At 43.3% G+C, this 72,089-nt stretch overlaps 1 protein-coding gene across 7 annotated transcripts; it reads right to left on the reverse strand.

Annotated features, from left to right (window-relative positions):
• Nucleotides 1-10,441: 10,441 nt before the first annotated feature.
• On the reverse strand, nucleotides 10,442-41,484 carry LOC147426970 (uncharacterized). Of its 7 annotated transcripts, XM_086498347.1 has the most exons (8): nucleotides 41,067-41,224; nucleotides 40,757-40,816; nucleotides 40,537-40,671; nucleotides 40,324-40,459; nucleotides 12,201-12,295; nucleotides 11,892-12,015; nucleotides 11,149-11,382; nucleotides 10,456-11,022 (listed from the first exon to the last, which is right to left on the reverse strand). In XM_086498347.1, the coding sequence occupies exons 1-7, from the start codon at nucleotides 41,207-41,209 to the stop codon at nucleotides 11,191-11,193; spliced, it is 885 nt and encodes a 294-aa protein (XP_086354473.1). In that variant the 5' UTR covers nucleotides 41,210-41,224; the 3' UTR covers nucleotides 10,456-11,022; nucleotides 11,149-11,190. The 7 variants fall into 7 exon arrangements, with proteins under 7 accessions (XP_086354472.1, XP_086354473.1, XP_086354474.1 ...); XM_086498346.1 differs by having other exon boundaries at nucleotides 10,442-11,382; XM_086498350.1 differs by lacking the exon at nucleotides 10,456-11,022 and having other exon boundaries at nucleotides 11,182-11,382; nucleotides 11,888-12,015.
• Between the last annotated feature and the right edge of the window lie 30,605 nt (nucleotides 41,485-72,089).

Raw genomic sequence — 72,089 nt, forward strand, 5'->3', positions numbered from 1 at the left:
ACCTCTTTAGTATATTTGGAATCGGTTTGGAGATATTTGCAAATGTACAAGGACAATTCTACTTGATGATAGCCCTTGCAAGGGATGTCCAAATCCAATCGAGATTGGTATGTTTCCCACCTCCTTTGATGTCAATGTTGCCGATTCAACTTTGATTGAAGAAATTTTTCCACACTTGGTGCAATTAAGCCAATCAAGTGATGCACGTGGGGTTGTCAAATTTTATCTCTATGGAGCCTATTCAATTTGGACATGCATTGAATGAGAAATTTAAGAGTGTTATTGATGGCTGGACCAAACCTAGCAATAGAGTTATCTCATCTTCTCAATCAGTTCAATCCAAACATCTTGGTAGCAAGCATGGAAGATTTTTCAACCCTCTATCACCTCTTGCTTTTAAGGGCCTTTTCTATCACAAGGATTGGCTTCATCAACACGACCACAACAAAGCATGCTCTTTTTCCATCAAATGGTTCTCAAAGATCGAAGCTACATAAATTTCCTTTAACCTCAACTTTAAAGGGCATGGAAACTATGCACATAGCTCAAGAGTTGGGCTATAACAAGAGTTACATAAATGGAGGATCTGTTGAACGTTTCATAGATAGCTATGTATTCCCACCAAGGATGATATCAAAGTCCCATGATGTAAATTCCACTCTACTAGAGTGAACAATGCTAAATTGTAAAAACTTGAAACTTCACACAAAAGATTTTCATCAAGATGCACCTTTGACAACACATTTTTACATTACTTTGTATTTTGTACTTTTATGATTTCAAGTAGATATACTTGTACATTGGTTAATTTTTTATATGATTGTTTGGTGTTTCTTAACACCACCTTCTAAAAGAGAAAATAATCTACTCTTATTCCCAAGAAAAATCTTTACTTAAGAACTTATCACACTTGGTTGCATCCTTTTGGATTTACTTGTAATGGTCATAAATGACCTAGATAATGTGTCATCATGCTTCATGCCAAACACAGTTCTCATACATGTTGATGGTCACCCATGTAAAATTTATTGGAGAGCAAACCTCTATGTGTATGAGTGAATTTACTCCTTAAGCATTTTAAAGCTCTATGTACACAAACACATTGTCACACATTGCTAGTTGTATATTCTTTCCATCATTTGTTCTTGTATCTTGTCTCATTAGTGAACTAAGTAAACAAGCATATTGTACCTTCCTTTTTGCTTCACAATCTTACTGATACACTTTGATGATGATTTTAGGACAATATGAAAGGACTATAGTAAACAATACGCATGTATTAAGAATTCTAAAGACACATAACATTGCTTGGGCTTAATCATATGGTTCGGCGCAAAATAATTTCTCACAATGTCAAACCTACTCAACAATGGATCTCATGGAGTTAGAAGTGATTACTCAAGAAGTAATGCATTTGGGATGCATTTTCAAGTTGCCATAGTAACTTACCATAGTTTAATCTAAAGATCTATGGTCTTTCTAAAAGTTTTCTCTACACATTTATCCACATTTATGATAATAAGTTAATGACACGATTCAAAGATACAACAAGTAGTATCTCATTGACAATTTTTATGGTTGGAAAGAAAATAATGATGATTGAAACACATAGCAAAGTACTATATCATGGATAAAACTTCACCACATTTACAAAGTGGGAATTAGGAGATTCCCATATTTACTAATAAGGTGTTATTCCCACAAACTACTTGTGTGCTGCCATACTACCTGGTTTACAGAGCTCTAAGTTGCATCATTATTGTTACAACACATGGAACATTTGTAGGTATGAGCTTTTCCATGATGCCCAAACTTATTTTGCCGCGTGTGATTGAAAGCCTCCTTGAGAAATAGCATATGCACATGATACTACACAGCAACAAGTATACCGTTCTTTTAGCTTTCGAACGAAGAATGGCTTCAAGGCTTCAAAGGACCTAAGAGACAACTCGATCGTGGGGTGCATTCGTTTGAATCTCTTGTAGAGTTCCACCTGAGATATGGAAACAATGTAGGTTAGAATCCTTGAAGATGACACAGAGATGCAAGCTTCAAAAGTTACAATAATTAGACCCAAAAATTGATAGTAAAGTACCAAATTTGAAAATGAGAATTCAACTAGCATAGAATTCAGCACAATACCAGCCTCAGAGACTTGGTATTGTGCAAATAGTACCCAAGCCATTGTAAAGTACCAAAATGAGTGCTTTGGGTACTGATTAGCCTTAGGTTTTGTAAGGTCATTGGATGAAGTACTAAGTATTAATGACCTAGTAATGTGAAAATACTACCCACAACATTGTAAAGTGTTAGGTTTGAAATTATGGGTACCAGTCCTAGGGACTTGGTACTGCGCAAATTGTAGAGTACCAAGATTGGTGGTTTGGGTGTTGTACAACTCTAAGTTTCGAAGGATCATTTGATGAACTACCAAAATTCCAAAGTCTTAATGACTTGGTATTGTGCAAATGCTACACACAGCATTGTGAAGTACCAGGTTGGGAACTCTAGGTACTCTAAAGTTAAGATTACCAAATAAAGAATACTCCAAAGAGACATGATAATAGCAGTCTCATGGACTTGGTACTGAGAGAGATAGTACCCAAGCCATCCTAAAGTACCAAGATTGGTGGTTTGGGTGATGTACAGCTCTAAGTTTCAAAGAATCATTTGATGAACGACCAAAATTCCAAAGTCTCAATGACTTGGTACTGTGCAAATACTACACACAACATTGTGAAGTACCAGGTTTGGAACTCTCGATACTCTAAAGTTAAGATTACCAAACAAAAAACGGTACAAAGAGACATGATAATACCCAAGCCATCCTAAAATACCAAGATTGGTGCTTTGGATGTTGTTTGACTCTAAGGTTTGAAGAATCATTTGATGAAGTACCAAAGTTCCAAAGTCTCAATGACTTGGTACTGTGCAAATACTAGCAACAACATTGTAAAGTGCCAAATTGGGAACTCTCGACACTCTAAAGTTAAGATAACCAAACAAAGAATACTATAAAGAGACATGATAATACCAGTCCCATGAACTTGATACTCAGAGATAGTACCCAAGTCATCTTACACTACCAAGACTGGTGCACTGGGTGTTGTTTAGCTCTAAGTTTTATCAAAGCCACAAGAAAAGGACCCATGAGGCGACGGCATGTAATATAAAACGACCTCTACTTCATTACTTTGCGTAAATGAAAAACCTTAGTTGTACATATGAGTGGACAAGGAGGGACATCTTGTCCTCCAAGAATCAAGACAAGCATTGTTTAAAAAGCATAGTGAATAATGCTAGTAGCAATGAAATGAAGGACCCTATGTATAAAGCCTTTCATATCCTGATACTATATCAACATGGTTCATATTCATGGCCTAGAAGTCAAGCTCCATCTTTTGCCCTTGCACCTCTAAAGAAACATGATTGACTTGCATATGTGACACATCCTTGTCATCTTCACTCACAATAAACAATATGACTTCCACTCATCTAAATTATATAGCTATGTGAATTAGGGGTCTATTCTAAGCATAATTTCTTCACCAACTTGTAGTTCTAAAAAAATATGTATAGCAACATCATCAATGACAATGTTGAGTTGATAAATTATTATGGTGCCATGCATCAACACCAACTCATGAGGACTCATTGTTGTGGCTGCCAAGCCAACAATGAAGTCAAGCAACGATGGTGTTTCTGTGCCAAGAGAAGCACCCAAGGGGGAGACATGTACCATATGCATAGTCTTCATCTTGCCTTGCATTTTTGTCTCCTTTAGTATGGTCTTGTGTTTTTCACTTTGTTCTAGGATAGTCTTTTTTTAAGGTGCTCATTTAAGAGACCAGTGTAGTAGAGCTTCTTTTGTGTTGCTCTTACAAAATCTCCAACGGAGAGAAATCCATGACCCCTAGAGATGGGGCAAATACCTTTTCTTGCAAAACTATAACAATGTTATAAGACCTAGCAAAGCTTTTTGAAGTATTTTTACCTTCTCTTCTTCAAGAACTTCACTATTGATGTAGGTTTATCAAATAACTCCACTTGTTTACAAGGCTATGTCAATCCTTGCCTTCTTCCATTGTGAGCTTGTAAATTTTCAGTTTAAGGCTCAATTTACTTCTTTTTGCTCTAGTCCCGTTAGATTTTCTTTAGAACCTACCAAGAATTATGAGTGGTACCTCAAATAAAAAAATGCTTCTCATGTAATGTTGTACGGCAGATAACCCTACGGCTTGCTCATCTTTTACAACTTCTTGTGGTATTACGCATGAGGATAAAACCCTAGTTTGAGTGCCCTCGAATTTTGGTTCGTTTTCTATTTGTGCTTTACCTAAGCTCTTAGGCTATCCTTATATAACTCAATGACATATTGGCATTTAAGTGGGACATTGGTTGTAAAGGCCATCCATGTCCAACCGCTCAAATACTACCCATCGTTAGACTAGTTATTCAAGTTGAATATATACCAAAAAGAATCAAAGCTTATCCATGTGTCAAACAACTTTTGGTGGCTAGCTCCACCAAAAGCTCCATATACCAAATAATTTGTTGCTAGCTCCACCAAAACTTGCACGACATCGTTTGTTTCCTTCCTTTAAATGTGTGTGACACGCTTCCCTATCAACAATGCATACATAAATATGGAAATCAAGAGCTAGCTTGATAGAGAATGACATCACGGTAAACTTTCTGCATCACAAAGACTAGGTTTGCGTATGGTTTGTCTTGATAGAAAGAAATACCTCTAAATTGCTTAGATGAATTCCCAAATAAAGATAGAAGCTCAAACCTAACAATTGATTTCAGCTCAATCTTGAAATCATCAATATGCATGTGTGGACAAGTATCAATACCATGTCAAAGAAGATGGTATCTAAAAGTATCCACATTCTTGCTTAAGATACTAGGTGCTTTTGCTTAGGTTGTTTACATAAATCATGTGAAGTCAAGTATGCATTTATCTTATCACACCAAGCACATGCCTTTTTCCTTTGAACCATGCATTGCTTTCTTCAGCTAGCACAACTAGGTCTCTTCCAAGCACGTGCCTTTTCCCTTTGAGCCATGCATTGCTTTCTTCAGCTAGCACCAGCTGGTCTCTTTCCCTTTTTGAGCAAAACCACAAGTCTATAGTGCTTATTTAATCATGCAAGTGATCAATTGAAAACACGCTTTATGGCCAATTGATGCACATTCCAGCCATAATGAATTGCTTGCACAAATGCTATGAATGGTCATCCTGGGAGTGGCATTCTCATAAAAATAATGCCCTTTTTTGACCATGACTTTCTGTCACAAGCCCAACCTTGAAAGAATCATCGCCACAACCCATTTTTTTCTTTTTGTCTTATAAACCCACTTGGCAATTCCTTTTAAGCAAGAGGCATGAGAAAGGGTGTTGAAACTAATGCTTATGGGGTAGAACATGCTCCCATGAAAATACTTATGTGGATTTATATTAGCATGGTCAGGTTATTCAGCTAAATAAGGATCGAGGAATGCATCCACATATCGAGTGGTCTTCATAAAGTGAGAACTTTAAGATTGGAGATAATGTTGATAAGTGGAGTTTCATTATTCTGAAAGCAGGAGCCATACATTGTCTTGATGTTACCATGGAAAAAAGAAGTAATAGGTGCTTAAATGGGCCAAGGAATTGATGATTATACAAGTAATGATATGCATTGCTCAAGGACCCTATGTAGTGAAGACAATTTTTGTTAACATAAAGATAAAGGCCAAGAAGTAGAAACAGAGAAACCAAGCTTGGGCTCTTCTGTTCTCTCCCACGCCTTCAACAAACTTTCTCTCTCTTAGTAAGCACTACATGCTATCCAAGGGACAATGTCAAGCTATCCTGGCTCTCACTCTATCAATCTTGTATACAAAGCGTGGGAGCAAGATAGCTATGAAGGGATAGATGGCTCTCAATTCAGAAGCATTCACTAGGACAAGCCAAACAAAACAATCATGAATGTGCACAAAGGAGATTGCAAGAATTTCATAATTAATCAGTATGCATTGTTATAAGAAGCGGATACCATTATTTTCATGCACAATAGTAAGAGGAGCAAGTGACTAGCCAACTTCCCTGGAGTGATGATTGCCACTACCACCAGATTTGTGAATCAGAGCACTTGAAGGGTGTCTTGCCTCAGTTGATCAAATAGAATGATGCACACACCATAGCTTGTTGCAAAGACCACTTTAATTCCGAAAGTAGCACAAAAAGACTTCTTGCTTGCCTGAGAGGGAAACTTGCTTCCTACTTCTGCCGACTAGAGGCTCTTTTCCCCTTGCTAGCTTGCATAGAAAATTTCGTAAGGTGCATAAAACACATTAGAATAAGGGCTCTTCCTCATCCCAACACTCTCTCTCTCTCTCTCTCTCTCTCTCTCTCTCTCTCTCTCTCTCTCACATATGCGGGAAAGGTGAAACTAAGCATGATTTTATGTCAACATGGTAACAGAAAGGGCTAAGAGGCAACAAGAAGGGCCAAGAGCCGTCTATTACCACCTATTTTGAAATGGCTAAGAGCCATTTGGTTGTAATCCATCAATGATTGCTTTCAAGCTCGAACAATTCTATTCGGTGGAGTACCCAACGATTATAATGGACAAGCAAGCGTCCAACCATTAGCGATTTTTTGTGCATGATTGTAGCACTACACACCTTAAGTGTGAGGATCAAGTGGAGTTTTTGAATGTCTTAAACTCATAAGGGCTTATCTCTACCAAGGTGTATAGATGCAGCCATCATTTCAGACAAAACAGTTGTTCACAAAAATCCAAGATCACTGATTTTTTAGGTTTGGAAAAGACCTAGTGGTAAATATGATTCCGCCTTCAATGGATCTCTTATTTCATCTATAGCACTAAGAGTGTCTATATGCATACAATTTTGGGGTAAGACTCAACTCGTGGTTACTAAATCACTTATTAAGTGTGATGGTCAATTCTTCAATTATTCACACTTGCACTTTCTAGGAAAGAAATCCATAAGCTGCCAAGGACTAGTGGATAATTTCAAATTCCAAAATTGAATTCAGATATTGTTGGTTGCTAGTTGAGCAATTTCCATACAAAAGTCTAACCAAGGGGTTTGGCAATGTCGATTTTAATCGAGGGGTTTGGATTGCAACGGCAACACCCAAGGGTACATGTGCAATACTACTTGCATTTTACTACATTTTCAAATTAGTGCTCCCAGGCCTTTACCAACCGAAAATTTGGGCAGGTGCTTTTCACTACGAATAAGTGAACACTATGTTCAACCTCCAGGTACGCATCTGATTTGGTTTTGTTTCTTTTTGTTTGCTTTTCCATGTAGGATGCATAAACTATGTTTTCATCCATTTCTGCTCTTAAGAGAAATAACAAGGTCATGTAAGAGCCAAGCAATTTGGGTTGTAGTGTCCAAAATAAGTTTTCTGTATTATGAGTCGTTAATGAAAAGGTTTCATTGTTTGTACCTAGAAGTGATTAATGTTTTACCTTCATTATGGTACAAACATTTCAGCAAGGCTCGCAAATGATTGCAACAGAAAGTATTTAGTTTCTTTTCAGAACTATTTACACTCCTCTTTCATGTGTGCTAGGAACATCACATTCGCCATAAGGATTCATGCATATATAGGTTCGAGTCTGTTTTTTGCTAAATGCAGGCATACTAGGTATTATGGACCCTAGTAGCAAAGGCTGATTTGGAGGGGCATGCATATTCATCACCTTAGTGCTATGAAACATTTTGCACTCTATGCACAGTATCTCTATGAGATTATGTTTGGATCTACCAATCACCTATCACGTGCACATCTAACCCTATGTGTACGTGGACAAGCTACTTCATGACAAGGGTTCATTTTAGTTTAGTTAGCCTAGATTAGGAAGTGATTTGGTACTTTTGTGAGTCTGTTCGCAGACCGTGCATGTCCAGACACTTAGAGTAGATGCATATCCCCTGGTTGCACACAACATGAACATCAGAACCCATCAAGAGCATTTTTACAATGCATAGATCTATTTTTCCTATTTTGACATTTCTCACTTATTATTTTTAAGTGACTTTTGTTGGGAACTGGGTAGAGCAATTTGACTAGCCAAGTACATAAGGAAACCCTAGCGCTAGCATTTCTGACAGAAGAGGCAGCAAGAACTTGGTTCAACAGGTACCTTCTCAGCAGGGACCCCAACAGGCCTAGCGGTTGTGCATCACAGTAAGGACCTAGCCTTTTTCATCCACAGACGAGCCTGGGTGACAACAAGACACAGCAGATCAGCCCTAGCGTTAGCAAATTCCACAGCACCACAGCAGATCAGTCCTAGCGTTTTTGGTTTGCAGATCAATTCAACGTTTTACAGATTCATCACGACGAAACACCAAGGAGTACCAACGTTTTCAGTTTTCAGCATCAAGACACCGCAATAGAGCCCCCAAACCTCGCAGATCTCACCTTCCCGCAGCAGCACATCCTCGCCGCATGATCAGATCCAACGTAGTTTGAACATTCAATCGAGAAAATGTTGATTTCAATATCCGCGTTTTCAGCACGTCGTCGTCGCATCGTCGGCATCATCATCGACAGAGTCAGAATTCAACAGTGCATATTTCAATCATTAGCGGTTCCAGATTTCAATCCGTCTCGTCGTCGTCGACATTGTCGGCAAGTCCAAGCACTGTAGAGATTTGTGCAATCAATAGTAGACCACTCTCGCTATAGAGAGTGGGGCCTTCGGAGGAGGGTTTGACAACATTCTAGTGTCGTATTCTTCTCTCTTTATCTCTCAATCTCATGCACCTTCATTCACAATGTTCTCCACTTTGTTTGGGTCCATTGCACTCTCACTAAAGGAACGGAAGGCTATCCCTTCCATAAGTAAAAGAAACCCTTGAGCACAATTCGGAGCACTCATCTTGAGCAAAGTTCAACATTCACTTCCGCTGCACCTAATATCACCAATAGAGGTCATGGCTCAGTTTGCATGCTTGTGGATTTTTCAAGTTAACCAAGATGGTTATTCATGACATTTGTCATTTTTTTAGCAATGTTGTACATATAAGTGAACAAGGAGGGACATCTTGTCCTACAAGAATCAAGACAAACATATTTTTGTTCAAAAAGCATAGTGAATAATGCTAGTAGCAATGCAATGAAGGACCCGATGTATAAAGCCTTTCATATCCTAATACTATATCAACATGGTTCGTATTCATGGCCTAGAAGTCGAGCTCCATCTTTTGCCCTTGCACCTCTAAAGAAACTTGCTTGACTTTTGTATGTGACACATCCTTGTCATCTCCACTCATCACAAACAATATCATTTCCACTCATCTAAAATATATAGCTATATGAATTAGGGATCTATTCAAAGAATAATTTCTTTACCAACTTGTGGTTCTAAAAAATTATGTGTAACCATCATCAATGACAAAAGTTGAGTTGATACCTTAGTATGGTGCCATGCATCAACACCAACCCATGAGGACTCATTGTTGTGGCTACCAAGCCAACAATGAAGTCAAGTAGCGATGGTGCTTATGTGCCACCTCAAACATGAAGTGGTGAGGAGAAGCACTCGAGGGGAGACCTGTACCATATGCACAGTCTTCTATTTGCCTATCATTTTTGTCTCCTTTAGTTTGGTCTTGTGTTTTTTCACTTTGTTCTAGGATAGCCTTTTTTTAGGTGCTCAATTAAGAGACAAGTGTAGTAGAGCTTCTTTTGTGTTACTCTTACAAAATCTCCAAGGGAGAGTATTCCATTTTTTCACTTTGTTCTAGGATAGCCTTTTTTTAGGTGCTCAATTAAAAGACAAGTGTAGTAGAGCTTCTTTTGTGTTACTCTTACAAAATCTCCAAGGGAGAGCCATTTTAAAGCTCAATTTACTTCTTTTTTCCCTAGTCTCGTTAGATTTTCTTTAGAACCTACCAAGAATTATGTGGCACACTCATCCCTTGGCATTAAGTGACACCCATCTTTAATGCAAGAGGGGGAGGGGGGGGGGGGTATATGATCCGGGTTGAGGGACGGGATCTCGAGGCGCGCTAAACACAATTGCACAAAAATCGAGGCGAAATAAACCTGGCCAATGAGAAAAACGAGATGCACCGCCGAGATTTGAACCGATGACCTTGCAATCCGGGTTTAGAATCACATAGGCTAAGCACCTCACCCGCGGGCACATGGTGTATGAACAATAGATTTTATGACCTTATATTGTGAGGTCACATGCATTCCCCATGTTGTCCAAGTTTAGCCCGTGTCTTGGTTTAGTTTTTGATTTGACGCTTGCAACTACGATCTCCCCATTCAAGATTGAACTTCCTCGCCCTTGATCCCATGGGGAAAAGAAGCAAAAGGTGCTTAAATGGGACAAGCACAAGTAATGATATGCATTGCTCAAGGACCTTATGTAGTGAAGACAATTTTTGTTAACATAAAGATGTTGAAGGCCAAGAAGGAGAAACAGAGAAACCAAGCTTGGGCTCTTCTATTCTCTCCCACGCCTTCAACAAACTCTCTCTCTTAGTAAAAGCACTACATGCTGTCCAAGGGACAATGTCAAGTTGTCCTGGCTCTCACTCTATCATTCTTGTATGCAAAGAGTGGGAGAGAGATAGCTATGAAGGAATGGATGGCTCTCAATTCAGAAGCATTCACTAGGACAAGCCAAACAAAACAATCATGAATGTGCACAAAGGAGATTGCAAGAATTTCATAATTAGTCAGTATGCACTATTATAAGAGGCGGATACCATTATTTGCATGCACAATAGTAAGAAGAGCAAGTGACTAGCCAACTTCCCTGGAGTGATGATTGCCACTACCACGAGATTTGTGAATTAGAGCACTTGAAGGGTGTGTTTGCCTTCAGTTGATCAAAGAGAATGATGCACACCATAGCTTGTTGCGAAGACCACTTTAATTCGTAGCACAAAAAGACTTCTTGCTTGCCCGAGGGGGAAACTTGCTTCCTACTTCTGCCGACTAGAGGCTCTTTTCCCCTTGCTGGCTTGCTGGCTCGATTCCGAAAATATAAAAAGTAAACAGTAAATTGCAAAAGTTGCACGAATGCTGCATGGATAAGCTGAAAAATCCAAGTTTTCCAATGACTCCAAGAAAAAGGCAAAAGATAGGCTTACATCTCATGATGACTAGACTGGACCACATGCCTTCACAAGTGGTTAAGGGATGTTGGAATTTTTAACACTTTCCTTGCTGTAGTGTTCAACATGACGAGCTTCCACAAGAGCCCCATTGCCCCTCTCTGTCCCCTTGCACCACTTGATAATGCTCCTCTCAACAACACTGCTCCTCTTCTTATATTTTGCATACCTCATGGAAACTTTTTCCCCATCTCTGCATAATCCTCCCTCCTTGAGAAGGCCAGCAACCAACAGAGCACAATATTAAGCAAGTTAGAATTTAACCCAAAGTTTGAAGAAAATGTTTTCTTTCTTTTTCCACTTGAAACAAACCTTTGGAGTATCATATCGATCAAAACTGCAAAAGCGCCATGATTACAAGACATTAAACAAAAGAACCAATCATAGTTCACGATTGATATCATCAGGCCTTTCTTGAGTAATCCTATCTCCATAATGCCTTGATTCTTTAGCATCAAAACTACAATTTTACAAACCAAAAAGGAGATATAATTCTGTTATCATATACACAAAGCTAAATCATTTACAAACTAAATTGAGGCTCAAAATTAAGCATGATCCCTTGCTTGAGTAGCAACATCTCCGTAATATACAGTTACTGCCTTAAGATAACCATTCACATGATTCTTCTCCACCTGCATCAAGTGACAATCGGCCCCAGCTCCAATGAAAAACACCCTTTACACTAGCATCCAACTTTCTTTAAAACATGTACCTGCCTTGTATGCAAGTGGAGGACTTGAGAGCCACGCCAGCTGTTCAAGCTGCTCCATATCAACAGTCTGAGGTAGGAAAAGCACTACACTAGGGGCCACCGATAGAGCCACACTGAATAAAGAGAACCTGCGCATTGATGATAAACAATCATCAAAACTGAGGTCAAAGTAGTGCATAATTTCATGTATGATTCACTGAGTAGCTGAAAATAAGAAACCACCACAAACAAGTTGGTGTCCAGCATACACTATCCACATATGATGATATGACACATTAAAAAACTATCTATATCTAGTTCAAAAGGTACATACCCATTCTTAGGCTGTAACATGGTCTCAATATTATAAGTCCCTGCTTTTTTGTAATCTGGACCACCCCATGGAGGAGATAAGAATACAATGTCTGCCTGTTGCATAAAGTGAGGATAACCATTCAGAATCTTGCCTTGAAACTTCAAAATAACATCAAAATCACATCCTCCCTTCAATTCTACAGTATAATTCCAATCCTTAGCTGCATGCTAGAAATCCTATTTTCCAGATGTATTGAAGTCTTATACAAAGTCTCTGAGACCTCATGCTCCCTGTTTGCTGCAGATTTTGTCCTTGTCCTGTGACCTTTCTACACAATTGCAGAAACACTAGCTCACTCTCCTCGTCTCCCCACCCCTTTTACCTGTTCCTTTTGAGGCGTTCTCCTGCAACATCATAGACCGATGAAAGACTCCACTTCGGATTCTCAAGGGGACTTTGATAAAGCCTGGCAAAGCCCACCATTCAACTCTCTTTTGCCCTTGATCAACCACCTCTAGGTTACCTATCATAAGTGAGATGGCGTGGCAAGACCCTATGGACACCTGTCAGGTGCGCAGAATTGAAATGGTAAAGATCTAGGTTTGCGACTTGTGAGTCAGTTGAGTTGAGGAGATTCTTGTTAGAGGTTGATTTACTTTCAGCGGACAGCATTTTACTTCCCGGCGGGGGTAGCAACTAGATCGTATACTGCAGGATACTTTTCTACTGTAGAGTTTGTAGCAGATATCCTCGTCCATGAGACCCTCTCTTTACAATTGCCGATTGCTCACTCAAGCTTCCCGGTCCATCTTCCGTTCCACGAGCTTAGAAGGGGGAAGGCTCCAGCATCAGTAGCATCAAGTACCCATAAGCATTTCAGCATCTCAGCATTTTATTTTATTTTTCCGAGAAAAAGATCCTTCTATTAGTTAATGAAACAGCCCATAGGGGCTACAACCACTTCTACAACAGAGGGCTACAACAATCATGATGGGGAGACTCTCCCAATGAAAAAACGGCATATGTACAATGAGGCTAAATCAAGAGATGGGAGGAGGGAAAAGCCACACAAATGAACGGTAGTGCCATCTACGCACACCCTGGACCATGGTGAAAAAAGGCCCAGGGCACCAGAGTCGAAGGAAAGCCTCTCTGCGCTCCCGCATGCGGTCGGAGCTGCCCTGGAGTCTCTCGAACTGTCCTCTGAGAGTATGGATCAGCTCTAGCCAAAGATCCCGAACAGTCTCTGCTGGTGGTACAGGGCGAGCCTCGAAGATGCGGAAGCAGCGGACCCGCCAGATGAACCAGAGTGTCACGCCGCAGATGAGCTCCCAACACTCCTCTCTCTCACTCCACCACTCTTGTGGAGTAAGCTCTGTAGCAGGCTGGAGTGTAGGTCGACCCCCTTGCATCACTATCATCCTGTTGGTGGAGGATAGCTCAAACTGAAGTGCCGGGCCCATGAGAGTGGACCAAGCAGCTGCCCCCCAAGTGTACTGCCGAGCCATGGAAAGAGCTGGCATCAGCCAAAGAACACGAAGCCAAATCTGTTGTGCCAAAGGACAATCCCAAAGACAGTGACGCTGACTCTCCACAAGATGGTCACAAGCTACACGTGTGGCCGAGAGACCACTAGTGCGTGCTGGACCCTCTGCCATGGGACCCCAGGAAACATGAGGCCGACTACCAACCAAGTGGCATCTTTGAGTGCTAACCATGGGGTTCCAAACAAGGGGCTGTCTCAAGCGCTCCTTTGTGCAAGTAGGCTTACGCTGCTCCAGGCCACTCCGCAGTTGCTCCTAGGATTGGAGCAGACTCGCAGCGAAGCGGTCCTCCAGTCTCCTGCTCAAGCCAACTCTGCGCATCTCTGTGAAAATCCATCTGGTCGAAGGTCGCCAGGGGCCTCCAGCGTGAGGCACCCTAGCACTAAGGCGTTGAAGCAAGAACTCCTTCCAGGGCTCCTCTCCTGGAAGAAGTCCTCTGACGATAAACTTCCCAAGAAGAGCTCTGCTCTGCTGTGCTGGGTCTATGATCTCCAACCCTCCCTGAGAACAAGGAAGAATGATGACCTGCCATGCCACTTTGGCCCGGGCTATCTGAGTGTCACGCCCTGACCAAAGGAAGTTCCCGATCAGCCTCTCTACCTTGCTGATGCAAGAACTCGAAAAGATCCAACAAGAAGTGATGTACTACATAGTAGCCAACAACGCCTGGTTGGCCACTACAACTCTGGAGTCTGCCTGCCAGAGAAAGTCGTGCAGAGCTCCTATGTAACAACTTTCTCCTAATGGACAGGAGGAGGGGAGCAATCTGCTGCTCGGGAGACAAGTTTAAGCCAACCTGACAGCCCAAGTATCGAACTACAGTCCCTGGGGGAATCCACCTGAAACCCTCATCTAGCATCCAATCAGGCGTAGGAGCACTACCAACCGAGAAAGCCATTGTCTTTCTCCAATTGATCAGTGCGCCTGATGAACAACAAAAAGTCTCAAGAGCCTGCTCACACCTATGAAGGTTGGCCCTCCTGGCCATCCAAGTACAAGGCTTAGTCGTCTTGTTGTCAAAAGACTCACCCTATATAGAAAATGTGGTTCTTGACTCAAGAGCCAAAATCTGTCCTTTGCGACTCAACACATCTGCAACAGGGTTAGCTTTTCCAAGCACATACTCAATCAAACCGCCAAATTGCTCAAAACATTGTGACCACCGCGCTTGGCAAATCACTCCAATATGCACTAGGCATAGACTGGAGCCACTTGAGGGCTTGATGATCTATGCGCACTGTAAACTCTCTACCATACAAAAAATGCTTCCAATGCTTAAGAGAGTGAATTACAGACAAAAGTTCTTTATCATAAACTGAATAATTCTTTTCTGCACTATTGAGCTTCCGGCTAAGGAAAGCTATAGGACGACCATGCTGCTGCAGCACAGTGCCTATGGCGACATTGCTCGCATCCGTCCATACCTCAAAGGGATCATCCCAAGAAGCAAGGATAAGACACGGAGCTTCTATCATCACTGCAACTTTGAGAGCTACGAAAGCCTCAATGGCTGCCTCGGGCAAGTCTACGCGCTGACGGCGAGTCTTTAGCCCTTTTAAAACATCAGTCATAGGTGCGGCAATGCGTGCAAAATTCTCTATGTGCGAACTATATGCTTGACATAGACCAAGAAAAGAACGCACATCATATGTAGTTTTGGGCAAATCCCAATTACGAACCTGTTCCACCTTCGCGGGATCTAGCTCGACGCCTTCTGCAGAAATGATATAACCCAGATAAGTGACTTCAGTAAGAAAAAATTCAAACTTCTTAGCTGCAATGTACAACTGACACTCATCCAAACGAGTTAGTACCCTTTCAACATCTCTTTCATGATGCTCCCACGATGCAGAAAAAATGAGAATATCATCTAAAAAGATGAACACACATACACCTACCATATCGCCGAAACGACCTACCATGAGACGATTGAACGTACCCACGGCTCTTTCAATCCAAAAGGCATAACAATATACTCCCATTGCCCTCGCTCGGTGCGAAAGGCGATCTTGAAAATGTCGCCCTTGAACACCCGTACCTAATAGTATCCACTTTTGAGATCGACCTTACTGAAAACCTTTGCCCCATTGAGCCTATCAAGGATATACTCAATGCGAGGCATCGTAAACTCGTTCTTGATTGTCATCTTGTTTAATGCCCTGTAATCAACACACAAACGAGACGAACCATCCTTCTTGCGAACAAACAAAATAGGGACACCAAAAGGACTTACACTAGGACGTATGAATCCTCTAGCCACCAACTCCGTGAGTTGTCGCTCTAACTCTTCCTCCTGTGACTTGTTCAAACGGTAGGGAGCCTTACTGACAGGCTGTGCTCCCTCCATAAGCTCGATGCGATGGTCCTCCGACTGCTCGGATGGGAGACGAGGTGGAAGATCATCCTGCAAAAAGAGATGTTTAAACTTTGTAAACGACTCCGAATACTTACCCGGAGCTGAATGCTCTGGGAAACTGGGACAGTATAGATGAATGCCGCTTGTGCTCCTCGTCGTAATTCACGCTTTACCTGCACATGTGAGATGAGAGGCAAAGAATGCAAGCCCTCCTCAGCACGAATGATGAGGGGGGAATCAGTTTTGGCATGTAAAGTGAGAGTGTTAGCCTCCCAATCAATGAGAGGGTTGAGTTCACGAAACCATTTAATGCCTAAAATCATATCACATCCTGAGAGAGGAGACACTAGAAATTTCCTACGAAAAGAAGCTTGTTGAACGGTAAACATCACATCAAGGCACTCCTTCGTGATGAGAGAGTCCATACCAGGAGCGAAGCCAGAAACTTCGAGAGGAGATTTCTGACTAACCTCTAGGCAGGCTCTCTCAACAAGAGGGGGACTAATCACATCATGCATACTGCCTGGATCAAACAATATGATAAAACACTATCCTTTTACATGACCATAACACTTTATGAGAGATTCATCAATATGTGTGTCAGAGTCATGAGAAGATCTAGGTTGTGTTGTGACAGAGTTTGTGGTAGCTGTGGGTACCTTTGGTTCTTTATGTGGGACTGTCTTAGGACAGGCCTTCTTAATGTGACCCTTGACGTGACATTGAAAACATCTACCTTCTTTAGCATAAATCACTTGTTCTTCAGCCATGATGTATCCTCCTATAATTCCTTGTGAAGCTTTTTCATCAGAGGTTAGCTTAGGTTTTGCAGGTGCTTTAGCTTTACCCTTAGATACATTGTTAGAGTTCTTTTCCGAGGAATTAGAAGAAGGACTAGAAGAATTACCATTCTTACCGTTCTTACCATTCTCTGTTCTGAGAATTCTGAGATGTCTCTTGAGAAGACTTGTTCTCCTTAGGCTTTCCCTTGTTGTGCTTCATCTCTTGGGCGAGAGCGATTGCTACCGCCTTGTTGAGATCCGCGGGGTCAAAGACTTCAACATCAAACTTGATGTATTCGTCTAACCCAAAGAGAAAAGCCTCTTTGCGCTCATCATCCGATCTGCGTAATTGAGTGCCTAGCTGCAAAACACGGTTAGAAAAAGACATGACTAGCATACCATGTTGCTTGAGATTGCGCCAATCCTCTTTCAATCGTGCGAGGTACTGAGGTGGCATAAACCACGCCTTGAGCTTGTCTTGGAAATCAGCCCAACTAAAAGAGAGGGGCGTGAAATCGTCGGCTACCTCTAGGTGCACGGCTAGCTGTGCCTCTTGCCATGCGTGGTACCAATTGATGGCATCATCGGCAAGGTACATAGCTGCCGCGTCAAAACTTTGTTATTTCCTGTTTTCTTAGTTGTCGCAAAATAAGCATTAAATTGATGCAACCAAGAATGAATCACCGTAGCATCCATCTTACCATCATACTTACTGAAAGTCAACTTTTTGGTGACTGGGTTGTTGGAATCCACATCGTGTCTTGCACCACTGGAGGAACTCCCACGATCTTTGGGTGGTTCGGTCTTCGAGGCGAGCATGTGGGAAATAAATTCTTGATTGCGTATCTCCCTTTCAGCTTCACGCTCGGCATCCCTTTCTGCCATAGTAACAGGGAATGGCCGTTTTCAAGTCTCCGTTCCCCGTTCCCATTCCAAGTTCCCGTTCCGAATCCCCGTTCCGTGTTTCAAACGTGAGTACCCGTAACAAGGAATGGCATTTGGTTCCGCGTTCCCGTTCCGTTTCCCCGTTCCTGGTAACTATGCTTTCTGCTTTGCGTTCATTTCACTCATCGCGCTCGCGTTCGAAAGCAAGGTGATTGGTTTCTTGTTGTGCCGACGCAACGCGATTCGCTTCCAAAGTGACGCGAGTCGCTTCTTGTTGTGCCAGCATCATGTCCATCATCGACTTGACCATCATTTCCATCGGAGTTAGAACAACTCGTGGCGTAGATGGCGAAGGGGGAGGGTTGGAAAAATCTCCTGGTGGGGAGAATCCTTCGTCGCCTCTCTCATGCTCATCACTTGTATGCGAAGTATCCATTCCGCTTCGGGTGACGACCATGCACTAGGATCTTTGGTTCTTAAGTTCACGAGGAACTTGGTTCTTGAGGTTCTTGAGGTTTCCTTTTGCTTGCAAATCGCGTTGGAGAAGGATCTTCTCGTCACCCGAGTTCTACTCTTTTTTACGGGTGCACCCCTTGGCGGCCTTGCACTCACACCAAGGTTGCTTTTTCCCACCTCACGTCGATTGGCCGGCCACTAAGTGCACGGTCCGCTCTCAATGAGTGAAAAGACACAAGGGGAGGCTGGACAAGACCTTTCTTGGGATTCCTATCACTCTTCAACAAAACACGATTAGGAATCGACACGCCCAAGCGAACTTGGGTTCGTGCGACCACAACAAGCAAAAAAATTCTTGTGGTTCTTATGGTTCTTTCTTTGAGTAATGCAGAACACTTCCAAAGCTCTGATACCAATGTAAGGTGCAGCGGAATGAATGTTGTATTTTCTCAAGATTAGTGATCTTTATTGCTCAATGTTCCTTTTAGTTCTTAGGGAAGGAGAGAGCCTTCCGTCTTATGGAGAGTGCTATGATCACGAGCAAAGTGAGTGGATATTGTGTGTGCAAGTGAATGAGACTGAGAGAAGGAGAAAAACGAGATACGACACCCGAGAGGTTGTAAAACCCTCCTCCGAAGGCCCCACTCTCATCGGCGAGAGTGGTCTAACTTTGATTGCACAAAGGTGTACAATGATGATGCATGGACTGATGCAAATGAGGGCTATGTCGATGACGATGATGATGACTTTAGGGCTGATTCTGGTCCTCTTCTATCTGCTATCCAAAAGGGGGAAAATGCTGAGGATCTGGAAGATCTTGGGCTGTTTTCGTACGGCTGAAAATCCCTGTTTTACTGTTGTTTCGATGGCTGAAATTCTCTGATTTGTAGAGGCTCTTACTGATGACAAAACGCTGAGGTTCTGGCAAGGGTCATGCTGCGTTTTTGTGTGGATGTCGAGGGCTGAAAAACGCTGCCTTACAGCAGGGCTGCAGGTGCATTTTTGTGGCTGAAATCGATGGGAATCTGCAACACCTGCTAGCGTTAGTAAAACGCTAATGCTGCTCCAGATTGGGGATAAAAACGCCAGGCAAGAGGGTACTTGGATGGCGATGGGCTGAAACTGGGAAAACGCCAAGGGAGGGAGAGGGGCTAGCGATGAGGAAAACGCTGGCTTGATGGTGGAGTGGCCTCGCCAAGGGGCTTGGGGAGGGTCTTGTTGAGAGAGGGAGGGAACACCTATTGCTTGGGAAGCCTGCTGTGCTCCTTGCTCATCTACCCAATTGTGCTAACTTGGGTTTGCTCATATATTAACTTACCCAATTTGCCCTACTGAGTACCCAACAAAAGTCACTTAATTTCAGAGGGCCTGAAGATCAAACCATTGATCTGATACCTGGAAGCACGCCACCGAATCGGCCACCTTATCGTGTGAGCCGAGTACAGAATGAAAAGATTATGAACCCAGTGAAAGACCTCTTGGAAAAGGGTCTTGTCTAGCCTAGTACTTCACCGTATTGCTCTCCAGTGTTGCTGGTTTTGAAGAAAGAGGGATCTTGGAGAATGTGCATCCATTATAGCGCTCTCAACAAAATCACCATCAAGAACAGATTTCCGATTCCTAGGATCGATGATATACTTGACAGGTTACAAGGATCCTCGTGCTTTAGCAGGATTGACTTGAAGAGTGGATATCATCAGATCAGGATAGCGCCAGGAGATGTCTACAAGACAGCTTTTCGGACGACTTTTGGGTTATTTGAGTTTTTGGTGATGCCTTATGGCTTAACCAATGCTCCTGCGACATTTAACCGGATGATGGACAGGATTTTTCGAGAGTACAGGCTATTTGTTGGCACTTTCTTTGACGACATCATTGTTTTCTCCAAGAATGAGGCAGAACACAGAGATCATCTGCTTCAAGTCTTTCAGGCATTACGAGATCACACGTTAGTGATTAATGCAAAGAAAAGTGAATTTTTCCTACCAAAGATACACTTTTTGGGACACATTGTGTCAGCAGCAGGAGTGCAAATGAACCCGGCCAAGATAGAGACTATCCGTGATTGGCCCGATTTGAGGAATGTCCATGAAGTTAGAAGCTTCTTGGGACTGTGTTCGTACTACAGGCGGTTCATACGAAAGTTTGCAGAGGTTGCTTCCCCTTTGCATACCTTGACGCAGAAAGGAGTACCTTTTTCGTGGGGACCCACAGAGGTGACTGCCTTTTGGACATTGAAAGAGAAATTGACTACGGGACCTATTTTGACTTTGCCGGACTTGCAGAAGTCATTTGAAGTATATTGTGATGCTTGTGGTCGTAGTCTGGGTGCGGTCTTGATGCAAGAAGGCCATGTCATAGCTTACGAGAGCCGTTTGTTCTCTAGGCCGGAGATGACAACACAGATCTATGAGAAAGAGCTTTTGGCAGTTATCCATGCTCTTACTCAGTGGCGGCATTACCTACTCGGAGCGGATTTTTCTGTCTTTACAGACCATCAGAGTTTGCGCTACTTCTTGTCACAGTTAGCAACTTTCGGAAAAGCAGATGCGGTGGGCGAACATCTTGTCACAGTTCCACTTCCAGATTGTCCATGTGCAGGGACAGAAGAATGTGGTGGCAGATGCTTTTTCTCGAAAACCGTTGGTTCTGGCTGTTTTCGCGATACATCATAGGAGCTTCGAGGATATGGTCGATCAGTATGCCACAGATACAAATTTTGCAGATATTTTCACACGGATACGGGATGGGGAGACAGTAGCTGGATACTCCCTTCAGGAAGGCTACTTGATGAAAAAGACTATGTTGTGCGTTACACAGCCGTTGAGGGATAAGGTTATGACTGAATGCCACTGTCCACCTTTTACGGGTCACCGCGACATTGCTACCACCATGAAGGGGGTAGAGAGATACTTCTTTGGGCCGAGACTCAAAAAGGATGTGGAAGAGTTTGTGCGCAGTTGCTTGGTATGCCAGAAGGTCAAGTTTGACAGGCATAAGGCACAGGGATTGTTACAACCTTTACCCATACCCACCCACCCCTGGGAAAGTATTGCAATGGATTTCATTTTTGATCTCCCAAGAACACAGAATGATCACGATGATTTTCCGATTACATGGCACATCTGAGACGATTGTCTCCGACAGAGACCCCAGATTTATGAGTTTGTTTTGGAAGGCAATTTGGGAGAACATTGGCATGCAGTTGCAGTTCTCGTCATCGTTCCACACGTAGACTGACGGGCAATTTGAGATTGCCAATTCAGTGATTTTAGATTTATTGAAGTCTTGTATCTCGAATCAGAAGACTCAATGGGAAAAGAACTTACCTTTGGTGGAATTTGCCTACAATAACACGATACACTATTCGATGGGGAAGACGCCATGTGAGATTGTTGAAAGTGCTGCGAAGGTTCCATCCTTCCTGAGCACGAAAGATTAGATATTTGAAGCAGATGAATATTCGCGAGATTTGGATACGGCTTTTGCCAAGGTTCGCGAGACTTTGCAGGAGTCTTAAGAACGACAGAAAAAGGCAACGGATCGCCATCGTCGCGACTTGAAATCGAAGGAGGATGATTGGGTGCTCATACTTTTGAGAAGGCACGCCTACGAAAGAAAAAGGGAAAGGAGAGGCTTTTTCCAAAGATTAGTATGTGATACTACGGACCTTTCCAAATCACTGACAAGATAAATGATGTCTCCTTCCGATTGAAACTGCCAGATACTTGGAGGATTCATAATGCATTGCATGTTAGTCTCTTGAACCCTGTTAAGGGTGATGTGCCTGATGATGGGGAGCCTGATGAGCAACCCGAAGTGGAAGAAAACGAGGAGATCCTTGTTCCTGAACAGATTTTGGCACATAACGATACGAAGAAAGGTAAAGTCCGAAGGCGGTTCTTGGTTTAGTTCAAGAACTTTCCTGCATTTGATGCGAAGTGGGTGGAGGAGGAGGACCTAGCAGATACTCCTCGGATTGTGAAACTTTACCTCGATGTTTTGGTTTAGCATAGTCTACTCCAAACGGAACCCAGAAACTCAGCTTGGCCGAAGATCTGGTGCAGTGGGATGCATAAGAGGGGAGTTGCTCCGCTCCTTTGTCAACAGATGCCTCGATTTTGATACTAAAGTCACTGATGTCTCTTTGAGCTTCAGGGATACTGAGAGCTGACAGTATTCTGCTGGATGACTTTATGAAATGGAATTCCTGATAATGATACTGATTTGTTCTTGACTTCTTTTGAGTGCAGGAACTGATAGCCGAAATGACTGCAGCATTTTGGTCTGATTGATCTCGAATAGACATGGTTGCAATAGGGGTTAGTCAATCGGACATCGATGAGGTCCCGATTGGACCTAGATGTGATTGCTAGCTACATTGCCGATAAATCATGGTCTAAGATCCGAATGAATGTTGAATGTCATGTGATGTCTGGTGATGTCCGGTGATGTCGTGTGATGTGACTGTCGATTTTGTACATGTGCTAGATGTGTGTTCCTAGTACGTAGGTACTAACAGTCAGTGTCTGCTAAGACGATTTATGGCTTTTGTCGGTTTGCAGGCGTAATCGCGGTCGATTACAATGCTTTCAAGAGGGGGGTATGTCACAAAGTGATGACGTGGCGGACAGCAGAAACCCTAATTTCCGAAAATCGCGGAGGCTGAAGAAAAAAAAAATAATGACGAGCGACGCGAATCTTGCTTTTTCTCTACGCCATGAGAAAGAGAGAGAGAACTTGCTTTTTTTTTTTTAAAAGAGACTCTCTAAGAGAGAGAGAGAGAACTGATGCTTTTTATTTTTAAAAGCTTTTGGGGCTTTGCTTTTGGGCATCCCTTGTAACCTTTAAATTAGTGGTGAAGGCCTCACTTCTCAAAGCATCTGGACGCAGAGTCTGAGAGTGAAACCCTAGCCACTCTCTTGTACTTTGAACTGATTAATATAAAAAGAAATACCGAAAGGGGCGCCAGTCTTTGGGGCCAATATCTCTAGGCACGGAACTCCGCCGGGCCAATGCAAATCTATTGTGATATGTGAATTGTTTTGAAGTGGTTGTTTGGTGCTGTCGCGATTGATTTTTGACTTGGAGTGTCCAAGTCTGTTACATAAAGTCACTTGAAAAATCCCCAAACTGAGTCTGATGGAATCTGATGGAAATGCTTATGCTTATGCAACGAGAGGATATGCATCTACATTGAGTGACTGGGCATGCACGGTCTACGAATAGACTAACAAAAGTGTCAGATCACTTCTAATCTAAACCGACTGGACTTAACGGAAACCCTGTTATGGTGTAGCTTGTCCACGGACACACAGGGTTGGATGTGTCACGTGACAGTTGGCCTCCTGGCCATCCAAGTACAAGGCTTAGTCGTCTGCACATTCGGCATCCAATAGCTCATCCCCCCGAATAGGGAGCGCTAAGCCACATAAACCAACCTGCAGTGAAACCAAAAATCTGCTCATCGCCTCGGCATAGAACATAAAGAGGAAAGGGGTAAGAGGGAAACCCTGTCTGACCGAACGTGTGAACATGAAACGATCACCTCTACCTCCTGACAAAAGTACCAGACTGTGTGACCGTCTGTACAAAGCTGACACACCTCTTATCCAAGCCTCTAAGAAGCCCATCCTGCGTAGAGTACTCCAAAAAGTCCCAGTTAACTCTATCGTAGGCCTTCTCAAAATCGAGAAGAAGTATCACCAGATCCTCACCACGGAGCCGAGCGAGGGCAGAAGCCTCCCAAAAAGTAAAGATGTTGTCAAGGATACTACGCTCCTTGACAAAACCTGTCTATGTCCCATGTATAATGCTCTCTAGAAGTGACTGAATCCTCAAACTCAGAGCCTTGGCAAGAATTTTGTAGGATGAGTTGAGAATGGTGATGGGTCGCCACTGTTGAATCTCATCCAAGGAGCCACCCTCCTTGGGAATGAGGTAAATCAAGCCCTCACTCATGTTGTCAGGCATCTCTCCTGTGTGCAGGATGTATTGAAAAGCGCTGCAGAGATCTGAGCCAAGCAAGTCTCAGTACTCCAAGAAAAAGTTGGAAGTCAAACCATCCTCACCTTGACAGCTACCACGGGGGAGTTCTCTAAAGGCCGCGTGTAGCTTTTCTAGCTGAAGAGGCAACTCAAGCCTCTGGCGCATCTCCTCAGTCACAAGACAAGGCATCTGTGCCCACATCTGCTCTCTACATGCAGCCTGACGCTTTGACTGAGGCTCTGCAGACAATAGATCACGGTGGAGAGGGGGAAAGTGGAACACGCCCAGCACACAACACAATGCCTCACTATAGCCCAGGGTATACACAGCGCCCCAATCCACTAGAGTTCACCTTCAAAACTCGACACTATGTAGCAGACTTGGACACTCCAAGTCAAGAATCTACCGCGACAGCACAAATTAATACTTCAAAACACTTCACAGTTCACAATTGATTCGACACTGGCCCGGCGGAGTTCCATGCCTAGAGATATTGGCCCCAAAGACTGGCGCCCCTTTCGGTATTTCTTTTTGTATTAATCTAAGTTCAAAGTACAAGAGTGCGGGCAGGCGATCACACTCAAACTCTGCATCCAGATGCTCTCAGTTGTGAGAGGCCTGCTCACATATTTAAAGATTACAAGGGATGCTAAAAACAGAGCCCAAAAGCTGTTAAACTCAAAAGCTGAAAATTAAGAGCTTTGGAAATAAAGCAAAAGCCCTCACAAGCCTCGAGAAGGATTAAAGCAAAGCTTTTAAATAAATAAAGCTCCCTCTTTCCCAAGCATGGCGTAGGTTCTGCATAGCAAAAAACAGCCAGCCAACTTCCGTGAAAAGCGCCGCAAAAAGTGGACGTCCGTACAGCCTGCCACGTGTCACCATCTCCACATTTCGCGGACCTGTCCGTGCACTGCAGCCATGTCATCAGTTTTGCCGAATCTGCCACGCCAGTATTTAGGGTTTCTGGGCAGCCAGCCAGCCAGACAAATGTGTGTGTACTTGAAGCAGCCACGTCACCCATTTGTGACATACCCCCCTCTTGAAAGCCCTACGCCTGCAAAAAAGACATAGGCCATAAAATACCTTAGCAGACACTGACTGTTAGTACCTACGCACTAGGAACACACATCTAGCACATGTACCAATCGACAGTCACATCACACGACATCACATGACAAATCACATTCAACATTCATTCAGATCTTAGACCATGATTTATCGGCAATGTAGTTAGCAATCACATTTAGGTCCACTCAGGACCTCATAGATGCCCGATTGACTAACCCCTATTGCAACCATGTCTATTCGAGATCATTCAGACCAAAATGCTGCAGTCATTTCGTCTATCAGTTCCTGCACTTCAACAAGTCAAGAACAAGTTAGTTTCATATTATCCGGAATTCCATTTCATAAAGTCATCCAGCAGAATACTGTGAGCTCTCAGTATCCCTCAAGCTCAAAGAGACATCAGTGACTCTAGTATTAAAAATCGAGGCATCTCTTGACAAAGGAGCGGAGTAACTCCCCTCTTGTGCAAACCCACTGCACCATATCTCCGACCAAGCTGAATTATGGGTTACATTTGGAGTAGACTATGCTAAACCAAAAGCTTCAAGGTAAAGATTCACATTCCAAGGAACATCTGCTAGGTCTTCCTCCTCCATTCGCTTCGCATCCAATGCGAAGTAGGTCTTGAATTTAACCAAGAACCTTCAGTTCGCTTTACCTTCTTACTTTCTTTCTGTGCCAATGTCTGTTCCGGAACGAGTATCTGCTCGTTTTCGTCAGCAAAGCACTTATTCTAAGGAAGGTCGTTGTTTTCATTGTCACATTAAGGGTCACATAAAAAGAACGTGTCCTAAGCTTGACTCTAATGAATCTAAAGAATCCACAGAACTCACTTCCTCTGTCAATGCAATTAATGACAGCACGAGTGTGCCCCAAGTTTCTCATGACCCTCCCATTGATGAGTCTCTCATTAAATGTTATGGTCATATGACGGGGCAGCGTTTTGTCATATTGTTTGACCCAGGCAATATGCATGATGTGATCAGTCCCTCTCTTGTTGAGAGAGCTTACCTAGAGGTTAGTCAGAAATCTCCTCTCGAGGTCTCTGGCTTCGCTCCCGGTATGGACTCTCTCATCACGAAAGAGTGCCTTGATGTGTTGTTTACAGTTCAACAAGCTACTTTCCTATAAAAAAAATTGTCTCCTCTCTCAGGATGTGATATGATTTTGGGCATTCGATGGTTTTCTGAGCATAATTGTCTCATTGATTGGGCAGAAAATACGTTCACTTTCAATGACTCTCCCATTGTCATTCTTGGAGAGCAAGTTGTTCATTCTCCATCTCTCATTGCTAATGTGCAGGGCCAGGCGAAGATTGAACGGATTCAGGAGAAGGAGACTCTCTCAGTCCCTTCTTCTCCAAAGCATGACACACAGGATTTGCATGATGATACGCATGATGATTTAAATGATAATGATGAGCATGATGATTTGGATGACAATGACAAGCATGATGATTGATCTGCTGTGCAAAACGCCAGGGCTGGTCTTGAATCCAAAAACGCTAGGTTCTGTTGTCTCTTGCAAAAACCCTAGGCCTCTGTGGGGGTCTTGCTGAGAAGTTGCCTGTTGAGCAAGGTGCTCCTACTGCCTCTTCTGCCAGAAGTGCTAGCGCTAGGTTTTCTTATATACTGGCTTAATGAATTTGCCCTACCCAGTTCTCAACAAAAGTCACTTCAAAATAATAAGTGAAAAATGTCAAAAATAGGGAAAATAGGTCTATGCACTGTAAAAATGCTCCTGATGGGTTCTGACTGAAATCTGATGATCATGTTGTGTGCAACCGGAGGATATGCATCTACTCTAAGTGTCTGGACATGCACGGTCTGCGAACAAACTCACAAAAAGTGTCCTTCCTATTCTAAACTGACTTGACTGAACTGAACCCTGGTCACGCTGTAGCTTGTCCACGGACACATAGGGTTGGATGTGTCACATGACATTCTACGACTATGTCATGCCAAGGAAGAGACATGGATGGTGACTTCCTGGAATGCATACTTTTCAGCTTTTCATGAGAAATCCGCATACATCCGTGCTCATTCATGAGTGAATCGTGCTCAACGTACAATATGGCATGCCTATGAAAAGGGATCACATAAAGACATTGACTAAAATACAGGAAACAATCACGAATGAAACACTTGAACAATGCCTGTTGACTAATCATTCGAACACATAATACTTCCTGTGGGGGTTCTCTGGACCTCGACTCGAGAGCCAAGATCGGTTCTTCATGATCGATCGAATTTGCAATGAGGTTAGCTTTACTAGAAAAAGAATCAACTAAATCATCGTCCTTGTGAACAATCACATCATCTTCATGCAAATCATCATGCTTGTGAGAAATCACATCTTTATCATCATCATGCTTGTCCTTATCATCCAAATCATGATGCTCATCATTATCATGCAATTCATCATGCTTATCATCATGCAAATCCTGTGTGTCGAAGAAGAGACTGAAAGAGTCCTTTTCGCGAATCTCTTGCATCTGTGTCTGAACTTGAGAAAAGAGTCGCGACATCTCTTTCATGTGTCGATCGTTTATTGCTTGTCTTGCTTTGTTCTCGCGATCAAATTCTGCTTCTCTTTCTTCGCGCTTACTATCAAATTCGGCTTGTCTTACTTTGGTTTCCAAGCGTACGTGCTCGCACTCATGCGCTATGGCTGCCATTCTTTCTTGGTACTTACAATCAATTTCTGCCTTTCTTTCTGCTCTTCTTGCTTCGCATTCTAACTTCCTTGCTTCGTGTTCTAACTTGCTGTCCATAAACATCTGCTCCAACACCTCCATAGGAGTTAGTGTAATCCTTGGCGTAGATAGGGAAGGGGGAGGGTCAGAAAAACCTCCTGGTGGGGAAAATTCTTCTTCGCCAACTCCATACTTAATCATCACCTTCATGCAAAGAATCCATTCCGCTTCGGGTGATGACCATCCATTGAAGTGTTGGGTTCTTAAGTTCACAAGGAAGTTGGGTTCTTGTGGGTCTAGGGTTCTAGAGGTTCTTGAATCCTTGAGGTTCTTGAGGTTCTTCTTTCGCTTGCAATCTGTTTTAGAGAAGGATCTTCTCTTCACCCGAGTTCTTCTCTTTTCCGCGGGCGCACCCCTTGGCGGCCTTGCGCTCACACCAAGGTTGCTTTTTCCCACCTCACGTCGAGTGGCCGGCCGCATCTTCTCAAGACATCTTCAGATGGGATAAGTTCAGATGCTTCTTTTAGTGCTAGGCTTCATTATGGCTGAGTCTGCCCTTGATCTCCGGAGTCATGACAGAAACTCAGTACGCTGAACTTTGTGTTGATGTATGCTCATGTGTGTGTACGTGTGGTGTGTGTTGTGTTGGGGAGCATATGTTAGTACCTAGTTCTACACCCACTATTGGGCACTGACGACGTTAGTGGGGATATCGTGGTATTTAGTCAATACTATGCATGATGGGGCTGATGGTTATATTGTCTTGTGGGTGACTACCATGGTTCTATACCTTGCACTTTCCTTCAAGGGTGAATCTGGGCTTATCCTAGATTCATCTAGGTATATAAGTTCAACTTTAGTAATCACTGGAGAGGATTTTGGCTTGAGAGTGTAATCATCATCCAATAATGAATCCCAACATTCTTCAGACTCACTGGTCCGCTCTCAATGAGTGAAACGAGAAACGAGGGGAGGCTGGACAAGCCCTTCTTTCTTGGGTTTCCTGTCACTCTTCAAAAACACGATTAGGAATCGACACGCCCAAGAGGACTTAGGTTACGTGCGACCGCAACAAGCAAAAAAATTCTTGTGGTTCTTTCCTTGAGTGATACAGAACACTGCCAAAGCTCCGATATCGATGTAAGGTGCTGCGGAAGTTTACTTACGGAAGGGAGAGCCTTTCGTTCCTTTAGTGAGAGTGCAATGGACACAAACAAAGGGGTGAACACTGTGAATGAAGGTGCTGAGACTGAGAGACAGAGAGAGAAGAATACGACACTAGAATGTTGTCAAACCCTCCTCCAAAGGCCTTACTCTCTATGGCGAGAGTGGTCTACTATTGATTGCACAAATCTCTACAATGCTTTGGACAGGCCGACAATGTCGACGACGATGAGGACGACGACAAGACAGGCTGAAATTTGAAAACGCTGTCAGGAGTTTTTTGGAGCAAGGGATTGCGCATATGTACATACCCATGCATGGTGCATCAAATAAAGTATTGCCCATTTTCCAGAGCCAGGTGGTTACGTGGGGCCCACATGTGTACAGGTAGGACACCATGTACATAGTGCATCGATTTTCATCGTTACTAGTACCATTGTGTTTTTCTACAATAAGGAGGAGTTGGTAGCACGTAAAACTTCTCGAGGAAGCTATCCGCGGGCCGACGACGTGAGGTCAGCAGGTGCGTCAGATGGCATCTAGTGGCGTCAGGAGGGCGAACGAGGTCAATATTTGCACGCAGATGAGGACGGACACAACGTGGGTGTTTGCTTGTGAGAATTATGCAGAAAGGTCATCATGAGGACCTTTTTTTGGGGCCACTTCACGTGGTGGCGAGATGCATTATTGGAAAAAAGCTGAGTGCCAGGTGTGCGAATGATGCAAAAAGGTGACAACTATGCACTGCGAGGTCAGTTTTTGGCCTGTTTGGGGTCCGTTTGAGGTCATCTAAAAGGCCAAGGGTGCCCAACTAATAAAGCTAAGTGTGGGAACTGAAAAAAGAGAGAGAAGACCAGAAAAAACGTGGAGAAGAGAGGAGGAACAGCCGCAGGTGTGTTTTTGCCCATTTTGGAGCCTGTTTTGGCCCTAAACTGCTCATCCGAGGTCGGATTTGAGCACTTTGACATTGTAGACTGGGGTTTTGGGCCGTTCCGGACGCGATGGCGCTGTCCATTTTGCCAAATTCCTCACTCTTTTCCTGCTGTTTTTCTGTGTAAGTTTCTCCTATGAGCGAAGTTTCTGCTCTAGTTTGTGATTGTATCTGGTATCTTTTACCCATATTGTGTGAGCTGTTTGCCCCATTGGTGTTGGCCCAAGCTCATTTGTATCTAAACATCAGAAATTCTCCTCTTTTGAGCTGAGTTTTTTGGGTGTGTGTGTGTGTATGTGTGTGTCTGTGTGGAGTGGGCAAGTGGATAGTCTCTCTCCTCTCACTCCAGAGGTGTGTTCCCTGTCTCGGCCAGGTGTGTTGTGTAAGCCGAGTGGTGCCCCATAGTGTGTGTGTGTATCTTCCCAAGAGTGTGTGTCGGGTCGTTATAGAGGCGCTGTGTGTGTTTTCATCCCGCTCACATTCTTTTGGCGCCCCCACGGAGGATCTTCTTCGAGTACCTTCTGCTTCGAGCTTCGAGCTTCGAGATTCGGGGTTACAGGTTACAGGTTACAGGTACAGGTTACAGGTTACAGGTACAGGTACAGGTACAGGTACAGGTACAGGTACAGGTGATTCACACAGGTACAGGTAGCTGGAGTACAGTGATATACTAACAGTGATGTCACTTGCAGTTGTTGTGGGAATGCATCACTTGGCGCCTATTTGAGCGCATTGTCTGTTGGATTGTACGTTACTTGTGGAAACTGCCATTGTACGCATTTGTGGAGCCATACTTGGTTGTATTTGGCAGTCCCAGCCATTTCTGATACTTGGTCTGGAAGATAGTCATTTCTGAGACTTGACTATATGCGATTTGCATTAGCCTTCGTGTGAGGGTCGATAGCGTGAGGTTTTTATTGAGCTGGGGGATTCTCAAATGTGGAGATCCTTTCGGTGATACAGGTAGCTGGAGCACCCTTTTCGTGACCTCGCCATAGGCTATGTACTAGTGAGTCCTACTTGATGCTCGGGTTCTATTGTTGACAGTTTATGCATACATAGACAGTCTATATTTTGGGTTCCTACTGCTCTACTTCTGGGGAAACTCTGTCGAAATTTTCCCAAGTTATGATGGCTGGTTTTTTGGTATTTTGAGCCATTTATGCTGTTATGCTGCTGAAATTTTGGCAAAATCAGAGGTTGAGTCAGGTGTGCCTTCTTGGGAGCTTCATGGTTGGCTTTAATGGATGATCAAAATGGCCCTCAGTTCACTCCTTTTCATTTAACGCAAAGAATTCAGATTAATGTTCATGTGTCCAGGAAGATCTTTTTCCAGCAGCGCATAGTCTTTATGTTTGGGCCAAGAAGATTGAGAGAGATCCTGGAATGTCCTTTGCCTGTTGTCATTCCGATGATCAACTATGAAAACTCATTTGATGTGCATGTGTTTGTCCTTATCTAAAGTTGAGCTCCATTGAAGTTTCTAGGGATTGGGAAGTGAAAAGTTTTGGGTTCTTGCACGTGTGTTCGAAGGGGTTCTCAAAGCATCATAATTTGGGTAGCCATGGCTTTCTCTTATCCCGAGTTTCATGGAAGAAGTGATGAAGATGTGGAAGAATTTTTGGAAAAGATGGAGGTTGCCTGCATTAGCAACCAGATTCATGACCCTACGCAAATGTTACGCCTTCTCCAAATTTGTTTGAAGAGTGATGCACGAGCTTGGTCCAAAGCATTTGAAGAGGAGTTGCGTATGGCTGATCCACCTATAAGATTGAGTTGGGACAATCTAAGGCATGGATTGGAAGTGGAGTTTGTGAAGATAGAAGACCCTGACAAAGTGTGGCAAGAAGTACAGGCTTTGGTGCAAAAGGAAGGTGAGCCAGTAGATGCGTACATACGAAAGTTTTCATTGGCATGGGAGCGAATGTGCAAAGCTTTAGCACCACAGGTACCCCCGCCTGACATGATGAAGAAGGACAGGTTCTTGGCTGGTCTTTGGGAGAATATACGTTGGAGAGTGGAGCTAAAGAAGCCTAGGACATATGAAGATGCACTAGAGGTAGCAAGGAACAAAGAGTGGAAGCTGAGGAAAATGAGCCAGTTAGGGGTGGAGTCTTTGCCAATGAGGTCTGAATTTCAGCCTATAGAGTCTTTACAAGGGCGCATGTCAGGGGTTCATCATGAACCAGTGGTTCCTGTTACTACTCAGGTTATGCCAGCAGTGGTCACTACAGCAGTGCAAGATGATGGCCTAAGGCAAGACATGAGGCAAGTGGTTGATCTGATGAAGAATCTCAGCCTAAACATGCTAGGTCAAGTGGGAAATAATCGAGGTCGAGGGCGGTTTGCAAATCAGCCAGCAGGTGAAGAAAGACCTAGGAATGGTGCTGGACAAAGTAATAGTAGGTTTTGGAGGCAGACGCCCACATGTTATAATTGTGGAGAGTTGGGTCACATCAGCCCGCAATGTGATAAGCCACCAAGGATGGGGGGAGACATGTATCCATTGCCAAGACAGGTGCTAACTAGGTCAAATGATTATGGCATCGAAATTAAGGGAGACGAAGGAACCAGTGGACTGACCCAGGAGGAAAAAGGGAAGACAAAAGTGCTAAGTGTAGTCACCTTGGAGAAGGCATCAAAGCTAGAGGATACATTAGTGATGCCTATTGGGAAGAGGACCACAGAGGAAAAGGAAGGAAGAAGTGCCCCAGGTCCTAGTAAGAAGAAAGGAAAGAGCCATGAAGGCGAGGATGTCAAGGCCAAGAGGAAAAGGAGAGCTCGTCGAAAGTTTCATGTTTCAGATTTTCCACTAGGGGATGGGCAATTAAGCTATGACTTGAAGGAGGATCTGACGAGCAGGAAGGCAGATGTTACTTTTGGGCAGCTTATAGAGATGGTGCGTAAGCTAAAGCGACAGTGGAAGAGGATGGTTAACCCAATGGAGAAAGAGCCAGAGAGAGGTTCAGTGAAGGTGTTGGCAATGGACGAGCTACCAGACATTTGTCCAATAGTAGATGTGTGGCATAAAAGGAAAAATTTGGGACAAGGTTATGTGGATGGCGGAGCCCAAATATGCGTCATAACACACTCATGCGTTGAGAAGATGGGTCTCACAGTGGCTGGGGTGTCAGGTTTTCGGATCAGATTGGCAAACCATCAAAATGTAAAATGCTTGGGTGTTGTAAAGAGCTTAGAAGTGGAGGCATATGATGCAAAGGCAGTGGTTGATTTTCATGTGATGCCAGCAGGGTTGGGAGCATATCCTATTATACTGGGCAGACCATGGTTACGTGCAGTGGGAGCTGTTCAAGATTGGCGACATGGTACGATTAGCCTCTATGGAAAGACAGGTACCAAGAAGCTTTATAATATGGACACAAGGAAACGATTAGAGGAGCTTTATGAAGATGAGGATGAGTCTAGTGATGAAGACTCTTCCACGGTGACAGATGAGGATAGTGATAGCACTACCAGCAGTGATGAGGATGCTGATGTTGCATTTCTTTTGATGGATAAAGAAATCCAGGAGTGTGGTTTAGTCGCATTTGCGAATGAAGTTGAAGATGAAAGTGAAGGACCTTATGAAGTGATTGAAGGGCTGATGCAAACCAAGGTTGAGTTGTCAAAAAAGCAGGAATTAATGACGCAAATGATTAGTGGAGACCTCTCAGCTATGGAGAAGGATATATATTTGCATATGCTGGCTAGTTTTCCTGATTTGTTCATCACTTCATATGAAGAGATCAGAGGGTTCAAGGGTGAAGAGATGCATATAGAGCTGAAAGAAGGTGCTAAGCCAGTGCGGCAAAGGCTAAGAAGGATGGGTCAAGAGCAAATGGAAGCCTTGCGGGTAGAGGTGGACAAGTTATTGAAGGCAGGGTTCATAGTTCCAGTGGAGACCACAGAATGGGTGAGTCCAGTAGTAGTCAGTCCAAAGAAGGATGGGAAGTGGAGAATTTGTGTAGATTTTAAACCCTTAAACGCAGCCACTAAGAAGAACCCATATCCTCTTCCATTCATCGATCAGATCTTGGATTCAGTGGCAGGTTATGAGAGGTACAGTGTGTGTGATGGTTTTTCAGGCTATTTTCAATTGAAGATTGCTCTTAAAGACCGCACAAAAACAACATTTATTACGCCATGGAGCTGCTATTGCTACACAGTGTTGCCGTTTGGGTTGTCAAATGGACCATCTTTCTATCAAGAAAGAGCAAATTGGGTGCTGGAACCATTCATTGGTAGTTGTGTTAAGGCTTTTATGGATGACTTCTGTGTTTATAGCAGTAGGGCTGAACACCATGAGAAGCTGCAGATGGTATTGGCTCGATATGATGAATGTGGAGGAAAACTAAATCCAAAGAAATGTCATCTAGCACAGCCAAGGGTGAAGTTATTGGGCCATATGGTGTCAGAAAATGGCATTGAGGCTGATCCAGATAAGGTGAAGTCTATTATTCTTCTTCCATCACCTATGAGTACGAAGCAATTGGCAACCTTTATACACAAAGTGAAGTACATGGCACGGTTTATTCCATTGTCTTCGCAGCTTCTTTATCCATTACAACAAGTGGCAAAGCATGATCCATTGCAATGGGATGACAAGTGTGAAGAAGTGTTTCAAGAGGTGAAAGAGGTGTTAGGGGGGTTGTCAGCCATGCAGGCTCCTGATTGGGAGAAAGTTTTTTATGTAAATCCATCAGTAGGGGATGATGCCATTGGAGCCATGCTATTGCAAAAGGGGAAGGGCAGCCATTATATGAGGCCAGTGTATTGTGCAAGCCGAGTGAAGTTGGTAGCGGAGAGAAAGTTATCGGAAGTAGAGCTAGTGATGGCTAGTGTAATATTTGCTTGTCGACGATTTCGTCATTACTTGCTACCACGGCCTTTTGTTTTCTTGACGAGTTATGCCTTTTTGCCACAGTTAATTAATGGTATTAACATGTCAAATGTGGTGAAGAAATGGGTAATTGAGCTGCAAGAGTTTGAGTTCTCTTTTCTAGTGGAAGATAGTACAAGGGCTACCCTAGCTGATTTGTTGACCTACAAGGAGAATCCCCTTATTGTTAAGGAAGAGGTGGTGAGAAAGGTAGTTGAAGAAGTGCCACAGATCAGCAATGCACATGTGTTGTTCTTTGATGGTTCATACAGAAAGAGCCATGATGCAGCTTCAGGGGGTATAGCACTTTATGATCCAGAGGGGAAGCTAGTATGCAAGAGAGGGTTCAAATTGGATGCTCATAGTAACAATGAGGCTGAATATGCTACATTGGAAGCCGGATTACACATTTGTTTGAAGCATGGGGTTCGAAGGTTGAGCATAAAAGGTGATGCCTTGTTAGTGGTGAAGCAAGTGTTGGGTGTGTGGAAGAGCAAGAACACCTCATTGAAGGAAATGTGCTTCAGAATTAAAGGCCTGTTAAAAAAGTTTGAAGCATGGAGTATCAGACACATTGAACGTGCTCTAAATGGAGAGGCACATGAAGCAGCTCAAGGCATGATTGGGGAGCTATTTGTGTTGAGGACCACTTTACCTCTTTATCATGGCCGGGAAAGTTTGGCTCAAGAAGAGGAGTTTTTGCTAACAGGAATCATTCCAAAGGAGATTCAGAAGTCTAAGAAGTATGGCTTTGTGCGTAGAGCATATAGGTACAAATTGATTGGTGATGTCTTATACATGAAAGGGGCTGATCTCGTGTTGAGACGTGTACCTTGGCGGGAGGAGCTTTACAGAGTGTTGGAAGAGAATCACGAAGGCGCATGTGGTGGCCATTTTGCTCTAAAGATCACCTTGCATAAGATTTTGCAAGAGGGGTATGTATGGCCTAGTTTGCACAAGGATGTTCACCATTGGTGTAGGTCTTGCAATAGGTGTCAAGCATTTGGGAAGAGAGTGTTGAAGCCAGAGCTACGAAAAACCATTATGGCGTTTGATGTGTTTGAAAAGTGGGGGATTGATGCAATAGGCCCGTTACCTATCACAAGCAGGGGCAAAAGCTATATCTTGACGGCAGTGGACTATCTCTCTAGATGGGCAGAGGCTATAGCAGTAAAACAGATCACTTCAAAGGATGTGGCAAAATTTGTGTATGATGAAATATGTTGCAAGTTTGGGGTGCCACTGGAGTTACTTTCAGATAAGGGGCCTGGCTTTAGAGCTAAACTGCTAGATTTTTTATGTGCAAAGATGAAGATTAGGCACCAGCATACCACTCCTTATTACCCGCAGTGTAATGGCTTGAATGAAAGATTCAATGGTGAGTTGGTACAGATTCTTTCGAAAGTGACAGAGCACCAAGGAAAGAATTGGGATTTGGAATTGCCTAGTGCATTATGGGCTTACCGTACTTCGGTGAAGACAGGTACAGGGTTTACTCCATTTCATTTGGTGTATGGAAAGGAAGCACTATTGCCTGTGGAGGTAGAGTTGCCTGCGGTCAAGATGTTAGAGAAGTTGCTTGGGCCGCCTAGTGATGCATTCAAAGAGAGGCTCTTGCAGTTACAAGAGGTCCAGTTGGATAGGATGAGCGCTTTGGAGCATTATGGGCAGAGGCAGGATAAGGCTTTGACAAAGCTAAATGAAAAGGTCAAAAGTAAGGGTATCAAGCAACATGACTTGGTTTTGCGCTACAACAGTAAGCTGGACAACACCTTCCAAAAGAAGTTTCAAATTAAGTGGGAAGGCCCTTTCAAGGTAGTAGAGTGTTTTCCAAATGGCACATATCAGCTGGCTAACCTGGATGGTGTTCTACATAAGTCAAGGGTAAATGGATTGCGTCTTAAATTGTATCATGCTAGATTGATGATGGTGGAACAAGATGAGTTGTCGGTGGAGCAAGAAATGTTGGTGAAGGATGAGGAGACTTGTGATGCGGCGAGTCTCATATCTCTCTTTGCTGCTGCTGATCATGAATGATCTAGCAGGCTAGGGGATGGGCAAATTATGTCAGGAGTTTTTTGGAGCAAGGGATTGCGCATATGTACATACCCATGCATGGTGCATCAAATAAAGTATTGCCCATTTTCCAGAGCCAGGTGGTTACGTGGGGCCCACATGTGTACAGGTAGGACACCATGTACATAGTGCATCGATTTTCATCGTTACTAGTACCATTGTGTTTTTCTACAATAAGGAGGAGTTGGTAGCACGTAAAACTTCTCGAGGAAGCTATCCGCGGGCCGACGACGTGAGGTCAGCAGGTGCGTCAGATGGCATCTAGTGGCGTCAGGAGGGCGAACGAGGTCAATATTTGCACGCAGATGAGGACGGACACAACGTGGGTGTTTGCTTGTGAGAATTATGCAGAAAGGTCATCATGAGGACCTTTTTTTGGGGCCACTTCACGTGGTGGCGAGATGCATTATTGGAAAAAAGCTGAGTGCCAGGTGTGCGAATGATGCAAAAAGGTGACAACTATGCACTGCGAGGTCAGTTTTTGGCCTGTTTGGGGTCCGTTTGAGGTCATCTAAAAGGCCAAGGGTGCCCAACTAATAAAGCTAAGTGTGGGAACTGAAAAAAGAGAGAGAAGACCAGAAAAAACGTGGAGAAGAGAGGAGGAACAGCCGCAGGTGTGTTTTTGCCCATTTTGGAGCCTGTTTTGGCCCTAAACTGCTCATCCGAGGTCGGATTTGAGCACTTTGACATTGTAGACTGGGGTTTTGGGCCGTTCCGGACGCGATGGCGCTGTCCATTTTGCCAAATTCCTCACTCTTTTCCTGCTGTTTTTCTGTGTAAGTTTCTCCTATGAGCGAAGTTTCTGCTCTAGTTTGTGATTGTATCTGGTATCTTTTACCCATATTGTGTGAGCTGTTTGCCCCATTGGTGTTGGCCCAAGCTCATTTGTATCTAAACATCAGAAATTCTCCTCTTTTGAGCTGAGTTTTTTGGGTGAGTGTGTGTGTATGTGTGTGTCTGTGTGGAGTGGGCAAGTGGATAGTCTCTCTCCTCTCACTCCAGAGGTGTGTTCCCTGTCTCGGCCAGGTGTGTTGTGTAAGCCGAGTGGTGCCCCATAGTGTGTGTGTGTATCTTCCCAAGAGTGTGTGTCGGGTCGTTATAGAGGCGCTGTGTGTGTTTTCATCCCGCTCACAACGCTAATGGCTGAAATCAACAAATCTTTATCTGCTGAATTCTGACTCTATGTCGGTGACGATGTCGATAACGACGACGCGACGACGACGCGCTGAAAACGCAGATGCTGAAATCTGAGTTTTCCGGGCTGAAACTGCAAATTTCGATGGATCTGACCGTGCGACGAGGATCTGTTTGCAGGAAGGTGAGATCTGCGAGGTTCGGGGATTCTACTGCGGAAAACTGTTGAAAACTGAAAACAATAGGTCTTGTCCCAATAGATCTGTAAAACGTTGGACTACCAAGCTGATTCAAAAACGCTAGGGTTGAAAATGATCTTGTGGGGAAATCTGCTATCTGCTGCGGAAATCTGCTAACGCTAGAGATGATCTGTTGCGTCTTGTTGTCGCCGGGCTGATCTGCAATGCAAATGCCAGGGCTGATCTGTCATGCAAAAATGCTGGGTCTGTTGCGGGGGGAGTCTTGCTGAGAAGGTGCATGTTGAACGTTGTGTTCTTGCTGCCTCTTCTGCTAGAAAGTACTAGCGCTAGGTTTTCTTATATACTAGACTTGCTAATTTGCCCTACCCAGTTTCCAACAAAAGTCACTTAATAAATAAGTGAAAAATGTCAAAAATAGGAAAAATAGGTTTTATGCACTGGAAACTGCTCCTGATGGATTCTCATGGTAATGATGATGATCATGTTGTATGCAACCAGAGGATATGCATCTAATCTAAGTGTCTGGACATGCACGATATGCGAACAAACTCACAAAAGTGCCAGTTCACTTCCTATCCTAAACTGACTTGACTGAACTGAACCCTGGTTAGGCTGTAGCTTGTCCACGGACACATAGGGTTAGATGTGTCACGTGACATCCCCTCCTTTTCAAAGTGAGGTAGTGGTACCGAGTTGTATGGCGTCGAGGGAGATCGCGAACAATGTCTTGAATCCTGTGAAGGACTCTTCGTCGGCCCACTCTGATGGGGAAAGTCTTGCTGAGAGAGAGGAGGGAAACCTGCTGCTTGTGGCCTGTGTTCTCCTTGCTCTTCTGCCAACTAGTGCTAGCCTAGGTTTGCTTATATATTATCTTACCCAATTTGCCCTACTCAGTTCCCAACAAAAGTCACTTATATTAACAAGTGAAAAATGTCAAAAATAGGGAAAATAGGCTAAATGCACTGGAAAATTCCCCTGAAGGATTCTGATGGATCTGATGGGAATGCTTATGATCATGCTGTGTGCAACCAGAGGATATGCATCTACACTAAGTGCATGGGCATGCACGGTCTGCCAACAAACTCACAAAAAGTGCCAAAACACTTGCTCATCTAGACTGACTGGACTGACGGAACCCTTGTTATGAAGTAGCTTGTCCACGGACACATAGGGTTGGATGTGTCACGTGACATGCACTCTCTCACTAAAGGAACGGAAGGCTCTCCCTTCCGTAAGTAAAGGAACCTTGAGCACAGTTCAGAGCACTCATCTTGAGCAAAGTTCTACATTCACTTCCGCAGCACCTTACAGCGCTCATCTTATTGCTAAAAGTTTTGCTCAAAACGAAGGTGTTGACTTTCAATAGTGCCAATTTGCTATTCTATTTTGCTCAAAAATCAAGAAAATCCATGTTCTTGTGCATGAAGTGTAGCAGTTGATGTGGCCAAAGCAATTGCTATCGCACAAGGTGTACATTTGTGATAAGCATGACTTTCCCCAATAAGAGAATGTCGTGAGAGATAAACTATAGCTAATTCAAAACAAAAATCTTGTCTTCACAGAAAGAAGTGGACCTTCTTTATCCCTCTCCATATGCCAAAAGTTTTGTTTTGAGAGCCTTCGCATTCTATTCGGTTCCAAGTACTGATGTACCTCTTTCTAGGTACACTGATAGATAGTCTTTTGAGCTGAAGCAAGCGAATTCTTTCTATTTTAGACTAAAAAGTTCAGCGATATAACTAGGAGTGATAACATTTGTGCTTCTAGCTGACCATTAGTCAAAATTGCAAAGTATATCATGAGGTATGTGCAGGTCCCATCCAGCTTTCATCATGTAACATGAAATGTGCGACTGCCCACTGAAATGCCCTGAGAAGGAGCATTCTTTGACTAGGTCTCACTTTCACATACACACTAAATGATTCTTTTCTCACATTATAGTAGAATGTTCTTAACATTGAACAATCTGATAGAGAAGCGTACCTGGAGAGATGGGGCAAGCCCAAAGAAATCTCCCACAATAAAATCAATCAGGTGAGCTACACCATACACCTTTGCATTGTGCCGGGCACACTTGATTCGTCTAGGATTGATGTCTATTGCTATAACTTGATTTTGCCTATGCAAAGAAACAAAGAAGGAGAAAGCCATTAGCCTTGCAGGAATTTCTTAATTATCATGGATGGCAAAATTTACCTGAGCGCAAACTGAATTGCATTTCCAGCCACTCCAGTAAATGCATCAATGACAATACCACCAGAGCCACAAAGCAACGCCTGGCGTTTTGCAATCGCTTCAGGTGTAACGGAAAACAAGCCTTGCTCATCGCACCTAATTCCATCATCAAAACGAGAGAAGAGACTCTTGCGCCGTACCCAATACTTCAAGAGATTCTCACTTAACGCTTCAATCATACCAGGCAAAAGCGCTTTCTCCTCCTTCTTCTTCTTTTGCTTCTTCATCTTTTTCTGGACAACTGTTGTGAATGGGCACATAAAAGCTTTATTAAAACACAGACAAGAACATGACCCACGAACTCCATTACAACAGGTGATAGCAAATAAGATGTATGTTCCATCACCGCTCCAAAACAACACGTAGTGACAATGATTAAAGCTACAAGATGAGCTTTGAAAGCACGCGGTACTTTGATGCAAATGTAGCATGCTCTGTGTGTGCAAAGTCCACCGCTTTGTAAAGACATGCACGGGTACGTAATGTGATACCATTGGTGTGTAAATGACCCAAAGAGCATGCTGTGATGCAACATGTAGTGGTTCGCTATGCAGCATACACCATAGGTGCGGTGCTTGGGAATGTATGTAGCGTCGTGTCGTGGTTTGAAGAACCCCTGCAGCTTCGATTGCATGGCAGACTCCCCGCTCCCAAGTACACCCCACATGAACTTTACTGTGTGAAAGAAACTCAGCTACGGAAGCACTTCAAAAGTACCTGATGCTTTCACCAGTTTAATAGCAGACATAACAGTCTTGGACACCATTCCAACAAGCTGTGCGATCTCACAATGGCACTAGTTAAGCAGTACGCCCTGCTACAGAAGGTTGTCGGAGCTCAATACAGTTCAACAGGCATAAAAAAGAGGATGTTACGCTTTTATAGACATGATTCTGATGACATGAAATTGCGGACATTGTAATGACCAATGGGAAATTTGAAAACTAGCGAGGAAAACATGTAGCTAAAGTAAAATAAAGGAAGCGTTGATGAACTCTTACAATAGAAGAGCACTATGTGCCTGTTGTCCGAGTGTGCAAGGAAGAGGATGTTAAGCTACATAAAAGCAACGTGAATAGTTAAACATTTCGTCATGCAATGAGGCAACCAGTAAAAACACAAAACACATAAGAGTACATTATGCAAAATTGCCATAACAATGTGGTCTCTCCAGAAATGATAAGGAGTGGAAGTTGTGCCCTGTTGTCCAAGCAAACACATGTTCCATGAGATGTGAAGCCCGATCTCCATAAAATTAAACATCTCAAGTTCCTGTGATTGATGCGTTTGTGAAGAGCTAGAGTGTATATCATCGTGATCCCTCTTGGGTCGGTCTCTACATTTACCATCAGTGTCACTACCAGTATACCAGTCCTATCTCTGCGTTCATCATCGTCATCACTGCTAGCATATCCTTTGTATCTTATATCGATGCAATCATCGTGCTCTCTATGAGTCCTTTGATCACCATTCGTGCGGCTACAATTCCTTCTATATGCATCCTCCCTCACATGGTCTCTTTGTCTTTCATACCTTCTCTCATGTCATTCTTGTCTACCGTGATGTCCATCATGGTTTTAATCATGTCTATTGTGATCTCCATCAGCATCTTCTTGTTATGTTTGGCCACATTTTTACCAAGTGTGGGAAAAGAAACAAACTTCTTGTCTAGTTGAAAATCTAGCTTTGCTTCCCTTGATAGCTTGTCTTCATTTTGACCAATGATATCACACTTGATCTTCTCAAGATTTCTTTTTGTACCGATTGATGTTGCCATGGTTGCTTTGCTTGATTGAACTTTTTCTACAACTTCCTCGCTTTGATCACTTGCTACAGTAGATGCTAGCTCAATTGGTTGTGATACTACACCTTTTTCTTGCAACTGTTGTGCATTATCTACCTCCATCTAGGTAGCCTTTGATCTTAGAAGATCCATTGTACTATATGGAAAAAAATTTCTCTTCAAAGGAGATTTTAGTGTTGACCTTTGTGTAGCTTTTTGAGCTCTAGCTTCTGTCAACTTTGAGCTATCTGTCACTTGTTCAGGTAACTTGAGGTTTTGCATCAACTTGGGACAATCTTTGACTTCATTATTGCCATCCGTAGGGTTTTGTACAAGGTCATGGACTTGTTGGTATTCATTGTTGTATGCATCTCTATATGCATATGTGAGCTTGGTCACATGCAATTGCTTGAACACTATGGGATTTGTCGGCTTTTGACTTTGACTTTCAAAAGTCAACTAAAACTCTTATCCTTAACGATCTTCATACATGCATTTGTCTTCTGATGGAATTTGGGTCGACTGATAACTTCCAACAACCACTAGTACGGCCGGCCGTCTCTCTTTCTCTCTCTCTCTCTCTCTCTCTCTCTCTCTCTCTCTCTCTCTCTTTCACACACACACACACACACACACACAACCAACCTTGTGTTGCTTTCTCTCATTAACCTTGATGATTGGTGAACTCTCTCTTCCTCCATTCTCGGTGCTCTTACTCAGAGGCTGTAATCATTCTGACTGAGCATAGATGCAATGCGGCCCATGTTCACAACACCTTACGGATGCGATGCCTGTGTCAAGAACATGCTTGTCATAAAATCTAATATCTAACCAACCCAAATGATTTTCTCATATTAAATTGATCACTTAATGTGGGAGAATAAACGGGAACAAGTGTTAAGATATAGATATGTGCTTATAGATCTATCTCAGCACAGGGCCAACGGTAAGGGGGTCCAAATGAGAGATGGTCTATCAAAGAGTAAGGCTAACTAATGGAGCATAAGACCTTAGGGTTAGCTTCATTAAAGACCTCCAATAATGTGTGTAAAAGTCCTTTGACCTTAGGTAAGCTAGGGCTGAGCTTGAGGCGGGAACCCGGCCCAAGCTCGAGGTGCTTGTCATGCTTGAGGTGCTTGTCGTGCTTGAGGTGCTTGTCATGCTTGAGGTGCTTGATTAAGGTGCTTGAGGTGCTTGACCTGCTACATGAATGAGGTGCTTGACTTGCTACTTGATTAAGGTGCTTGAGGTGCTTTGACATGGTTGCCTGAGATGCTTGTGGGAACACCCCTAGTTCAAGTGCATTGTCATGCTTGATGACTAAGGTGCTTGAGCACCAAAAGTCAAAAGTATCCCTACAAGAGGGGGGGCGAGCCCTTTTCCTAGGGGATAGAGAGAGAACACACACTCACACACACAAGGAAGGCCCAAGCTTGAAGAGGCAGCAGGGACACATGTCAGGCCCCTACCTATGTTACCTTCATGAGATGCCTGAAGCCTATTGGTTGGCCACCCAAGGGGTCCAATAGTAATTTAGGAGATTTAATTAATTGATTTAGCATTTATCAAGCCCTCTTTCTCAAAGGGGAAAGGGGGACACTTGTCTCAAGGCTACCCCTACTGCTTGTAATGCCTCCTGCTTATGATTGGCTAGGCCTGGAGGGGTCCAATGAGCTTCAAGCATGAGCTACAAGGGGGGGTCGACCCAAGCAAGCTAGGGGGTTGCTTAGGGGGTATACTCACCCACACACACTCACAAACACTCTCATTGTGTGCTATGCAAAGTGCAAGAGCTCCCTCTCCTTCTCCAAGCAAGTAGAGGTTGAGAGCCTACACCAACACTCTTGGCTATGGAGTGCAAATCCAACCAAGAGCCATGCTTCAATGCTTAAGCTTGCCATTTCCTTCTTCTTCATTACTATGCTATTATGTATGCTAGCAACAAGAGTATGATAAGTGAGGAACTAATTCTTTCTCCTATGAAATGTTTCTTCTTCCACTTCCCTACCCTCATTCCCTTCTAGCTCTCTCCACCTTCGAAGGTGTTTGAGGTCTTGGGATAGTTAAAGCTTTCTTCAAGTTTATGTTATGTTTGTCATGCATGAAGCTTTCCATCTTCATTGCATCAATCACCTAAGTCACAAGGAACACAAAGACTGTATTGTAACAAATCTCTCTTAATGGGAGAAATCATAATACAAATGCCTATTGGAGGGGGGACCGTCTCCACATAAATCCGGTCCTCAATTGTTGTCATGTTCTCTAAATTCTCTCTCTTGCAAAAGTATTGATCATGCCAAGTTAACTAATTGCTGTGATTATGTTGCTATTTTCAATTATGTTCACCCGTTATGCTCACAAAGTTATTTCTCAAAAGTACTCTCATTAATTTCCGCTACTCTCAAGTGAAATAGGCCAATTCCATTACATTGGTATCAGAGCATTTGGTTTCTCTTTTCTTGCTTAAGAAGAGAGGTCCTTAAGTAGCCTATAAATGGTTGATGTTGTTAATTATAATAGGGTAAGTGGAAATGGGATCTATTATCGGTATTGTTGAGCCCACTATGTGGGAGATGGTGCACACCTCGGGAGCTTTGGATTTAATAATGGAGTCTTTTTAGACTTGCCTACGGCTTTACCATTATTGAGCCATAAGAAGTCCGAAAGGAGCTAGCCCTTGGCAACTCTGCTATGATAGACCTACTCCTCTACTCTCTATAATTAACCACTTCGAGCCGTGGGTATAGATACTTAACAGCCAATTTTCAAAGGCTAAGAGGAGTAGCAACTAAGGTTTTGAATTGCCAAAGCATACACTAAGTACATACATAAATTTTGTTAACATGGCTGACAATAATCAAGAGAGTAGAATGAACATTGATAGCTTTGATTTTGCACATGAAGGTGCTAATGATGATGCTCCCATGTTTGTGAATTATCTCATCACTAGGTTGCAGCAAGCTATGGGCAACCCTGCTTTGCAAGCCGAAGTTACTCAACAACTTCGTGCTTATGGAATTTCCCTTCCTCTCCAAGAGGAGAGAGAGCTTAGGAGGCCTCTTGAAGAGACCCCCAAAACAAGACTCTCTCCCATTCGAGAGGAGGAATCCAAAGAGCAAGAAAACAATGAAAGTTTAAGTTCCTCTAAAGATGTGGCTCCACGAAGACGGTGGTCTAGACGATCGCCCACTCCTCCCAAGAGAAAAAGATCAACACATAGTCCTTCTCCTCATCATTCTGAAAGGCAAGAGAGGAAACAAAGGAAGAAAAGGGCTAGGAAGAGGTCACCCTCTTCTCCTTCTTCTTCACCTTCCTCCTCTTCCGATGAAAGTTATGGCTATTCTCCTAGAGAATACAAGAGGGGAGGACATCTCAAATCATTTCCTGCATGGCGAAGGTCACAAAAGCTAAAGAAGTTCAAGGAGGGAGGAAAGAGTATCTCTTTTCTCACCTATGATGGCACCTTCGGTGCTACTAACAAAGTGTTGGCCTTCATCCAGCTATTTGATGCGGCCTTTGGAGATGAGGGATTCACAGAGTCCTCTAAGCTACGCCATGTAGCTATGCACTTCCAAAAATCAGCTCGTCAATGGTGGGCTAGCCTTCATGGAAATGGTGAAGCCCCAAATATATGGAAAACACTACGAGTTTCCATCATGAAGCAATTCCTTGCAAGCGATGCAAAGGACAAAGTGCTTACCGAATGGCGCAGCTTAAAGCTCCTCTCCCATGAGTCTATCCACAAATATGTAGACAAGTTTTGGGATTTACATCTCAAGTCTACTGTCTTTCAAAAGATAGACTTTGCCGAGCAAAGGCAGCAATTCTGTGCGGGATTACTTGAAGAGATGGCCGAATACATCAACTCTCAACGGCCTGGTACTATTAGCGAAGTAATCCATCATACCAGGGTTGCTTCACGCATCAATTTCCATCAAGGGGCTAGACGTAATGTCAAGCCCATGGAAAACAAAGATAAAAATGATGCAAAGGGAAAAACCAATGTTCAAAATGCTTCCCAAGCCAATTCCAACAACAACAACAATCGGTCCAAGGAGAAGGGAGTTTACAAAGGTAAAAACAAACTCTCTCCTGAAGAGCTTGAAGCTTTTCGCAAGGACCATAAGTGTTTCAAGTGTGGGGAGCAAGGACATGGCTATCGTTCTTGCCCCAAGAAGAATGCTCGCAATGAGACTCCTAGGGCTTCTACCATCGAAGCTCCAAAAGAGGATGCTCATTGCAAAGGATCATCACTTTCCTATGCTTGGGGAAAGGTAAGAGAGCATGATGCCTTTATCTTGTTTGACCCTGGCTCTACTCTCAACTTCATATCAATAGAGTTGGCCACCAAGTTGGGCATTCAAGCTTTTGAGATGGGAGATATAGTAGTGGTTGATGCAGCTTTCAAGGGACAACAAGCCTCCGTTACTCCCTTGATTGGGAAGTTGAGGCTTCATGTCCAAAGCTATGTCGACAAAGAAGACTTCTTCATCTCTCCTCTCCAACATGAGGATGTTATCCTAGGGGCACCATGGTTTGATCGCATGACTGCCAACATGAAGTTCCCTGAAAGGAAAATCTACTTCACCTACAGGGGAAAGAACATGTATATAGATGCTAGTGAGCGTAGTCGCACTATTCCACTTGTAAATCCTCTTGCTTTTGATAAGTCAATGAAGAGCTCAGGTTATGTGTACATGATTTTTGTCAAAGAGTCTCTAAAAGATACTAATGTTTCATCAAATGTAAATAATGGGAATCAAGAAGAGTTAGACTTGTCTAATTTTCTAAAAGGATTCCAAGATGTGTTCATCGATGATATCCCTATGGACTTACCTCCAAAAGGAGGGGATGATGACCATCGCATTGATCTCCTTCCTGGAAGCTCACCACCTAACAAGCCTCCTTATCGAGTCTCACAACCTCAACAAGAGGAGATCATGAGGCAAGTACAAGAACTGGTAGACAAAGGGATGGTGAGGCCTAGTTCCTCTCCCTTTTGTTCTCCAGTCCTTTTAGTGCAAAAGAAAGATGGTACATCCCGTATGTGTGTGGACTATGGAGCACTAAACCATATCACTATCAAAAACAGATTTCCCGTACCTCGGGTAGAAGATCTATTTGATAAGCTACAAGGCTCTACCTACTTCAGTAGGATTGACCTTAAGAGTGGCTATCATCAAATAAGGATAGTGGATGAAGATATGTTAAAGACCGCGTTTCGCACAACGTTTGGTCTTTATGAATATCTAGTCATGCCTTTTGGCTTGACTAATGCACCAGCTACGTTCAATCGTTTGATGGAGAAAATTTTTAGACCATATCGTAAATTCACTGGAGTGTTCTTTGATGATATCATCATCTACTCCAAGTCTTTGGAGGAACATAAGCAAAATCTCCAAGTGATTTTTCAAGCATTGAGGGAGAACAAGCTTTATCTCAACCAAAAGAAAAGCGAATTCTTCCTTCAAGAGATTCAATACCTAGGTCATATTATCTCTAAAGATGGTATCCAAATGGATCCATCAAAGTTAGAGGTAATAAAAGCATGGCCTAACCCAAGAAATCTACATGAGCTAAGAAGCTTTGTTGGTATGTGCGCATACTATAGACGCTTCATAGCAAAATTCTCTCAAGTAGCAGGACCACTACACGACTTAACTAAGAAGAACGTTAAGTTTGTATGGACTGCTAAGGAGCAAAATGCTTTTGAAAAGCTCAAAGAGAAACTTACTTCCCAACCAGTCCTCCTGCTTCCGGATCTCTCAAAGCCATTTGAGGTCCAATGTGATGCTTATGGTGATTGCCTTGGAGCAGTTTTGCTTCAAGAAGGGCATGCCATAGCATATGAGAGACGAAGGCTCAATATTGATGAACGAGTCTTGGGGATTTATGAGAAAGAACTTTTAGCTGTTCTACATGCCCTAGACACATGGAAGCACTACCTATTGCGGACTCCATTTATCCTACGAACCGACCACCAAAGTCTCAATTATTTCATGATGCAAACCAAGCTTTCCGACAAACAAATGAGGTGGGCAAATTTTCTTTCGCAATTTAATTTCCATATTGCTCACATAGCTGGTAAGCACAATCAAGTTGCTGATGCACTTTCACGACGACCAAAAGTTAATGCGGTGTCTATAGCTACTCACAATGATCTATCTTCTATGATAGATGAGTATGCTACTGACCCTGACTTTAGAGACATAATGTCAGCCCTTGCTTTGGGGAAGGAAGAGGAACCATTCACCTTGCAGGATGGTTATCTTCTCCACGGCAATAGGCTATGTGTTACCCATTCCCTTCGTGAGAAAGTTATGTATGAATCCCATGCTCCTCCATATGCGGGGCATAGAGGTATTCAACCTACTCTCCGAGGAGTAGAGACGTACTTCTATTGGCCTACCATGAAAGTGGACATACACGAGTATGTATCAAAATGTGTAGTATGCCAAAAGACCAAGTATGATAGAGGGAAGCAACCTGGATTACTCCAGCCATTGCCTATTCCAAATTCACCATGGGAGAGTATATCCATGGATTTCATCTTTGGATTACCCAAGTCTATCCATGGGAATACAGGAATATGGACAATAGTCGACAGGTTTAGCAAGCAAGCACATTTTATTCCTATCAAAAAGACTATTAAGGCACATCAAATGGCAACTCTCTTCATATCTCAGATTTTCAAGCACCATGGATTACCCACATCCATCGTGTCAGATAGAGATCCTAGAATGACCAGTAATTTCTGGAAAGGTCTCTTTGAAAATCTAGGAACAAGATTGAATTTCTCTTCGGCCTATCACCCACAAACGGATGGCCAAAGTGAAATAGCCAATCTTACGATACTCGATCTACTCAAGACTTATGTTACCGAAGTAGATCAACGCTCACAATAGGAAAAGTATTTACCTCTTGTAGAGTATGCCTACAATAATACTGTACATACTTCTACGGGAAAAGCACCTTTTGAGATCATTGAGGGAAGACCTAAAAGTCCCTTGCTACTCAAAGTACATGGGAAGATCTTCGCCGCCGATGAGTATAGCTGTGACCTACAAGAATCTTTTCAAAAGATTAGGGAGGCTATATCCATCTCTCAACAAAGGCAAAAAGCTTCTGCTGATAAGCACATAAGAGCCTTAATGTTCCAAGAAAATGATTGGGTCTTACTCAAGTTTCCTAAGGCTCGGCTAAGGCAAACGACGAGCAAAAATCCTACGGGCTATCAAAAGTATTATGCTAAACTAGCAAAAAGATACTATGGTCCTTTCCAAATCTTGAAGCCCATCAATGAGACGGCTTATCAACTCAAGTTGCCCAACCATTGGCTCATACACAATGCCTTTCATGTAAGCCTACTTAAGCCCTACAAAGGAGAGCCACCAACTGAACCAATTATTGAAGACCCTCCCGAAGTTGAAGACCAAGAAGAGGTGCTACAACCCGAAGCTGTCCTTCGGCATGAAGACAAGGTACTACGACATGGTAAGATTATCCGACGGTATCTTATTAAGTTCAAAAATTATCCTTTTGAAGATGCTAGATGGATGCAAGCAGTACAGCTTAAGGATAGTATGAACCTTGTCAATGCTTACAATGCTACATTAGAGTAAGAAAATGTACAAATTTCTTTTAAATGACTCATGTTTTTGTCTCATAAGACTAGTCCTCTTTTTAATTGTGCACAAATTTAACTAGTATGCATGCTTAGAATCATGTTTGTGATGACGACGTCTCTCAAACACCAAGTAGAATTTGTCAATTATGTTCACCCCCAAGGTGCTTGAGGTGCTTGACCTGCTACATGACTGAGGTGCTTGACTTGCTACTTGATTAAGGTGCTCGAGGTGCTTTGACATGCTTGCCTGAGATGCTTGTGGGAACACCCCTAGTTCAAGTGCATTGTCATGCTTGATGACTAAGGTGCTTGAGCACCAAAAGTCAAAAGTATCCCTACAAGAGGGGGGGCGATCCCTTTTCCTAGGGGATAGAGAGAGAACACACACTCACACACACAAGGAAGGCCCAAGCTTGAAGAGGCAGCAGGGACACATGTCAGGCCCCTACCTATGTTACCTTCATGAGATGCCTGAAGCCTATTGGTTGGCCACCCAAGGGGTCCAATAGTAATTTAGGAGATTTAATTAATTGATTTAGCATTTATCAAGCCCTCTCTCTCAAAGGGGAAAGGGGGACACTTGTCTCAAGGCTACCCCTACTGCTTGTAATGCCTCCTGCTTATGATTGGCTAGGCCTGGAGGGGTCCAATGAGCTTCAAGCATGAGCTACAAGGGGGGGTCGACCCAAGCAAGCTAGGGGGTTGCTTAGGGGGTATACTCACCCACACACACACTCACAAACACTCTCATTGTGTGCTATGCAAAGTGCAAGAGCTCCCTCTCCTTCTCCAAGCAAGTAGAGGTTGAGAGCCTACACCAACACTCTTGGCTGTGGAGTGCAAATCCAACCAAGAGCCATGCTTCAATGCTTAAGCTTGCCATCTCCTTCTTCTTCATTACTATGCTATTATGTATGCTAGCAACAAGAGTATGATAAGTGAGGAACTAATTCTTTCTCCTATGAAATGTTTCTTCTTCCACTTCCCTACCCTCATTCCCTGCTAGCTCTCTCCACCTTCGAAGGTGTTTGAGGTCTTGGGAATGAGGCTTGGGATAGTTAAAGCTTTCTTCAAGTTTATGTTATGTTTGTGATGCATGAAGCTTTCCATCTTCATTGCATCACCTAGGTCACAAGGAACACAAAGACTGTATTGTAACAAGTCTCTCTTAATGGGAGAAATCATAATACAAATGCCTATTGGAGGGGGGACCGGCTCCACATAAATCCGGTCCTCAACTGTTGTCATGTTCTCTAAATTCTCTCTCTTGCAAAAGTATTGATCATGCCAAGTTAGCTAATTGCTATGATTATGTTGCTATTTTCAATTATGTTCACCCGTTATGCTCACAAAGTTATTTCTCAAAAGTACTCTCATTAATTTCTGCTACTCTCAAGTGAAATAGGCCAATTCCATTACAATGCTCGTGTGTCATCCGTAGGCCATCATCTTTGCCACCACATTGACAATAGAGGGCACCTATGCGTGTAGGGTATGCAACATGTCGTCATCGTAATAGTGCATGAAAGCTGGTTGCAAGCTGCTATCATCACGATGCTCTACCTCTTAGGGTCAAGCTTAATGTAAAAAGTATCCTCCATGGATATCTTAATATGTTACAGTGTCATGGCAAGCTGAATAGAGTCGTGCGACCAATACTATTTATCAGCAGGTAAGCTGAAGCGATGGGGAATGAAGCGGCAAAGAAGGGATGGAAGCAAGCATTTTGAAGTCCAACTGCCCATGTAAGAACTGCAAGTTCTCCCCTCAACATCGGCTTGCTCCCCTCACCACCGAAGGCAATATACACTTCACAAGGGCCCCGACAACAATGCCCTGCAACATCAACAACACCACCAGTAAGGAAACTTTAGCATTAAGCATGGTTAGGATTTTAAGATGCACTGATTAGGGCTACTTGGGAATATACAAAGTTTTTTGCCATGATTGAGCGTGATGATGCGCCAATCATGATGCAGATGATGCCCCCTCCGCTGATGAAAATGCTTGTAGGACCTACATGATTCGCGCACTACAAGAGGTTATGTGCACTTGTGACACTTTTAGCGACGAAAATACATTGGGTTTTTTTACTCCTAGGGTCGCTACCACCGTCGCTAAAAGCGTCGATATATGCGTCACTAAATAGCGACGTATATAGCGATGAGTGTAGTCCTTCTGTAGCGACTCTCATAGCGACGTTGCAGAACCTTATATAGAGACGCTTATAGCAACGCCCGAGAGTAAAAAAATTTGGGTGGTAGAGAATTGAATGCCCTACCACCCATCAACCATATTGAATGTTTCCAGAATAAAGTATACCTAAATGAATCCAAGATAAGCACAAATTCACCTTTGAAAGAAAGTGCAAGGTGGTATAGACCCAAAGTAGTCACCGACAAGACAATATAACCATTACTCCATCATGCATAGTATTGTTTGCAGAATAAAGATACAGAACTAACAAAAGTAATTGGACGAAAGTGAATTGACGAAAGTAAATCAATGACAAAATTATACACATCATAGGCAAAATCACTTGATTGTTAAGCTTTGCAAATGTAATAGTTACAACACAATTGTCATTGATTTGAGAAAATATATCATTTTTCAATAGTTACAAAAAGACATACACACATCATCTCATTATACAAGCTATGACAAAAGAAAACTAGTGCTATTTGGCTACGGCTAGACTAATGTTGTTTACTTAGACGTCTCATCGCATCCAAGCGGCGTATCTGTCGGATTCTGCAAAAAAAACAATAAGACTTTCTCTAAGTATAAACATATAATTACAGAACAATCTATTTTCTTAGCTTATCATTAAAATACAACAAATGTAAAAGAGTAAAGTGAAATACTAACCATGCCGCCACGAGAACTGAGAATGTCCATCAGAGCGTTTAAGCCCTTTCTGCCCGCATACTTGTGCTCGTACGGGGTGGAGTCACGTCCTGTCATCGACTACTATTTAAAACATACAAAGAATACATTATGTTAGAATTTAAAAGTACAAATAGACATAACTACCAAACCTAAAGGGCAATGCAAAAACACTTACAAAATCGGCCTCAAATGATGCTCACCTGCCACTCCCCAAGTGGTGCGAGCTCCCTGCCTCTACTCACGCTTTGGCTGCCTCCTTTTGTTGCTTCCACTTGTCAGGATTCTCATGCGCTACGTGCTTCGCATTCTTCCAATCTTCTTTGGCCAGCCAATGTGGTCTATTCCACCCATGCTTTATTACTTTTTGTCCTTCAAAAAGCTTGTGCTTGCAGTATTCGCACAATTGAACCTTCATCAGGTCTTCATTGAAGCGCTCATCCCGACTTGACACGGGAAACTCATCATGCAGCATCCTAATGACTCTGTCTTTTAATTCATTTGGCACTTCACTCCAAATGTTTAGTATGTAGCGTCGAAACACCTGAGAGCAAAGACCGTGCATGCGCGAGATTACCTTCTTGCCTTCGCCATCCAAGATGATGCCGCCGCTAATGTCGATCGAGTATGATAAGTCCTCTCACGTGTGACGCGTGAACTTGGGTGCCTTAGTAGTGGTCTCCAATGGTGTCTCTAGTGGCGTCTCAATGGGGGTACGGACACCAGGTGTCTCCACTGAAATCTGGGCCCCAAAGCAAGGAGTGTCCGACTGGGATGACTCCCGCAGGAGTAGCTAGTGGTGTGTAGCTAGGAACGACCGATAGCCGCGCAAAACCTGGCGTAGATGGCGAGGCCGTGGTTGGTGTGGGGGCGGGCAAAGAAGGGGAAGGTAAGGATCCCTTTCAAACATGAGGCGGTGTCGAGGCATCAACGGTGGCATCCCCACAGCAACTGCCGCCGCCACCACTAGAGCGACCGTGCCTAAAAGAGTGTGAAGATCGTCTCGTGGACACCAAAGTCTTGGAGCGCACTGAATGCTCCAAAATAGAGGGAGATGCTGAAGGAGTGGAACGACGTGATGGTGCTCCAGAGTGATGACGCTCCTTGTACCACCTCCTCTGCTGGGGTGACAAAGAAGAAAGAAAGTCATCATCATCCAACCTGCATTAAACGCACGAAAATTTAATCTTAATATTGAATGAAGAAGAAAATATGGACAAGTTGTAATGTATACTATAGATAATAGGGGGAGGGATTCTTGTGTAGAGAGAGAGAGAGAGAGAGAGAGAGAGAGAGAGAGAGAGAGAGAGAGAGGACTCATAAAGGGGGAGGGATTCCTCCGACACGAGGAGTTCAAGCCGGCTTCAAATTAAACCTTAGCGAGTAGAGATGCACGCTTCCTGCTTCTTCGTTATTCTTCGTTAGCAGAGCAAGATTTGTCTGCCCTTTGAGAACTCCTTCATCTTGGAGTGGAAGCGATGACGATTAAACACAATTTAAATTTCTCAAGTATAGCATATAGACAAGAATGGACAAAAAGCCACATGAATACAATATATATTATAAAATGGAGCAAAATTGTTCAAATACAATGTTTATGGCTTTAAGAGGTCTCTCTCTCATCCTCACACAGCTCAGCATAACTCCCTATGTCTATATAGAGCTCTCCGTTTAGGCAGATGTCCTCCGTTTCATGTAGATCCTCTGCATGCACCCCATAGAGTGTAGTAGCTTGATGCTTGTCTGGAACCACCTTAGCGGCTTCTGGCTGAGCATCCTCTCCGATCTCCTCCACTGATGCCGCTGTGATTGGCACATGGTAACCCTCATACGTCTGTGCACTACGAGGGGCTACCTCTATGACGTACCACCAGTTTGATGTAAACTTTGTAGGATGAAATACCACCTTCTAGAGCCACATAACTTACATGAGTGCTTCTAGGCACATAACTTCTAAAATTGAATGTTAAATATTTACAGACTTACTTGCTCACAATGCTCGGGTAGCACAAAAGTGTCTCTTAGGTCGGTCTATTTTTTAGTTGAATCCACCTCAAGCAAACCAGACTCTCCTTTGCGCACAGTAGCGTTGCGACCCTCCATGTTTATCTTGAACCATTGCACGTCAAACAAGTCCACAAAAAATCCTCTATAATCGATCCTCAAAATCTCTTGTAGCATGCCGAAATAAGTGAGTTCCACCACCACAGGATCTGCATCAAAGGACCGTCATCAACTAGACTATTCAAATTTTGCCATGATTCCACAATCTTGTGTAAAGCGCTTTTTGTCGATCCGTTCCATCCTAAAATGTCGACCTTTACACCATGCTACTCTGTATGGCTTATACTACAACCAAAAAAGACTATGAGTGGCTGTTCAAACATCTAGAAAGCCGCGACTCGTACATTGTAAACTTACCTTGGTCGCGCAACCCCGAGAGTACTCCCACTCCTCCTCAGTCACTTCTTCACCGCATTGTTGTGCGCTTTTTAATTGGTTGTGCAACCATATTAAGCTCATGAATGTTGGTAGGCTCTTGAGACCCGCCGGATAATGCATCGGTGGTTGTCTTCCCCGTTTCCACTCGATCCGTGCCCTTTGTCACTCTTGCTTTGCATCCTCGTATTGTGAAATCCACTTTTGCATCACTGGATTGTGAAGCATGCAAAATCGATTGATTTTAGCCTCTAGATATTCTGTCATCTTCTTCTCAACACAAAGATTGCACATGACAATCCCATATATGCACTCATCATCGATGGTTCGCTATAGCGTGTCTCGGGCTTTTTCAAATCTGTCTAGCCACTCTCCAATGTAAACTAGGGACTCTGATACTAGCCAACCTTTTGCCATGCTACCCTCCGGACGTGCCTTCTGACGCACATATCCCTTGAGCGTTTTCATGAAACGTTCTAAAAAGAACATCCATTTGGAATGTACTGTGTCAGCTATATCCACCTCATCAACTATGTGAACAAGAAGATGCACTTGAATGGTTAGCATGGTAGTAGGAAAGTGTTTTTCAAACATGCACACAATCTCCGCAATGTTTAATTGGTGAATGGTATGGAGTCTATATGGATCTCCTTTTGTGAGATCCATTGCACCAACTTCGCAAGTTTGTAGATTGTGGTACGGACGTCAGGAGACAAACATCCCTCAATGGCCACCGGTAAAATAAACTACAAAACACGTCTAGCAATGATATTAAAGTCCACACATGAATTTGTTACACAATTCCCACTATGATATATTCCACTTCAAACACACCTAACATATTTTATGCCAGTCGTGTGACTTCAAACCAGTAAGCTTCCCTTATTTAGTGAAACACATTTGAAGCGAATGCATTATGCCAGTGGGAGTCCGCACTAATCGAATTGTCTCTTTACTTTGCGTTCTTGGGCTCCTGTCAAAATCCATTGCACTTAAGCTAGGGAGTTTTATCGATCCATCGGGTGCTATCTGCGGCCAATATTGCTCCATACGATCCACATTTCTAAGGTCAACTTTGACTTACAAAGTATCTTTCTTGCTCATCAGATGGTCCCACAACAGGTTACCCACATTCACACACACCCAAAAAACTCAGCTCAAAAGAGGAGAATTTCTGATGTTTAGATACAATTGAGCTTGGGCCAACACCAATGGGGCAAATAGCTCACACAATATGGGTAAAAGATACCAGATACAATCACAAATTGGAGTAGAAGCTTTGCTCATAGGAGAAACTTACACAGCCAAAACAGCAGAAAAAGAGTGAGTAATTTGGCAAAATGGACAGCGCCATCGCGTCCGGAACAGCCCAAAACCCCAGTCTACAATGTCAAAGTGCTCAAATCCGACATCGGATGAGCAGTTTACAATCAAAACAGGCTCCAAAAACCCAAAAAACACACCTGCGGCTGTTCCTCCTCTCTTCTCCACGTTTTTTCTGGTCTTCTCTCCTTTTTTTCAGTTCCCACACTTAGCTTTATTAGTTGGGCACCCTTGGCCTTTTAGATGACCTCAAACGGACCCCGAACATGCCAAAAACTGACCTCGCAGTGCATAGTTGTCACCTTTTTGCATCATCCGCACACCTGGCACTCATTTCTTTTCAATAATGCATCTCGCAACCACGTGAAGTGGCCCCAACTATTGGTCCTAATGATGACCTTTCTGCATAACTCTCACAAGAAAACACCCACGTTGTGTCCATATTCATCCACGTGCAAATATTGACCCCGTTCGGCCTCCTGACGCCACTAGATGCCATCTGACGCACCTGCTTACCTCATGTCATCGGCCCGCGGATAGCTTCCTCGAGAAGTTTTACGCGCTACCAACTCCTCATTATTATAGAAAAAACACACTGGTACTAGTAATAGTGAAAATCGATGCACTATGTACATGCTGTCCTACCTGTACACATGTGGGCCCCACGTAACCACCTGGCTCTGGAAAATGGGCAATTCTTTATTTGATGCACCATGCATGTGTATGTACATATGCGCAATCCCTTGCTCCAAAAAACTCCTGACACCGTGAGGGAATTGATGTTGTGTTTGATAAGTGTATTGCTTACTGCTTGAAGTTTCCATCTTCATTGCACTTGTGTGTGTGGAGTGGGCACGTGGATAGTCTCTCTCCTCTCACTCCAGAGGTGTGTTCCCTGTCTCGGCCAGGTGTGTTGTGTAAGCCGAGTGGTGCCCCATAGTGTGTGTGTGTATCTTCCCAAGAGTGTGTGTCGGGTCGTTATAGAGGCGTTCTATGTGTTTCCATCCCGCTCACATTCTTTTGGCGCCCCCACGGAGGATCTTCTTCGAGTACCTTCTGCTTCGAGCTTCGAGCTTCGAGCTTCTAGATTCGGGATTACAGGTTGCAGGTTGCAGGTTGCAGATTACAGGTTACGGGTTATAGGTTACAGGGACAGGTACAGGTACAGGTGATTCAAACAGGTACAGGTAGTTGGAGTACAGTGATATACGAGCATTGGTGTCACTTGCAGTTGTTGTGGGTATGCATCACTTGGCGCCTGTTTGAGCGCATTTTTTGTTGGATTGTACGTTACTTGTGGAAATTGCCATGGTACGCCTTTGTGGAGCCATATATGGTTTTATTTGGCAGTCCCAGCCATTTCTGAGACTTGGTCTAGAAGATAGTCATTTCTGAGACTTAACTATACGTGATTTGCATTAGCCTTCGTGTGAGGGTTGATAGCGTGAGGTTTTATTGAGCTGGGGGATTCTCAAATGTGGAGATCCTTTCGGTGATACAGGTAGCTAGAGCACCCTTTTCTTGACCTCGCCATAGGCTATGTACTAGTGAGTCCTATTTGATGCTCGGGTTCTATTGTTGACAGTTTATGCATACATATACAGTCTATATTTTGGGTTCCTACGGCTCTACTTCTGGGGAAACTCTGCCAAAATTTTTTCGAGTTGTGATGGCTGGTTTTTTGGTCTTTTGAGCCATTTATGCTGTTATGCTGCTAAAATTTTGGCAAAATCAGAGGATAAGATAGGTGTGCTTTCTTGGGAGCTTCATGGATGGCTTTTAATGGATAATCACGATTCACTCCTTTTCATTTAACTCAAAGAATCCAGATAAATGTTCATGTGTCCAGGAAGATTTTTTTCCAGCAGCGCATAGTCTTTATGTTCGGGCCAAGAAGATTACGAGAGATCTTGGAATGTCCTTTGCCTGTTGTAATTCCGATGATCAACTATGAAAACTCATTTGATGTGCATGTGTTTGTCCTTATCTAAACTTGAACTCCATTGAAGTTTCCGGGAATGGAGTCAGTAAAAGTTTTGGGTTCTTGCACGTGTGTTCAAAGGGGTTCTCAAAGCATTGTAACTTGGGTAGCCATGGCTTTCTCTTATCCGGAGTTTCATGGAAGAAGTGATGAAGATGTGGAAGATTTTTTGGAAAAGATGGAGGTTGCCTGCATTAGCAACCAGATTCAATACCCTACGCAGATGTTACGGCTTCTCCAAATTTTTTTGAAGAGTGATGCACGAGTCTGGTCCAAAACATTTGAAGAGGAGTTGCGTGCAGCGGATCCACCTGTAAGATTGAGTTGGGACAATCTAAGGCATGAGTTGGAAGTGGAGTTTGTGAAGATAGAAGATCCTGACAAAGTGTGGCAAGAAGTACAAGGTTTGGTGCAAAAGGAAGGTGAGCCAGTAGATGCGTACATACGTAAGTTCTCATTGGAATGGGAGCGGATGTGCAAGGCCTTAGCACCACAGGTACCCCCGCCTGACATGATGAAGAAGGACAGGTTCTTGGCTGGTCTTTGGGAGAATATACGTTGGAGAGTGGAGCTAAAGAATCCTAGGACATATGAAGATGCACTAGAGGTAGCAAGGAACAAAGAGTGGAAGTTGAGGAAAATGAGCAAGTTAGGGGTAGAGTCTTTGCCCATGAGGTCTGAATTTCAGCCTATAGAGTCTTTACAAGGTCGCATGTCAGGGGTTCATCATGAACCAGTGGTTCTTGTTACTACTCAGGTTATGCCAGCAGTGGTCACTACATCGGTGCAAGATGATGGGCTAAGGCAAGACACGAGGCAAGTGGTAGATTTGATGAAGAATCTCAGCCTAAACATGCTAGGTCAAGTGGAAAATAATCGAAGTCGAGGGAGGTTTGCAAATCAGCCAGGAGGTGAAGAAAGGCCTAGGAATGGTGTTGGACAAAGCAATGGTAGGTTTTGGAGGCAGACGCCCACATGTTACAATTGTGGAGAGTTGGGTCACATCATCCCGCAATGTGATAAGCCACCAAGGATGGGGGGAGACATGTATCCATTGCCAAGACAGGTGCTAACTAGGTCAAATGATTATGGCATCGAAATTAAGGGAGACGAAGGAACCAGTGGACTGACCCAGGAGGAAAAAGGGAAGACAAAAGTGCTAAGTGTAGTCACCTTGGAGAAGGCATCAAAGCTAGAGGATACATTAGTGATGCCTATTGGGAAGAGGACCACAGAGGAAAAGGAAGGAAGAAGTGCCCCAGGTCCTAGTAAGAAGAAAGGAAAGAGCCATGAAGGCGAGGATGTCAAGGCCAAGAGGAAAAGGAGAGCTCGTCGAAAGTTTCATGTTTCAGATTTTCCACTAGGGGATGGGCAATTAAGCTATGACTTGAAGGAGGATCTGACGAGCAGGAAGGCAGATGTTACTTTTGGGCAGCTTATAGAGATGGTGCCTAAGCTAAAGCGACAGTGGAAGAGGATGGTTAACCCAATGGAGAAAGAGCCAGAGAGAGGTTCAGTGAAGGTGTTGGCAATGGACGAGCTACCAGACATTTGTCCAATAGTAGATGTGTGGCATAAAAGGAAAAATTTGGGACAAGGTTATGTGGATGGCGGAGCCCAAATATGCGTCATAACACACTCATGCGTTGAGAAGATGGGTCTCACAGTGGCTGGGGTGTCAGGTTTTCGGATCAGATTGGCAAACCATCAAAATGTAAAATGCTTGGGTGTTGTAAAGAGCTTAGAAGTGGAGGCATATGATGCAAAGGCAGTGGTTGATTTTCATGTGATGCCAGCAGGGTTGGGAGCATATCCTATTATACTGGGCAGACCATGGTTACGTGCAGTGGGAGCTGTTCAAGATTGGCGACATGGTACGATTAGTCTCTATGGAAAGACAGGTACAACGAAGCTTTATAATATGGACACAAGGAAACGATTAGAGGATCTTTATGAAGATGAGGATGAGTCTAGTGATGAAGACTATTCCACGGTGACAGATGAGGACAGTGATAACACTACCAGCAGTGATGAGGATGCTGATGTTGCATTTCTTTTGATGGATAAAGAAATCCAGGAGTCTGGTTTAGTTGCATTTGCGAATGAAGTTGAAGATGAAAGTGAAGGGCCTTATGAAGTGATTGAAGGGCTGATGCAAACCAAGGTTGAATTGTCAAAGAAGCAGGAATTGATGACACAAATGATCAGTGGAGACCTCTCAACTATGGAGAAGGAGATATATTTGCAAATGCTGGCTAGTTTTCCTGATTTGTTCATTACTTCATATGAAGAGATCAGAGGGTTCAAGGGTGAAGAGATGCATATAGAGCTGAAAGAAGGTGCTAAACCAGTGCGGCAAATGCTAAGAAGGATGGGTCAAGAGCAAATGGAAGCCTTGCGAGAAGAGGTGGACAAGTTATTGAAGGCAGGGTTCATAGTCCCTGTGGAGACCACAGAATGGGTGAGTCCAGTTGTAGTCAGTCCAAAGAAGGATGGGAAGTGGAGAATTTGTGTAGATTTTAAACCCTTAAATGCAGCCACTAAGAAGAACCCATATCCTCTTCCATTCATTGATCAGATCTTGGATTCAGTGGTAGGTTATGAGAGGTAGAGTGTGTGTGATGGTTTTTCAGGCTATTTTCAATTGAAGATTGCTCTTAAAGACCGCACAAAGACAACTTTTATTACGCCATGGGGCTGCTATTGCTATACAGTATTGACGTTTGGGTTGTCAAATGGACCTTCCTTCTATCAAGAGAGAGCAAATTGGGTGTTGGAACCATTCATTGGTAGTTGTGTTAAAGCTTTTATGGATGACTTCTGTGTCTATAGCGGTAGGGATGAACACCATGAGAAGTTGCAGATGGTATTGGCTTGATATGATGAATGTAGAGGACAACTAAATCCAAAGAAATGTCATCTAGCACAGCCAAGGGTGAAGTTATTGGGCCATATAGTGTCAGAAAATGGCATTGAGGCTGATCCAGACAAGGTTAAGTCTATTATTCTTCTTCCATCACCTACGAGTACAAAGCAATTGGCAACCTTTATACACAAAGTGAAGTACATGGCACGGTTTATTCCATTGTCTTCGCAGCTCCTTTATCCATTACAACAAGGGGCAAAGCATGATCCATTACAATGCAATGACAAGTGTGAAGAAGTGTTTCAAGAGGTGAAAGAGGTGTTAGGGGGGTTGTCAGCCATGCGGGCTCCTGCTTGGGAGCAAGTGTTTTATGTAAATCCATCAGTAGGGGAGGATGCCATTGGAGCCATGCTATTGCAAAAGGGCAAGGGCAGCCATTATATGAGGCCAGTGTATTTTGCAAGCCGTGTGAAGCTGGTAGCAGAGAGAAAATTCTCGGAAGTAGATCTAGTGATGGCCAGTGTAATATTTGCTTGTCGACGATTTCGTCATTACTTGCTACCACGACCTTTTGTTTTCTTGACGAGCTATTCCTTTTTGCCACAGTTAATTAATGGAACTAACATGTCAAATGTGGTCAAGAAATGGGTAATTGAGCTGCAAGAATTTGAGTTCTCTTTTCTAGTGGAAGATAGTACAAGGGCTACCCTAGCTGATTCGTTGACCTACAAGGAGAATCCCCTTATTGTTAAGGAAGAGGTGGTGAGAAAGGTAGTTGAAGAAGTGCCACAGATCAGCAATGCACATGTGTTGTTCTTTGATGGTTCATACAGAAAGAGCCATGATGCGGCTTCAGGGGGTATAGCACTTTATGATCTAGAGGGGAAGCTAGTATGCAAGAGAGGGTTCAAATTGGATGCTCATAGTAGCAATGAGGCTGAATATGCTACTTTGGAAGCCGGATTACACATTTGTTTGAAGCATGGGGTTTGAAGGTTGAGCATAAAAAGTGATGCCTTGTTAGTGGTGAAGCAAGTGCTAGGTGTGTGGAAGAGCAAGAACACCTCATTGAAGGAAATGTGCTTCAGAATTAAAGGCCTGTTAAAAAGTTCGAAGCATGGAGCATCAGACACATTGAACGTGCTCTAAATGGAGAGGCACATGAAGCAGCTCAAGGCATGATTGGGGAGCTATTTGTGTTGAGGACCACTTTACCTCTTTATCATGGCCGGGAAAGTTTGGCTCAAGAAGAGGAGTTTTTTCTAACAGGAATCATTCCAAAGGAGATTCAGAAGTCTAAGAAGTATGGCTTTGTGTGTAGAGCATACAGGTACAAATTGATTGGTGATGTCTTATACATGAAAGGGGCTGATCTCGTGTTGAGACGGGTACCTTGGCGGGAGGAGCTTTACAGAGTGTTGGAAGAGAATCATGAAGGCGCATGTGGTGGCCATTTTTCTCTAAAGATCACCTTGCATAAGATTTCACAAGAGGGGTATGTATGGCCTAGTTTGCACAAGGATGTTCACCATTGGTGTAGGTCTTGCAATAGGTGTCAAGCATTTGGGAAGAGAGTGTTGAAGCCAGAGCTACGAAAAACCATTATGGCGTTTGATGTGTTTGAAAAGTGGGGGATTGATGCAATAGGCCCGTTACCTATCACAAGCAGGGGAAAAAGCTATATCTTGACGACAGTGGACTATCTCTCTAGATGGGCAGAGGCTATAGCAGTAAAATAGATCACTGCAAAGGATGTGGCAAAATTTGTGTATGATGAAATATGTTGCAAGTTTGGGGTGCCATTAGAGCTACTTTCAGATAAGGGGCCAGGATTTAGAGCTAAACTGCTAGACTTCTTATGCGCAAAGATGAAGATTAGGCACCAGCATACCACTCCTTATTACCCGCAATGTAATGGCTTAAATGAAAGATTCAATGGTGAGTTGGTACAAATTCTTTCTAAAGTGACAGAGCACCAAGGAAAGAATTGGGATTTGGAATTGCCTAGTGCATTATGGGCTTACCGTACTTCGGTGAAGATAGGTACAGGGTTTACTCCATTTCATTTGGTGTATGGAAAGGAAGCACTATTGCCTGTGGAGGTAGAGTTGCCTGCGGTCAAGATGTTAGAGAAGTTGCTTGGGCCGCCTAGTGATGCATTCAAAGAGAGGCTCTTGCAGTTACAAGAGGTTCAGTTGGATAGGATGAGCGCATTGGAGCATTATGGGTAGATGCAGGATAAGGCTTTGGCAAAGATAAATGAAAAGGTCAAAAGTAAGGGTATCAAGAAGCATGACTTGGTTTTGCGCTACAACAGTAAGCTGGAAAACACCTTCCAAAAGAAGTTTCAAATTAAGTGGGAAGGCCCTTTCAAGGTAGTGGAGTGTTTCTCGAATGGTACATATCAGTTGGCTAACCTGGATGGGGTTCTACATAAGTCAAGGGTAAATGGATTGCGTCTTAAATTGTATCATGCTAGATTGATGATGGTGGAGCAGGATGAGCTGTCTGTGGAGCAAGTGATGTCTGTGAGGGATGAGGAGACCTGTGATGAGGCGAGCCTCATATCTCTTTTTGCTGCTGCTGATCATGAATGATCTAGCAGGCTAGGGGGTGGGCAAATTATGTCAGGAGTTTTTTGGAGTAAGGGATTGCGCATATGTACATACACATGCATGGTGCATCAAATAAAGAATTGCCCATTTTCCAGAGCCAGGTGGTTTCGTGGGCCCACATGTGTACAGGTAGGACAGCATGTACATAGTGCATCGATTTTCACTATTACTAGTACCAGTGTGTTTTTTCTATAATAATGAGGAGTTGGTAGCGCGTAAAACTTCTCGACGAAGCTATCCGCGGGCCGACGACATGAGGTAAGCAGGTGCGTCAGATGGCATCTAGTGGCGTCAGGAGGCCGAACGGGGTCAATATTTGCACGTGGATGAATACGGACACAACGTGGGTGTTTTCTTTTGAGAGTTATGGAGAAAGGTCATCATTAGGACCACTTTTTGGGGCCACTTCACGTGGTTGCGAGATGCATTATTGAAAAGAAATGAGTGCCAGGTGTGCGGATGATGCAAAAAGGTGACAACTATGCAATGGGAGGTCAGTTTTTGGCATGTTCGGGGTCCGTTTGAGGTCATCTAAAAGGCCAAGGGTGCCCAACTAATAAAGCTAAGTGTGGGAACTGAAAAAAAGGAGAGAAGACCAGAAAAAACGTGGAGAAGAGAGGAGGAACAACCGCAGGTGTGTTTTTGGGGTTTTTGGAGCCTGTTTTGGTCGTAAACTGCTCATCCGATGTCGGATTTGAGCACTTTGACATTGTAGATTGGGGTTTTGGGCCGTTCCGGACGCGATGGCGCTGTCCATTTTGCCAAATTCCTCACTCTTTTTCTGCTGTTTTGGCTGTGTAAGTTTCTCCTATGAGCGAAGCTTTTGCTCCTTTTTGTGATTGTATCTGGTATCTTTTACCCATATTGTGTGAGCTATTTACCCCATTGGTGTTGGCCCAAGATCAATTGTATCTAAACATTAGAAATTCTTCTCTTTTGAGCTGAGTTTTTTGGGTGTGTGTGTGTGTGTGTCTGTGTGGAGTGGGCAAGTGGATAGTCTCTCTCCTCTCACTCCAGAGGTGTGTTCCCTGTCTCGGCCAGGTGTGTTGTGTAAGCCTAGTGGTGCCCCATAGTGTGTGTGTGTATCTTCCCAAGAGTGTGTGTCGGGTCGTTATAGAGGCGTTCTGTGTGTTCCCATCCCGCTCACAACGGTCTCATACCCAAGACCTCACACACCTTCGAAGATGGTGAGAGCTAGCGGGGTATGAGAGTAGATTGAGAAGAAGAAGGAGTAGTCTTACGAGAAAGATACACATCTCCTCACATAATCACTCATATTAGCATAGCTTAGCTTAGTAATTAGCATGGTAGAGGAGATGAGCATGCATTGAAGCTTGATTCTTGGTTGGATTTGCATCACAAAGCCAAGAGTTGTTGGTGTAGGCCTCCCTTCTCACAAGCTTGGAGTAGGTGGTAAGCTTTCCATTAAAGCTTGAGAAGGAGAGAGAGAGTCTTCTTGATTCATACATAGATTGTGTGAGTGTGTGAGTTAATAATGCCTTTGAAAAATCAGCCCCCTCTCTCTCTTGGTCGACCCCCCTTGCTAATTGCTCATGCTACAGTCCTATTGGACCTCCCCAGGCCTAGCCAATGGAAATTAAGCAGCATAAGTGACAGCCTTTTGATATGTGTCCCTCTTTTCCTTTTGTGAGAGCTTTTGCTAATTAATTAATGCAACTAAACTCTTATTGGACCCCTTTGTCTCCTGGCCAATAGGAATCAGGCAAGCCATTGGGCTGCTGAATGCTCATTGGACCCCTTGGGAGACTGTCCAATAGTCTTCTAGAGAGCTTAATTCCTATTGGTTCTTTTATTTAGTGTTTTTTAAATTAATTAAACTATACTTACTCTAAGCTAATTCTCATTGGTTTACCTCCAAGGCCATCCAATAGGATTTGAGTACACCTTGTAGGCATATGGGCTAGGAGCTGACATGTGTCCCTCTTTCCCCTTGTGTACAAAGGAAGCTTGTGTGTGTATGTGTGTGTGTGTGAGTTTCTCTCTCATCCCTTACTTCTTGGGCTTGTCCCCTCCTTTGTAGGCTTTGAGAAAGACTTTTGGGACACACACAGAGCATCCAATTTCCCTAGGCTTTTGACCTTAGGACACAACCTTTGAATTTTGGAACCTTAGCATTTTGGAAGTCTTAATGGGTTGAACCTTAGGGTCTTTTAAGCCCATTGTTGCACATTGCTCTTTTGCAGATGCCCCCCCCTTTGGATCCCTATTTTCCCTCCTTTGGATCCCTACTGTGGCCGGTCTACTAGCTTAACCAATATTCTAGGTATTTCTCCCCTAAGACTTCCCCATATTAAATGATCAGTTTAACATGAGAAAATCATTTAGGAGAATTAGATATTGATTATTATGACATTACCTCTCTCTTGAAATCATAGTCGTCCTCGACTATGGGGTAGAAAAGATAAAGCATATTCATTAGTCCTTTTTCCTAGCGGGTAGAGGATCCCTATGTTACCCTATGACATCGTTCTAGAATGGATGACTAGTCCATTTGGCGCTTGAGAGCCTAAGTTTCCGCAAGCATGTCTGCACATTAGTCCTATCAATCTTCCATAGTAGAGTGACAAGCTCTACTTGGTGTTTGGGAGACTTTGTCTCCGCAAACTTGATCTAAGCATGCATACTACTTCATTTTTGTGCACAATAAAGAAAAAGAGAGTCTTATAAGACAAAAAACTTCGTTCATTTTTTAACATGTATACATTTGCTTACTCTTGGGAAGCATTCTAAGCATTGACAAGGTTTAGGTTATCCTTAAATTGTATGCCTTGCATCCATCTAGCATCTTCAAAAGGATAATTCTTAAACTTAATAAGATATCGTCGAATAGTCTTACCGCCTCTTAGTACCTTGTCTTCATGTCGGAGAATGGACTTGGGCTGCAGCACATCTTCTTGGTCCTCGATCTCCGGTGGGTCTTCAATAGTTGGTTCTCGTGGTGGCTCTTCTTTGTAAGGCTTTAGTAGGCTCACATGGAAAGCATTGTGTATAAGCCAATGGTTGGGCAACTTGAGTTGGTAGGCCATCTCATTGATTGGCGAATCTGGAAGGGACCATAGTACCTTTTTGCTAACTTAGCATAGTACTTTTGGTGTCCCATAGGATTCTTGCCCGTCGTGTGCCTTAATCGAGCCTTGGGAAATTTGAGTAAGACCCAATCGTTTTCTTTAAAGGCTTGGGCTCTTCTGTGCTTGTCAGCAGTAGCAGCCTTTTGCCTTTGTTGTGAGATAGAGATAGCATCCTTAATCTTTTGGAAAGATTCTTGTAGGTCTCGACTATACTCAACTTCAACGAAGATCTTCCCGTGTACCTTAAGTAGCAGGGGACTTTTTGATCTTCCCTCAATTACATCAAAAGGTGCTTTTCCCATGGAAGTATGTACAATGTCATTGTAGGCATACTCCACTAAGGGTAAGTACTTTTCGCATTGGGATCTTTGATTTACTTCCGTTACATAGGCTTTTAGTAGATTGAGAATTGTTAGGTTAGCTATTTCACTTTGTCCATCTGTTTGCGGGTGATAGGCCGAAGAGAAATTTAGCCTTGTTCCTAAATTCTCAAAGAGACTCTTCCAGAAATTACTGGTCATTCTAGGATTTCTATCCGACACTATGAACATTGGCAAGCCATGGTACTTGAAGATTTGTGATATGAAGAGGGTTGCCATTTGATGGGCTTTGATAGTCTTTTTGACAGGTATAAACCTGTCTACTATCGTCCATATTCCCGTATTCCCATGGATATAGACTTAGGCAATCCAAAGATAAAATCCATGAATATGCTCTTCCATGATGAATTAGGGATTGGCAAAGATTGAAGCAATCCAGGTTGCTTCCCTCTATCAAACTTCGACTTTTGGCATACCACACTCTTAGAAACATACTCTTGTATGTTTGCTTTCATGGTAGGCCAATAGAAATATGTTTCAATCCCCTTTAGGGTAGACTGAATCCCTCTATGCCCTGCATAAGGAGGAGCATGAGATTCATACATTACTTTCTCACGTAGTGAGCTAGTAATGCATAGTCTATTGCTATAGAGAAGATAACCATCTTGTAAAGTAAACGGTTCCTCTTTCTTTCCTAGTGCAAGGGCTGAAACACATCTCTAAAATCGGGATCAATAGCATACTCATCTATCATAGAAGATAGATCATTGTGAGTTGCTATGGAAACCGCATTCACTCTCGGCCGTCTTGAGAGTGCATCGGCTACTTGATTATGCTTGCCAACAATGTGAGCAATATGAAAATGGAATTGCAAAAGAAAGTTTGCCCACCTCATTTGTTTGTCAGAGAGCTTGGTCTACGTCATGAAGTACTTAAGACTTTGGTGATCTGTTTGCAGAATGAAAGGAGTCACCAATAAATAGTGCTTCCATGAGTCTAAGGCATGTAGAACTACGAGGAGTTCCTTTTCATATATGCCTGCTCAACAGGGTCGAGCCTTCGACTTTCTAGCCTATGGCGTGTCCTTCTTGGAGCAAAATAGCTCCAAGGCAATCACCACAAGCATCACATTGGACATCAAATGGCTTTGAGAGATACGGAAGTGTAAGCACAGGTTGAGAGATAAGCTTTTCTTTAAGCTTTTTGAAAGCATTGTTCTCCTTGGCAAACCATGTATACCTAATGTTTTTCTTTGTTAGGCCATGCAATGGTCCTGCTATTAGTGAGAACTTTTCTATGAAGCGTCTATAGTATGCACACATACCTATAAAGCTTCTTAGTTCATGAAGATTCCTTGGTTTAGGCCATCCTTTTATTACCTCTAATTTTGATGGATCCATTTGGATGCCATCTTGAGAGATAATGTGACCTAAATATTGAATCTCTTGTAAGAAAAATTCACTTTTCTTTCGATTAACATAAAGTTTATTCTCTCTTAGAACTTGAAATATTACCTAGAGGTGTGTTGCTTGTGTTCGTCTAATGAATTAGAGTAGATGATGATATCATCAAAGAACACTCCAGTAAAGGTTCGGTGAGGCCTGAATAGCTTCTCCATCAAGCGGTTGAATGTGGCTAGTGCATTGGTCAAGACAAAAGGCATAACAATGTAATTGTAAAGACCAAACGTGCAAAATGCAGTCTTTACAATGTCTTGATCAACTATCCTTATTTGATGATAGCCACTTTTTAGGTCAATCCTACTGAAGTAGGTGGACCCTTGTAGCTTATCAAATAGGTCTTCTACCCGTGGAACGAGAAACCTATTCTTGATAGTGATCCTATTTAGTGCTCTATAGACACACATATGATATGTGCCGTCTTTCTTTTGCACTAGTAGCACAGGAGAACAAAATGGAGATGAGCTAGGCCTAACCATGCCCTTCTCAACTAACTCATGCACTTGCCGCATAATCTCCTCTTGTTGAGCATGAGAAACTCTATAGGGAGGTTTGTTAGGCGGTGAACTTTCTGGAAAAAGTTCAATTGCATGGTCATCATTGCCTCGTTTAGGAGGTAGCTCACAAGGGATGTCATCAATAAAAACATCTTGAAACCCCTCGAGAAAATCGGATAACTCTAATTCCTTTTGATTGTGTATATTTTCTTTTGCTAAAACATTAGGTTTATTTTGAGAGTCTTTAACAAAAATCATGTACACGGAAATAGAGCTCTTTATTGACTTATTGAACTCTTGCATATGTACAATGGGTATGGTGTTACCCATTTGCTTGGCATCTATGTACATATCTTTTTCCCTGAACCTAAAGGAGATTCTCCTTTCAAGGAATTTAACATTGGCAGGCATGCGATCAGACCATGGTGCCCCTAGGATTACATCCTCATGCTTGAGAGGAGAGATAAAGAAGTCCTCTTTGTCCACATAGATTTGGGCATGGAGCCTCAATTTCCTGATTAAGGGAGTGACTGAAGCTTCTTGCCCCTTGAAAGCAATGTCTGCGGGTACGACATCTCCCATCTTGTAAGCTTGTATGCCTAGCTTGGTGGCCAACTCTGTGGATATGAAATTGTGAGTAGAACCAGGGTCAAAGAGAATAAAAGCATCATGTTCTCTTACCTTTCCCCAAGCATGGCATAGAGGAGATCCTTTGTGGTGAGTTTCCTCCTCTTGGATTTCGACCAAGGGTAGCTCTAGGAGGCTCATGTCGGGTGTTCTTTTGGGGACAAGCGTGATACGCATGCCCTTGCTCGCCGCACTTGAAACAACGGTTTTCCTTGCGATAACACTCAAGCTCTTCAGGAGAGAGTATATTTTTGCCTTTGTAAACTCCCTTCTCTTTAGCTTCGTTGGAGTTGCCCTTAGGAGACTTTTGGACATTGTCCTTCCCCTTAGGCTCATTGGAACCCTTGTTTTCCGTGGGCTTAGAATTTCTTTTAGCCCCCGTTTGGAAATTGATTCGAGAAGCCACCATAGTATGGTGTATAATCGCCGATATGGTGCGTGGCCTTTAGGAGTTGACATAGTCCACCATTTCTTTAGTTAAGCCCACACAAAATTGTTGCTTTTTCTCTCCAAAATCCAAATTTTTGAAGACAATGGCTTTGAGTTGTAGGTCCCAAAACTTGTCTACATATTTGTGAATGGATTCCTAGGGAGAGAGCTTTAAGCTTCGCCATTCGGTGAGTACTTTGTCTTTGGCATCGGTGGCCAAAAACTGCTTCATAATGGAAGCTCTTAAAGCTTTCCATGTTTGTGGAGCTTCACCATTAGCCCGTAGGCTAGACCACCATTGTCTGGCAGACTTTTGAAAGTGCATAGCTACATGGTGTAGCTTAGAGGACTCCGTGAAGCCCTCATCTCCAAACGCCGCATTGAACTGTTGGATAAAGGCCAAGACTTTGTCCGTAGCACCAAAGGTGCCATCATAGGTAAGGAAAGAGATACTCTTCCCTCCCTCTTTGAACTTCTTGAGCTTGGATGACCTCTTCCACGCGGCATAGGATTTCCTATGACCTCTTCTTTTTGATGGTTCAAAGGTTGCACCATCACTTTCTTCAGAAGGTGAAGAATTTGAGGAAGATGGAGAAGAGGGTGACCTCTTTCTCGCCTTTTTCTTGCCTTGATATTCTTTGTCTTCACCATCACTTTCATAAGAGGAAGAGGATGAAGAAGATGGAGAAGAGGGTGTCCTCTTTCTCACCATTTTTGTCTCTTGCTTTTTGTCATCCCTCTTTGAAATAGGGTGTGGAGAAGTCTGTGATGGTCTTCTCCGTTTTGGAAATGATGCAGAGCGTTTGGCCCGCCGTCTTTGTGGAGCCATCTTCGTCGAGGTGGCACAGACTCACTTCTTTCTTGTTCCTTTGGTGGGGGCTCTTGAATTCTCCTTTGAGAAGGAGATGCGTCATCAAGGAGCAAATTTCTGAGCCCTTCATATGGATCCTCTTCTTCCTCTCGAATCGGAGAGAGACCTCTTTTGGAAGTCTCGCAAGGAGGCTTCCTAGGTGCTCTCTCATCATGGTGGGGAGCTTGGAGAATCCCATGAGCACGAAGCTGCTATTGCACTTCACTTTGGAGGGATGGATTGCCCATGGATTGTTGAAGCCTAGAAACAAGATAATTAACAAGCATCGGGGCATCATTAGTAGCCTGCTCATTAGCAAAATCAAAGTTATCAACATTAATTTCACTCTCTTTACTATTGTCAGCCATTCTAACAACTTTTAGGTGTAAACTTTCTAGGTGTACTTTGGCACTTCAAGCCCTAGTTGCTACTCCTCTTTACCCCTTTAGAAAAAGCACTCAAGCTACTGTACCCGTGGCTTGAATACCATTAATTGCAAGGAATAGAAGAGAGGGTCGTTCAACACCAAAACAACAACGGCTCTTGTCAAGCTTCTAATAGCTCAATAGTGGTTAAGCTGTAGGCCCCGTAGGACTCCACTATTAAGACCATAGCTCTTGACGGTGATGCCCCGTTAACTGCACAAAGGCAGGCGCATTGCAAGGCTGAAAAATACTTACTCACATGCAATTAATAATACCAACCATTCATAGCTAGCTTGA

This window comes from Adiantum capillus-veneris, chromosome 24, assembly GCF_014529385.1.
Source record: "Adiantum capillus-veneris isolate H3 chromosome 24, ASM1452938v2, whole genome shotgun sequence".
In the NCBI taxonomy this organism is placed as follows: domain Eukaryota; kingdom Viridiplantae; phylum Streptophyta; class Polypodiopsida; order Polypodiales; family Pteridaceae; genus Adiantum; species Adiantum capillus-veneris.

Excerpts from the sequence above, each read along its gene's own strand:
- LOC147426970 (XM_086498346.1), bottom strand. The coding sequence starts at position 41,209 with ATGCAATCGAAGCTGCAGGGGTTCTTCAAACCACGACACGACGCTACA. Across the intron at positions 12,296-40,323 it reads GGCTTGCCCCATCTCTCCAG|GCAGACATTGTATTCTTATC; the intron begins GTACGCTTCTCT and ends TTTATGCAACAG. Across the intron at positions 12,016-12,200 it reads ATGTTACAGCCTAAGAATGG|GTTCTCTTTATTCAGTGTGG; the intron begins GTATGTACCTTT and ends ATCAATGCGCAG.